The sequence below is a fragment of the Rhinoraja longicauda genome, chromosome 7, assembly GCF_053455715.1.
Source record: "Rhinoraja longicauda isolate Sanriku21f chromosome 7, sRhiLon1.1, whole genome shotgun sequence".
Classification (NCBI taxonomy): domain Eukaryota; kingdom Metazoa; phylum Chordata; class Chondrichthyes; order Rajiformes; family Arhynchobatidae; genus Rhinoraja; species Rhinoraja longicauda.
In genome coordinates, this window is record NC_135959.1 from 28,825,375 (window position 1) to 28,897,463 (window position 72,089).

At 40.9% G+C, this 72,089-nt stretch overlaps 1 protein-coding gene across 2 annotated transcripts; it reads right to left on the reverse strand.

The window, feature by feature from the left end:
- Positions 1–15,323: 15,323 nt before the first annotated feature.
- Positions 15,324–52,065, reverse strand: LOC144595167 (endothelin receptor type B-like). Of its 2 annotated transcripts, none has more exons than XM_078402318.1 (8): positions 51,722–52,065; positions 50,776–51,270; positions 36,091–36,203; positions 35,811–36,015; positions 34,717–34,866; positions 27,619–27,752; positions 25,724–25,832; positions 15,324–17,270 (listed from the first exon to the last, which is right to left on the reverse strand). In XM_078402318.1, exons 2-8 carry the CDS (start codon positions 51,214–51,216, stop codon positions 17,118–17,120), a joined length of 1,305 nt encoding a protein of 434 aa, XP_078258444.1. In that variant the 5' UTR covers positions 51,217–51,270; positions 51,722–52,065; the 3' UTR covers positions 15,324–17,117. The 2 variants fall into 2 exon arrangements, with proteins under 2 accessions (XP_078258444.1, XP_078258443.1); XM_078402317.1 differs by having other exon boundaries at positions 50,776–51,297.
- Positions 52,066–72,089: the final 20,024 nt, after the last annotated feature.

The following is a 72,089-nucleotide window of genomic DNA, read 5'->3' on the forward strand; positions in this document are numbered from 1 at the left end:
TGCATGGGTGTCTCAGAATCATATAGCATGGAAACATTTATGTTCTTACTAGACCAAGTGGACCTGTTGGGCCCAAACCTCTCCTGCATTGGTGCAGCACCCTCTCCTCCCCCTCCTCCCTCCTCCCTCCTCCCCTCTCCCTTTCCCTCCTCCCCCTCCCCACTCCCCCCTCCCCACTCCCCCCTCCCCACTCCCCCCTCACCCTCACCCTCCCTCTTCCCCAATCCTCCCCCCCTCTCCTTCCCCCTCCCCCTTCCCCCTTTCCCTTCTCCTCCCTCCCCCTTCCCCTCTGCCCCTCCCCCCTTCCCCCTTTACCCTCTCCCCCACTCCATCCTCCTCAGCCCCCCTTATCCCTCCCTCCACCACCCTCCCTCCCCCTCCCGAGGAGATAGATTTAAACTTTAAAAATATAACACCGATTTCAACGAAACTTCATCCATTAGCACCAAAAGGACGACGGTGAGTAAGGTGGGACAAAATTGTCACGCTATCGTGTAACATTTTGGCTGTAGTTCAGGAACAAACAAACAAACAAACGAGTTTTAGTATATAGATGTGTCACCATCAAGTACCCATTATGCACTAAACCTATTGTTACCCTATTTTTTTCCTCTTGTATCCCATCAACATTACTAGCTTCTTCTGCCTCCAAGAACATGGCAACTTACAGCAGCCAAATACCAGCCAACAAGTGTTTGATGGTCAGTCCAAATCCAGTGGGCCAAAGCTGCAGGTTTCATGCCATATGACTATGATTTGTATTACTTCTTCAGCTTGTTGCTTAAGATTTTGATGAGCTCTTGACAAAAAGTCTTTCATTATGTTTCAGAGATCTTTTGCACAGCTCAAGTTCAAAGTAGGCTTAAAATAATGAGCATCCCTTTGACATCATTATTACTGCCAGAAAACCAACTGTTGGTACGTTATGTAGTTGTTGAATTGTCAGCCGACTTGATATAGTAAGGTTGCTTAAAAGAACACCATCTGACCCTCTATATCAATAGTCGTTTATTTGTCACATACACATAAATGTGTAGTGAAATGAAAAATTACCCGCAGTTCAACAATAAGACCAATAAGAATAATCAATAAAAATTCAATAACACATACCATCATAAACTAACACCAAACAACAGAAACATGCATCACAGTGAGTCTCCTTTAGTCATCTCCTCACTGTGATGGAAGGCCAGAATGTCTTTTTCTCTTCCCTGCCGTCTTCTCCCGCGGTCAGGCTGTTGTAGTTGCCACATCAGGGCGGTTGGGACTCCCGACATTGAAGCCCCCGCCGGGCGGAGAAAATCCCACGGCCTATTTCAGGCCGTGCCGGACGGTGAAAGGTCGGGCCGACCAAAGCCCCGCGATTTGGGGCGGGCGAAGACGCTGCCACTGCCACTGTCGGAGCTCCCGATGTCGGCCCCCACCCAGGGGCCTGCGGGCTTCCGATGTCCAGGCGGCCCGCGCCGGAGCCTCCGGAGACGAGTCGCAGCCGCTCCTGCAGCATCCGAAGGCAGCCAACGCCGCAGGTGGTGAGTCCGGGCCGCGGGCTCTGCGAACCAGAGCCCAGGTGGTCCCAGCCGGAGGCCGCCAGCTCCAGGTGCATGGCCGATGGTAGGCTGCAGCGGGAACGGAGACACAACACAGAAAACAAAGGGCGGGTCTCCGTTCGGGAGAGACAACGTTACAGTTCCCACCCCCCCCCACCCACATAACACACAACCGCAAACACTACATCATATTTAAACTACAATTAAGACAAAAACAACAAAAAACACAAAAGACAAACGGACTGCAGGCAAGCTGCAGCTGCCAGGGCAGCGCTGGCTCCTCCTCGTGCAAATTTTAAGTGCAAATGAATAGTTTAATGAGTCTCAACTGCCTGTCCTGGATAATAGGAAAATATTATCTTGAACTAAACACAGGCTGAATTGATGTTTCATTTTCAGGATCTATCTTTATTGTGTTATCAGGCTATTTTCAGCATAAACTGCCCTCTGTTTGTCTGCTTATCGGATATGGTTTAAGAGTGAAAAAGATCATCCTTGTCCCTCTTGTTCTTAATGTTCCTGCTTCCAGCATGTGACTGGAATGCTCATGATAAATTAACAAAAATCCCTTTATATCCCACAGAAGAATTTCATGCTTCTGTGCATAAACCATGGCACTTAGGCTTCTTTTGAGGGTTTTTTTTGCTGGCGTTAATTCTGGAGAATGAATTTAATCCCTTTTTTAATCACAGCAACAATGGTATGCCTGATGCACTGAAGCATCTACTGACGCCTACTTGAACTTGTTTAGTCTGCAGTGAGAGAAAGGGTTGGATGACATTAGTCTGAGCGTACACAAATACACAGGAAATTACTGAACAGTGCAACTTCTGTATACACTGGGATCTTCTTAGGATTGGCAAAATATTGTTTACACCCAAGCTTCCACTGATCATGAAATGACTGCAGATACATCAGGAAGATATTCTGAATCCTTTTCCAAACTTTTTACATTTATCAAGGAATTTGTTTTATTCTCATTGGATAAATGGCTCCTCCTTGAAATATTATCTTTAACTTTTAGCTTTCAACTCACATTTTCTTCATTCCATCAATTCTGTTTCTGGTCTTTGATCAAAAGTATTGTGCATAAACCATGGCCCTCAAGCTTCTTTGGAAAGTTTAAAAATCTAATTTTATAATCATTTTAATAGCTGTCTCCTCTCCATGTTTTTGTTACGGACTCCTGTAATCTGCTTTAACTATGCAGCATTTTTTAAATATGAAGTTTTATTTAACAACTATTATCCAACTTTAAACAGCTGCCTTCAAGCAAATCACAAGGTCAAATTCTGAATCGTAAGGTGATCACACCATGGACCAGCTTAACCTCTGAAGAGCAAAGTACACCCAAACGAAGACCTACGCTGGCAAAATACCGACTCAACAACAGCCTCTACAGTACAACTATATATAGGCATGTAAGTTCATTTGTAATGTTTAAATGTTTCATTTAAAATTTACTTTTCACTAAATGCACAGTGCTTCTGATATGTTCCAGCAAAGTGCACTCAGTGTTCTCGGTGAAAGAAAGGATATTTGTTCTGATTTATTTATAAATGCTTACTTTCATAAAATTAGCTTATTAACCAATGTTATTGCTACAATTAAATGTTCGTATGTCATTTTATTATTTATCCAGGAAGAGACGTAAAATTGCATAACACATATCATGTTTCACTGCTATAGAAAAAGATATTTGAGCAGTGTGACTCTCTGTCACCCGGTAACTAGAATACCACTGTTCTTCATCTAGAAACTGTTTTATTTGCAGTCTCAACTCTCAACAGCAACCTTATATTCTGAGCCCTAGGACAATTAAGATTGGATTGATTTGGATGCACTAACATTCAGCAAATCTACATTGCTGGCTGTTCAGGTGGACGGGAAATACTCTGGGGTCATACTAAGAAATTCAGGGAAATTCTGATACAAATGAGCTCTTCATCACATGTGGTTGCTGTGGTAACTTCTTGGGAGCAGGATCCCATGTATACTGTCGTACTGGTATTGCTGTTGTGTTTGGAAAAGTACAACCGATAGTGTGACAGGCTACTTGCATCATAAAAAACAAAATTACTAATAACAAAAATAGCAATTCTGAGGAGAATCAGTTATATAATGTCTAAATTAACCACAATTTTGACAAAAGACAATGTTTCTTTCTGGAACAGGTTTTGCTTTTTCTTTTTTGAGATTTTGGTGAATTTTGCAACTTAGACATGACTACCATTAAAAGTGAGGGGTCACATTGTGCAGTGAGATTTTCAGTCTAAGCAGCAAAGTCAGTCCAATTAGCATTATGTCAAAATGGCTAGGATTTTTGTTTAGATTCCCTTAATAGCAGAATTGATTCATTTCCTGAATATGTAGAGGGAATGGAGGAAATTTCAGAAGGAAAGAATCCAACTTTGCAATCCTCTACAGGTGTTAAAATATACAAGTTGATGAGAATCTTGTTGGCGCTAGTCAGACAAGGTACCAAGGTATTTGGCAAAAGTCCAGAATGTTAAATTGAGGCCAAACAACTGCATCTTCTGAAAAAGGGAGGGACCACCTTAAGAGAAGACCACATTGGTAACACACAATGTTGGCTAATGACTGCAGGGAAGAAGAATCTGTTTGCCATGACAGTATTGTAAGATCTGTCAACAATTTGAAAGCAATAGAAATGATCAAGCAATGTAATGACTGCATTAAGGATATCTTATGCATAAACTAGAGGAAGAATGCCGGTGACCTAGATAAATTATATAAATTCACATTAAATCTAAAGTCAATCAGTAAATATTAATGGAAAGGTAGTTACCCTGGAAACCGAGATTGGTGATCAAGAGCTTAAGCATTAGTACTGTATGGTACTTTGATGTTTGAAGAGTCGTCAGCCCTTCTTAGAATCTAATCTGGAGAAATTCTCAAAGAGATAGGGATACAATAAGGTGCAGCTGTGGAGTGGGTAAAACGCAACTCTCTCTTTTGATTGTACCAGGACAAAGATCCAATTTCATATGTTCGACTGGTGTAGAAGGCAAGATTCTCCAGGATGGGAATACTTTCTTCTTGTGTTCTTGAACAACGTGCAACTTGAATCATGTAAGAAAAGGTTGCAGAAAAAATAAGAAGAAGCAGGAATCAATAAACTGGTTGAATTTTAAAACTGAGCTGCTCCAATAGTATCTGTAATGATGACACATTGATTTATGGAGATTATGTGAATAATCAATGAAGAAGCAAAGCAAAGCAGAAACTCACTCCCTATAACTGAGGGCCCAACTAGGTGAAGGATAATTCTTATAAAACTTTGGCCATTAAATGCTGACCAGCAAATCAAATTGGCCAAAGGCACAAAAACAGTACTCGGTGGTACATACTCGCCTTGATTTGTTCCAATATTTTGTTGGGTTTTTTAATTATCAAAAAATGTATTCAATTATTAAAAATAATATTTACAATACAATAAAACAAAACAGAACCCACCACCATAGTACAAGACAAACAAATATACTAAATGAACAACTATACAACTATGTTACAATCCTTGTCCAGGATGCATTCAACCCTCCGCGGCGCCCAGCGGTCACGGAAATCCCCCAGGGTACCCGTGGAGAGCGTGTAGTTCCTCTCTAGTACCACCTGGGCACGGACGTAACCCCGGAAAAGGGGCAGGCAGCTGGCTCGGGCAGAGCCCTCTTCCGTCTGGTGCCGTGACTCGCGGATGGCCTGCTAGGCCAGGCCCAGGAGCAACCCAATCAGGACATCTTCGGCTCTACCCTCTCCCCAATGCACAGGGTATCCAAAAATGAGGATGGTGGGTTAGAAATGCAGCCAGAAGGCAAGGAGCAGCCCCTTTAGATATTAGAACAAGGGCTGCAACCTCACACTCGATGTAGACGTGGTTCACAGACTCTTTCAGCCGGCAAAAGTGGCAGGCGGCTGGCGAGTCTGTGAACAGCGAGAGATTCAGGTTGCAGGGGACTCCTCGGTGCTATACCTACCACCCCAATATTTTGTCTGTTAGCCTGGAACAGACAAGCAATTGCAGGACACTATGAATGTCACCAGGCCTTCACAAGCATCTTTGCAAACCTTGATGGAAAATATTTGAGGAACTTAGACATGATTTCCATCAGGGCTAATACTGACATAAAAGAGATAGTTTGATTTATTACAAGGACGACATCTTGGTGCCAGGAATGACAAACGAGAAGTACAGGGAGAACCAGCAAAATGTACTGAAACAATCCTAACTGGGAGCCCAAAAGAGAAAAAACAAGTGTGTCTTTCATGCCTTAGAAGTGCTCCTTTTTGGCTCTAAGATAGATGCTGAAGGTTTTCATCCAGTTGAAAATAAAACACAAGCAATAGTGGATGAATCTCATCTGACCAATCTAACAGAACTGAATGTCAGCTGCAGATTCCTCAACTGCGATGGACAATTTTTACCATCACCAAGTATCTTTTTAGGACCTCTCTGAGTTGCTGAAGCACAAGTAAATATTGAAGAAAATGAGACGCTTCATTCTTAGAGTCAAAGCAATTCGCTGCTCAGTCCACAATCTATTGTTCAGTTTCATCCAGTGAGAACATTTCTGTAATGTTGTAGCCTTATTGTACTGATGTTGTTTTGTCACTTGGTAAGGCAAGTTTTGCATCAATGTTTAATTTCAAGACAAGATTCAAAGGTTTAGCTGCCATCTTTAGAATGACAAAGGGCTGCAAGTAACTGGCTAGAACTTTATCATTCAGACCAGAGCAATTTCACTCAGGATGATTTCTCAGCGACGCGCTGAGATCCACTACGATTCTTGGAAGACTCCTCACGATCATGCCCGCAACTCCCGGCGAACTGTCGGCGACAGCCTAGTCGCCGGCAGTCGCCTTAAAATCACCTAGAGTGGGACAGGCCCTTAATTAGTAGAGCCACTGCCTTACAGTGCCAGAGAGCTGGGTTCAATTCTGATCTCTGGTGCTATTTGTGTAGAGTGTGCATGTTCTCACTGTGACTGCAAAGGTTACTTCCTGGTGCTCCAGTTTCTCCCACATCCCAAAGACATGTACATTGGTGGATTAATTGGTCAATGTAAATTGTCCCTTGTGAGTAGATGAGTGGTGGAATCTGATGAGCTGAAGAGGATGTTAGTACAATAAAAAAGATGGAATAATATAGATTTAGTATTAAAGAGTGGTTGATGGTCAGTGTGGACGGTGAGCCGAAGGGTTTGTTTCCGCCCTGTATCTCTCTATGTCTCTGTGACTCCTGCATGAGGCAGAAGATTATGAGTAAGATTGCTTGATGAAATTAGTCTGTTCAAAGCTCCCCATTCCCTCTGAGCCTTCCTTTACGTATGGGATTCAATGTGACAGGAACCAGTAATGGGTTCAATGCATGGAGGCTGGCAGAGGCTGGCATGACAATAATGCAATCACATCTGATAGATGGAATTGAGCATAAATTGTGCTTCTTCCCCTGAGACTTCTTCCAATCTTTTTCTATCATGTGCTTCAGGATGGTCGGTTTGGTCAATTGATTAAATTAAACCATATTTGGAATTTCAGAAGGGTTTATTAATCGTTGAATTAGTGTGAGGTTCATTGACCTGATCTGTTAACCCCGCGTTCTCCTGGGGCATCTCCCTAATCTCCCGCCACGTTGCTTGCCTATCTGTTCAATACAATATGAAATACATTACTCTGATGTATTGGATGAAGTGGTGATTCTCCATTGTCAACACTGATCAGCCAGCCAAAGCATGAAAGCTCTCAACACCTGCTAACACATGTGGAGTAGAGCTCCTCTGAGGAAAGAGTACTTTGGGCAGAGGTTAGAGTGCTCTAATCAAGGTGTCATTCATCAGAAAACAGATGTGGCAAAACATTAAAATAATTGAAGTAGGGATTAATTAAATCATATGTTATAAGCAGCGCGGCTGGCTGAATTTCACAGCAGATGAGAACCTATTATTCATTACTTGTGCTTTCTTGACTATTTATTCATGGAGTGCTGGTAATGAGTGCTGTGTGGAGAAGTTCATTTAGTTTGCATGGTGATTGTTCAGGAGAACCTTTTCTCTTTAGGGGAAATCATTATTACCTCAGCAGTCAATGCATCCCTCCTACATGAAATGACAGCACAGTGGTGCAGCTGGTAGAGCTGTTGTTTCACAGCACCAGAGACCCGGGTTCGATCCTGACTTTGGATGCTGCCTGTGTGGTGTTTGCGTATTCTACCTGTGACCACGTCGGTTCCCCTTGGGTGCTCCAGTTTCCTCCCACATCCCAAAGATGTGCAGATATGTTGGTACATTGGCCTCTGTAAATTGCCCCTTGTGCATAGGGATTGGACGAGAAAGCGGGATAATATAGAACTAGTGTGAATGGATGATTGTGGAGGAAGGAACTGCAAATGCTGGTTTATAGTGAAGATAGACAAATTGCTGGAGTAACTCAATGTGTCAGGCAGCATCTCTGGAGAAAAGTAATAGGTGATGTTTCAGGTCGGAACCTTTCATCCTCAGTCTCGGAATGGATGATTGATAATTGGTATGGACTCATGGGTCGAAGGACCTGTTTCCATGCTGTAATTCTAATTTAAACTATATTTCTCTGAAAGATGAAGCTCTCAATGCTGAGGACTGTCTCCAAGAGTTTTCTTTGCCTCATGCTTATCTTGGCCCTGGTGGATTTCTGCTTGTCCTTCTTGGCTTCAGGGTCTGAATCTTCTGATTGTCCCTCTCTTCCTCAGGCATCTGCTGCCGTCTTTTGTTTATCAAGGCATGCAGGATGCAACACAACACGTTTATTCCTTTGGAGTCCAATTAAAGCTCAATAAGTCACCTTCTGACCAGACCCATAACAGACCTCAGTTCTCATCACTGGTGTCAGCAATATCAGATTTGCACCTTTGCAGTTTGTATCAATACTGGCCAATTTTGATGAAAGGCCATCAATCTTTCATATTAACAGTTTTTTCCCTTCTCTCTCCATAAGTGCTGCTTAACTTGCTATGTATTTCCAGCATTCCCTTTTATTTTATAATTGCAATAACAATAGAGTTTTGTATTTCACAGTTCCAGTATTTATTTTACTTTTTCTCTCTTTTTATTCACCTCTGTCTTTCTTCCTCTCCTCCAGATAGATCCACAGCATTTAATAAGTCTTCCTCATTCTCTCTCAGCTGATACAAACACCACTAGCATTGTTTAGTTCGACTTAGTCTCTATCCTTTCATGTATGTTCTCTTCACCCTTTCCACTTCTCATTCCCAACGAACATCAACCTGGAACATTAACTCTACTTCTCTCTCCACAGATACTGCCAGATCAGTTGAAAAATGTTTAAAACATTTTGACAGTAGTATGCTATCATTAAAATCCATCCTGCGTTACTGTTTATAGATGTACGAAGATGTTTGCTCATCACAGAGGGCCAGGTATGATCTATTGCATCTAAATGTTCACTTAGATAGAGTGTTCATAAATGAGAATATTTATGTCTTCTGTCACCCTCAACTTAGCCTCCATGCCTATACTGGGCACCTCTTTCATTGAAGTACTGCCAGGGGTGTTTTTCTACTTTTTGTTAGAATATTTTCCTCCCCAAAGAATTTTTTATTTCTGATATGGCACATATATTCACCTTTTCAATTACAGAATTATTTCACTATTCTGTGGAGACTTGACTCAGCAAATATCCATATTAAATTCCCAAGCATCATCAATGAATGGATCTTTAACATTTTTAGTTCTTGCACTAGTTCTTCTAAATGGTTAACACAATTTTAAATCTTTTTTACAGAAGAAACTAAACACATCTGGAAATGAAGAACATAAGTGGACAGCATGTACAAGTGTAAAAATATAAACAATGAAAATTATTTGAAGTACATGTTATTCTGGTTTTCTTCTGCTGTTTAGTTTCTCACTACAAACACACTTATCCAAATGTTTCTACTGGCATAGCTTCTTTTTCCTCTCACAAACCATTTCCTTTTGCAAGCATTTTAAAGTCTGTCACATAACCATTTGCTTCATGGAGCATGAAATGTACGCTCGCATTCAGATTGGATCACTGTAAAGGAAGGCAGCCTGGAGTGTCTGGGGCTGTTGAAGTCCTAATGATTTAAAATGCTGACATGAGACTCTGGAGTACAAATTCCCCTGTGCCTTAAACAGATGTAGCAGTGAGGTGCATCATGCTAACTAGATTTGGCACCGGTAGTCCCCACCTGTATAGACTTACTTTACTTTATTGAAAATATCCTCCTCACCTGTATCCATCATTTCCTAGACCTTATCCTGTTGTCCCCCCACCCTCCCCACCCCCAGATTTTCACGCTTTTTCCCTCCAATAAGTCTGAAGAATGGTCCCGACTCGAACCAGCACCTTTCCATGTCTTCCAGAGATGCTGCCTGATTCGCTGAATTACTCCAGTGCTCTGTATGTTTTTTTGTGTAATCCAGCATATGCAGTTCCTTGTATCTCCTCTGAAACAACGTTTGGACAGTTACATGGATAGAAAAGGTTTAGAAGGATATAACCCAAACACAGAAAAATGGGACTGGGTTGGATAGGTGACTTGGTCAGTGTGGATGAGTTGTGCCAAAATTTCCCTCATGTTTATATCTGTGACTCTATGTGAAGAAATGGGTGATGTTTCAGGTCGAGACCGTTCTTCAGACCCGAAACGTCACCCATTCCTTCTCACCAGAGATGCTGCCTGTCCCGCAGTTACTCCAGCATTTTGTGTCTATCTTCAGTTTAAACCAGCATCTGCAGTTCCTTCTTACATAAGATTAAGCTGGAGCTGGGTAGGTTGATAGAATGCAGAAAGCAGGTGTCATTTGCAGAGAATGAGGACAATGGCATTGTGCGATTGCCTGCAAAAGACAACACAGACTGCCGTAGTTTGGATGGGTTAAACCATTCGAAGGAAACGCATGTACAAGGGGATACAAATGTTGATGTTGTTGTACAGTGATACTATTTAAAATCAAACAAGGCAATAGCTGACATGAAGAAAGACATGATGAAAGCCACACAGGCAATGGTTGGTGACAATGTGCGCATGGATGGAACTATTCTATTAGACAATAGCATGCTTTTTCTGCTTCTGTTTATTCTATTGTTAATTGTTGTTTGAATCATTTGGTGTCATTTTTCTTTCTGTTACCATGCTTTCAAGAACACATATATTGATTACTCCAGCAAAATGATTAACAGAATATATGTGGTGATATATTCCATGTGGTGATATATATGTGGTACAGCATTTTTTATTGAATTTGAAAATCTGGAGGCTGGTGGCAAGGGCAACATTTATTGTCCATTCTTGATTACCTTCGAGAAGATGGTGGTGAGCTAATTTCTTGACTGTCCACCTGGTGAGGCTTTTCCCATTGTGCTCTTGGGTAGAAAATTCAGAATTTGTATCCAGCCCCAATGAAGGAATAGTGATACATTTCCAAGACAGGATGGTGTGTAATTGTAGGTGGTGATGAACCCTTGCATCTTCTGCCCTTGTCTTTCTTGGCTGTGGTGGTTCATGTAGATGGTGGAAAAGCCTTCTGGTGTCAGGACGTGAGTAATTCACCGTAGGATACTCAATAGCTAACCTGATCCTGTACCATGATGTTTATATGGCTGACATGTGGGTGCTGTATTTATCATCTACAATATTCCTTGAAGCTGCTCACCCAATCCACTTTGACAGCACCTCCCAAACATACAACAACCACTACTAACAAGAATGACAAGGATAGAAGATGTGGAATACATCACCATAAGCAATTAGCAGTTACCATCCCAAGGTATGGACAGTGGGAACTTAGCAACGGTAATATTATTGACCATCAAGAATAAGTGGTTAGATTCCCTCTTGAGAATCTTTGCCTAGCACTTTTGGGGCACGTGCGTTAGTTGCAATTTGTCAATCCAACCCTGAATATTGTATAAGGTCTTGCTGCAGACATGGGCTGTTTCACTTGACGAGGAATTGTGAATGGAAATTAATATTGTGCAATCAACAGTAAACATTGGCACTTCTGACATAATAAAAGGAAGGTCGTTAATGAAGCAGCTGAAGATGATTGGGCTGTGGACACTGCCCTGTGGAACTCCTGCACCGAAACCCTGGAGCTGGGATGATTGAACAATCTTTCTTTTTGCAAGGTATGACACTAATGAAATGAATGTTACCCCTTTTATGTCCATTTAGTTCATTTTTACTCAAGGCACTTTTCAGCCATGATCAGTTGATTGGTGTCTTCATGTTGAAAAAAGCCACTCTTTCGAATTTGCTCTTTTGGTCCATCTTTGGACCAACGCAGTGATGACATCTGGAGTGGGAGAGCCCTGGAAAAACCCGAATTGGACGTCAACGAGTCATTTATTGTTCATACAAGCCACTTGGCAGTTCTGTCAATGAGAGCTTTAATCCGGTAGGTTTACGTATGTACATTTACGTGTGTGGTTGTGATATTATTCATCATATGGCTAGTGAGTGCCGGATGAGGCTTTGTTATGAAGTTATCATCTATTGTCATTATCAGATGTTCACCTATTCGAAACATCTAGGGTGACCAATGGCTGGGGACAAATCAGCTCATGTATTCTAACTTCAAAGCCCATCAAAAGGTGTCAATTTATTCGGATCTCTGTGTAGAACATTTTTTGAAAAGAAGAGTTCAAACTTCCCAGAGCTTGGTGCTGGTTCCTTGTACAAGATAACTTGAATTATTTGAATTGGAACTGAGGGCCTTCCTGGAAAACCATTTAATGCTGGGGACAGTGATTTAAACTGATATAGCAGTGGGAGTGGACGTCATAAAATAAGGAACAGAAAGGAAACTAAATGGGTCAAAAGGCGTGAGAAAGCAGAAGAAATAATGAAAATTATGAAACATAAGATTGAAAAGAGGAATAAAGAGAATCACTAATAAAAGTGTACAGGGCTAGTTAGCATATAGATGAATACACGATGTTAGAGTATCAGAAATATCCATGACCTTGGAAGAGGATATATAAGAGAAAAACGTTTTAGTTTGAACAGGTTGCGAAGATGATTTATAAATTCAATATGAAAATAATAAATAACAAAGAACCAAGGATCAGTGAAGTGAGGTAAGGTTGAAGGGTAATGAAGAATATGAAGAGTAGGTGATAACTCTAGGATTTATCACATCAGTGTAAAATATCAAATGGCCACTATGCAATGGACCTACAATTGTTTAGTACTGGAACTTGCAGGTGGAGCTTCCAGCACTACTCCCAGCAGACCAGTCATCAAACCAGTTAACAGTGAAAGTTAAAAAACCCCACAGTAAATGATGACAATTATCCTTGTCTTCATTTTTATTTATAATGAATGTCTCTTGCTATCCATGTTGCTGCTGTAACACTGCAAATTTCCCCAGTGTGGGACAAATAAAGGAATATATTATTATTATTATGATTAAAATTAGGTGGGGCTCAAATCCCAAGGTATAGGATGTCACTGACTCAGCTTTTGCAGTCAATACATATATTTTACGTTTCATCAATGCAGTGCGTCTAGGAAATTAGGTAAATCCAGAGTCGAGGACAGATGGAGAGGAAGGGGTGGTCATCAAAGCATGGTTAGAGAGAGAGGGGCCAGTGGGTTGACACGAAAGTCATCATTACTGATGATTTTTGATGATGGCAAGGTGCATCGTTCATTGATCATGGTTGTTGATCATCCAAAGGGATGGGAGTTGCTGATTTGGGTGTTGGGAGTGTTAGTAGGGAGCATGTTGCGTAGAGCAGGAGAAATCATCGAGGGGGAGCAGCGAGAAGGGTCTCGACCCGAAACGTCACCCATTCCTTCTCTCCTGAGATGCTGCCTGACCTGCTGAGTCACTCCAGCATTTTGTTAATAAATTGAGTACAAGGGATATCAGCTTGAGTTCGGTGAGGATTGGGTTGCATCAGGTTAGGTGGAAGACAAGTGAAGATAGTGAGCTTGTTAAGGATGAAAGGCAAGTGAAGATACTAGGTGAGATTGTTGTAGCATTATGGATTCAATAAAAAGAGTTGGAATGTCAGGTAAAGGGGAGCTACCCAGAGCAAGTTACTAGGTACACCTCCTTTGCTTTGGTCAGAGGTGTGCTTCATGAGCTTTGTGAAAGCCTACGTCTGAAATAGTGACTTGCAGATCACACCAATCAATTGATCTAAGAATCCCAGAAGCAGTTCGTACATATATTGTACAGTTTTGGAAGCTCTTGCACACTCTAGTTTCCTTATGTGCCCGATACTCAGAATGAAAATCGCTGATTCTGTAATCCACATTGGAAGTCTCTGATTTTCCTTCACAATTTACCTCTTACAGAAATTGGTTTGCTTACAATTTAAAAATGTGGTCTTGTGCAATCTGATTTCATTAAAAAATATTGGTTTGACAGAAAATGAAGTAAAGGAGTTCTGTGTACAGAGTTAGCAAGCAGCAAAGTGTGGCGATGTTTCTCAAGTTCAGGTCAGGCACACAATTCGCATAAACATCAGCCTCCCAACGTAAATCAGGCAATGAGCCCTTGGCTATATGTCAGAGGAGTTTAACTTATTAAATGGATGTTTGCTTCCTCGCATACTCTTGTCCCTTATTAGTTTGGTGGCCATTACCAAAACATAAGTTGTTATAATTTAAAAAAATGTTTCTATGAATCCAGAAGGAGGAATGCTCCTAAAGAAGATAACGTTTTTCCAACAGCCACACTCTGCTACTTGTTCCTGATGGCCACTGGCCCTAAAGTGGCAGCACAGTGGCACAGCGGTAGAGTTGCTGCCTTATAGTGCTTGCAGCGCCAGAGACCCGGGTTTGATCCCGGCAAAATGGGTGCTGACTGTATAGGGTTTGTACATTCTCCACATTACCGCGAGGGTTTTCTCCGAGATCTTCAGTTTCCTTCCACACTCCAAAGACGTACGGGTTTGTAGGTTAATTGGTTTGGTATGACTGTAAATTATCTCTGGTATGTGTAGGATGGTGTTAATGTATGGGGATCGCTGGTCGGTGTTGATTCAGTGGGCCGAAGGGCCTGTTTCCATGCTGTATCTCTAAACTAAACTACACTAAAGCAGGTAGGTCAATATTAAGAAACATGGAACTGTAAATGCTGGTTTACAAAAAAAAGATACAAAGTGCTGGAGTAGCTCAGTGGGCCAAGCAGCATATTTGGAGAACATGGATAGGTGACAGTTCAGATCAGGACCCTTCTTTAGGTGTTACTCCTGCACTTTGTGTCTTTTTTTTAGGTCCATATTAATGTCCCACATTGGGTTTAGTGGCTGTCGAAGAATGACTGATGCAAGCAGCTAACTGACAAAGCCTTATGGCAAATTCCCATTTATAATTAAGGCCTCTTATTTCTGGACAATGCTTTATTTTTAATTGTCTACTGTATATCATGTTGTTACTTGCGAGCAAAGCACCAAGGCAAATTCCAGGTATGTATACATATTTGGCTAATAAAATTTATTCAATTCAATTCAATTCAAGTCACAGCTCCTGAAATGGCTTGAAATCTCTCTCAGAGAGATATTTGCATCTAAGAAAATTGGAAATAACAAGGGGTATCACCATAATTTTCCATCCACTTTGGATTTATATTTTCTCTTTACAAAAGTTGTCTTGCTATTTTTTTTTCTTTACAAATGCCGATTTCTTTACACTTTGGTTAAGCTTTAGTCAAATGATCCAATGTTGTGGAGTGAAATGGAAAATAATATTGACCAGATAGGTTCAGTGAAGAAGGAAGGTACCAACCTTTTGCAAAGAATTAACGGATCAATTGTAATTTATTTTGTAAGACACCATTCACATTTGAATTGCATTAAATGCATGAGAAAGACAATGCAACGTTACGCAATAAACAGGAAATTATTATGACTCATGCAGGATAGAATGGAAATCATTCTTCAACCAGGAGCATTCATTTGTTTCATTACATATCTGATTTTAACATATTTATATATATTTATATTTTGTTAAACGGAAATAGTTGCCACAACGGAAAAAAAAAAGTGGCCAAGGCAATTTATGTTCAGAACTGCACTGTAGCTAAATTAATCAAGGAAAACATGGAGTGCCATATAAACAATATGTACAAGAAATATGGAAGGTACCTAGGTTTTCAACATAACACCTTGTGCCAATTAAATGTTTAATTATTTTGTATTTTGAAATGACTTTTTGTAAAATATATACATTTAATATTTTAACAAAACAATACCGCAATACGTTGGAATTAAATGCACATTCTAAAAACACATACAATAAGATAGACACAAAATGCTGGAGTAACTCAGCGAAACAGGCAGCATCTCTGGACCTTCTATCCAGAGATGCTGCCTGTCCCGCTGAGTTACTCCAGCATTTTGTGTCTATCTTCGGTGTAAACCAGCATCTGCAGTTCCTTCCAACACATATAATAAGTTGTGTTCCAATTTGCTGACAATATGACATTGTGAATGTGTGAGGCTTTATGAAGTTCTAGTTTGAAGCTTGTTTGTGATGAAATGGTCAAAATAATTGTAAATACAAAAATAACGTGGCATTATAAGGTGATAAAATTAAGTGGAAATATTGAAAGGCAACTCAGTGGCAAATTTCCTTTGCTATTCATTGTGAAATCTAAAACACATTGTTATATTCACATTTACAATTTCTCTATAAATGGTGAATCTCCACCCTACTACCAAATAGTTTATCACTAAATAAGGATGGGCAAACAGTAGAGTACTCATCCAAGAAAACAACTCAATCTATATCTGCTCAAGCAGGACATTACATTGATATCATCATTACAGACTTACCATGGATTAAAATACATACATTACAGGTGTTGAACAAATGTGAATATTTTATTAGTTGAGAATGTGAGTTAAAATGTATGTTATTCAAATGAATAAGATTACCCTGTTAAGATCACATGCCTCTCTAAGAATGATGTACACCAGTGAAGGTGTAACAGCATTTCTTTATCACATACACCAGTTATACGACTAAGATGCAGATAAAGTGAAAAGGGCATGGGTCCGACCCAAGGTCCACAAAGAATAAAGCATTATTTTTGAAATTTTGAGAATCTCTTTTCTATCTAGTATAACCTATGAGTTGCAAGCCATACTGCAAGCCATTTCCACACATGCAACATTGATTCATTGTAAGCTAGTCATCTCAGGCTCATTAATCAGTAATATGTTTTGAAGTGGATTCATTTGAGAACCAAGTGTATTCTGGTGACTTGAAAGTGCAGAGTCAGACCCTTCAAAGTTCCTCAACAATGGTTTCCGCAGTCAGTGTGTCTGTTCCAACATTATTCCTAATTTGGTTACTTCTCAAGTTGCAGTGAATGCTTAATAATTATGAGTGATATTCCAGATGGCAGTTCCTTAAACAAAACATGTATCTGGAATGCACATCCATATCAGCCATATTGTTGGGGAGGGACTACAATTTGCAATGTGGATGTTTTTTTTCCCTTGATAACACTTTTCTGCACAGTATCAGGAAGAATCAGCATTCTTCCTTGAGATGGTTGCATGGAATATGAATTATGATGAACTATATTTATTACTGGAACGTGAATTGCTGTGATCCAGTCCGTGATTGATGCCATTTGACTTCCATTTGATGCAGGATTGCTTCTCATCCAAGGGCAACACGTGCATTATTGTCTTCCTCTGGAACCAGCAGCAGAGGCAGGACTGTATGTAACAAAGAACATTTTGTAATTCCTATCATGTTATATACACATGAGAAAACCTAGAGAGCAGCTAAGTGAACAAGTAGTCATATAATTTTACTCAGGAAAGGCCCAGGCCCTTTTGAACATTCAAATCTTTGAAACAATTGGAGCAAAGACTCAGCAATTATTGTTCACTTTTCTATTGTTTCTTTTTAGTTATCTTAATCCCTTCTCCTGTTGTACTATGCATGTCCCACTCACGTGCCATTCAGATGAGAGGGTAAGGCAGGAAGACAACAACATGTTTTTTTCCCCCAACCCAGTATCATGAAATGTAAAAAAAAAGAGAAAATTCCTTTGAGGGAGCTCCTCTGCAGGGAAGACCATGCATTGTGGCATCAGAAATAGATCATTTGGTCCATTGGCTTGTGATGATTGTTTGTAAGACTAACTCAGTTTATCTAACTCCCTTTTATTTTCCCAATGTCAATATTATCAATATTATTATATCCGCAGATATCAAGAATCAAAAATAAATCAGTTCCTTGTGCTCAATCTGTTTAAACCCACAGATTGCAGTAATTATTATTGACATAACTAGTTAAAATGTAATTAAATAACTGTTGGGTTAGCTGTAAAAATACCAATTTAAGAATTAATGACTTTCACTGTTTACTATTCCTAACACTAGCTGTAATTATGCCTATAAAAACATTTGCTGGTGTGGCAGAGGTACTATAATTATGACAAACAATTTGCTTGGTTTTTAGAGATGCATTTTATTGCCAATTTCTTATAATAATTTCTTTATTGCAGGTTACAAATCAATTCCAGTCATAACATTAGAATATGGTTCACCTGATGTTTCATCACCAGTGTTCCAGGGAATTCCAACTACATGCATTGTTCAACCAATTATTTGCATGCAAAATAAAGCAGGTTGAATTTCTTTAAGTCTATGCATAACTGTTATTTCATGGGATGGGATGGGGACATTATTGGCAGGGCTTGCATCTATAGTTCATCCCCAATTATTATTTTAACTAAGTACTTTTACCAGGTGATATCAGACAACATTAATGGGCTTGGGACTACATACTAGACACCAGGTGAGGATTGCAGATTGCAGTCTGAAGAGCATAGGGGCGTGGCTGTGTTCTGCAGCTGCGGCTCACCGGCAGTCTCTCTGTCTTTTTTTTGTTTTTTGTCTATTGTCATCGTTTAATGTACGTTTTGTTCTATTCTTAACTCTGTGTATGTGGGGGGGTGGTGGGGGGGTTGGGGGAAACCTTTTTTCTAATCTCTTCCTCAACGGAGATGCGACCTTTACCGTGTCGTATCTCCGTTCGTGCTACGGCCTAACATCATGGAGTCGGCGGCCTCCAGCTGGGATCGACCTTGAAGACTCCGGTCGCAGGGCCTGGACTTACCATCTCGGAGGCTTCGGCCGTGGGCCCTGCAGACCGCAACATCGGGAGCTCGCAGGTCCCTGGCTGGCGACCGGCTTTTGGGAGCTCCAGCCGTAGCAGATTCGACCGCCCCGGAAAGCGAGGTACGATCGACCCGCTCGCAGGCCCTTCATCACCCTGCGTGGCTCGGCCGCAGCACTTTCCATCGCCCGGTGGGGGCTCAGGACTTTCATCGGCCTGCTCGGCTCGGCCCTGGGACTTTCCATCGCCCAGTGGGGGCTCAGGACTTTCATCGGCCTGCTCGGCTCGGCCCTGGGACTTTCCATCGCCCGGTGGGGGCTTCAAAAAGTCGGGAGCCTCGATCACCTCGTGGCACCACGGGAGAAGAATGAGGAGGAGATAAGACTTTGCCTTCCATCACAGTGAGGGTGTGCCTGGAGCAATCGCTGTGATGGCTGTTTGTGTAAAAATTGTATCTGTGTGTCCTGTGCTTTTTGTTGTCTACTGCCGGACCCTGACGTGAGAGGACGCTGGCGTTGTTTATTCGCCGCTTTTCCGTTAGGATAGTTTGTCTGTTTGTTTTTATGTTGATTGTTTTTGTAAAGCGCTTTGAGCACCCGATAAGGCGCTATATAAAATAAATGCTTATTATTATTATAGATGAACAAAATTGAGACAAACTTTTCTTTCCAAATGTTATTTGCTTGGATTTAAACTTCCAGCTTCTGTGGTGGGATTTCAATCCACATATTCCTGGAAAGGCAGTCCAGGCCTTTGGATACTAGTTACCTAGTAACTGGCACCTGTAACTTAACCACTACACCCAAATATCTGAAGGCTCAATTTGATATTTTAATTGAAGGTGAATTTCTAGAACATGTAAATTCTTTTGTGGATATAACTGGAACATCAGTGGTGAAACAGGTTAGCAAAAACTCCAATATCAGCATTTAAACTAACAAATGATGGTAGTTTGCAACTGCTTCAACTGAAAGAAAAAAAGTCTGTTGCACTTTTAAGTTTTAGTCTCCCGAGAAAGGCAGTCTACAACCCTTATATTCATTGATTTTCAGGGAGGGAATTGCAACCAAATTCAGTGTTGTCCTTGCTCACCACCCACACTTCCATTGAGTCTTCCAGGAACCATCAATGAACAGTGTCATGGAAAGCCCTTCTGGTAGCAGGAGTCTGTCTCATTGACAATATCAAACTCATTATAAATTATGATTCTAAACTAGGGTTTTCAGTTATCTTTAGCTTGCTATTGTCCAAAGTAGTATTCAGAAATCATTCATTACTTGCTTTTGTTTTCCTGCAATATTTCAATATTTTCAAATAATTGCTGAGAACAGATGTGTTATGTTAATTTGTCTTATTCTACTTAATCTTAAGACTACACCTGATGTTCTCAGAGAGGATGGTGAATCTTTAAGAATTATGGAGGCTAGAATATTGGAGGTATTTACAAAGGAGGCAGATACATTTTTGAAAGATCAGGAAATTGACATAGAAGAGGAGATGAGGACTGTAAATTAGTCATGCTTCTACTGAATGGTAGGTTTGAGGGGCCGACTTTTGCTCCAATTTTTTAATATTCTTATTTCACTGAAAAGTGATCAGAATTGAATGACATGTGAATAACACTAGAAAACACAGGGTCAGATATAACATTGCGAACTGATCACTTCTTCTGTTCTCATACTTGGATGTTTGAAGAATAAGTATGGTCAGGCAATGGGATGTAGATTATAATTCTCAAAATCAGGTTTATAAAAAGGGGTAAAAATGTGTAACTAAACAGTAGCAATAAATTGCATAACTGGTTTTATAAGAAAAAAACTGCAGATGCTGGCTTAAATCGAAGGTAGACACAAAATGCTGGAGCCTGAAGAAGGGTTTCAACCCGAAACGTCACCCATTCCTTCTCTCCCGAGATGCTGCCTGACCCGCTGAGTTACTCCAACATTTTGTGTCTACCTACATAACTGGTTTTGTTAACTTACAACAAAATTCCTGGTGGTATAAAAAGGCAATGTTCTGTGGAACTTCTAATAAAACAGCAATTGGGTTGACCAATAACAAGCTTATTGAACATCCATTTGATCAATTCCACATCAACTGATAAAGAACTGAACATAGGTAAGGGAACAATCTAGGATGAAACGGGACTAGACTGCACAGTGTCCCCAGTTAAACCTTTTCCAATATCCCTTTCTACCTGCATCATCTTCCTGATAACCGTGCTGATGTGGCATCTGCTTCAAAAGGCATGTTTATGTATTAAAGGCATTTAAGATTATCCTTGATCTCTCAAAAGAGACATCAATCAGCACATGGCACTTCATGGAATAAATGAGGTCTGATAATGAACAATTAGCAATTATTCTATAGATGTCTAGTGAGGTAACATCCCACTACAATCATGAATGATGCACCAAGCAATTAGTACTGCTGGAATTAGACAAAAAATCATGCAGCATCTATGAAGAGAGAAGCAGACATCATGGCGACTCGGCATGCAGGTCCCAGAGGAGGATCTATCATCCAATACAATCACCCTACTCTTTTAAATCTTTTTTCTTCCTTTAAATCTAGCATCATTTCTAGTTGTTCTAATAATACCTATTATATCTATATAATAGGTATTATGTAATAATACCTATTATATCTATATAATAGGTATCTAATAATACCTATTATGTTCTAATAATACCTTTAATATCTAATAATACCTTGTGTTTGGCTTGGTTGTATTTAATGTATGGTATTATCTGAACTAAATGGATAGCATGCAAAACAAAGCTTTTCACTGTACTTCAATAATAAACCTACACCGAAACAATGTTTCACGTCATTGGGCTTTTATCAGTGGGAAATCTCAGAAAACACGCATATTTTAAGTTGCAGAGAAGGGGGAGGGGCAATGGAAAGAACAAAGAAATGTTCTGCAAAAGGGTGAGGCAAAGAAAGACTGAATGAGTCGTGGTTGAGAAAGGATATTGAAGGCTCGTTAATCACAGCTAATCTGTCTGGAGAAGGTATAAAGGGAGGGAGCTAGAGTGAGAGAAACAAACAAGTTGGGCATCATTTATAGAGAGAATCTAATTTTTAAAAATAGAGTGCGGAAAAACTGAAACAATTACAGAAAATGTGGAAAACACTCAGAAGGCCATGAAGCATTTGGGGAGGGAGGGAGGGAGAGAGGGAGAGAACTACAGCTTTAATCCAATGACCCCTCCCCAAATATGAATGATTATTGACCTGAAATGCTATCCACACTAATATTTTCCCCACACCTCTCTAATCACACAGCTGGAGCCCGATGCACTGAGTACCCACAGTCATCCCTGGTCTTCCACATAACCTGACATTTCTGATGGGTGTGAAATTGACCAATTCACTGTTAATCCCAGACCTAGATAGCAGATAAAATGTCAGATGCACAATGCACTGGAGTAACTCAGCAGGTCAGGCAACATTTCCGGAGCACAGGGACAGGTGACATTTCAGCTTGAGATGCATTTTCAGACTAGAAAGCTGGAAAGGGGGAGAGGCAGGACAAAACATGGCAGGGAATAGGTTAACATAGGTGAAGGGGGAGGGGGTTGATTGGCAGATGGTTGAGACAAAAGCTAGAGATAAGAACAGTGGGTGTTCTTATTGTGAAGTCAGAAGGAGGAAAGTAAGATGGGGAGGAGGTGTCCAGGTGGAGCATAAGGAAGGGAAGAGAGGGGATGTGGGGAAGAAAGAAGGGGGGGGGGGGGGTTGGTTAGATGTTACTTAAAATTGGAGAATTCTACATTCATACCTTTGGGTTGTAAGTACCCAAGCAGAAATGAGGTGCTATTCCTCCAATTTGCAAGTGGCCTCCACTAGCAATGGAGGAGTCCCAGGTCAGAAAAGTGAAATATGGGAATGGAAAGGGGAGTTAAAATGGTTAACAACTGGGAGATTCAGTAGGCCTTGGTGGGCCTTGGTGGGCCAAGTGCAAGTGTTCAGCGATACAGTTGGGTTAGTCTACGCTTGGTCTCGCAGATATACAGGGGGCCACATTGGGAGCACTGGATGCAATAGATGAGGAAAAAACACGTGAACCTCTGTCTCACCTGAAAGAGCTGCTGCAGTCCATGGATGGAGGTGAGGGAGGAGGTATAGGGACAGGTGTTACATCTCCTACAGTTGCAGGGAAATGTACCTGGGGAGGGGGTGGTTTGGGTGGAAGGGATGAGTGAAACAAGCTGCAGAGGGAGCAGTCTCTGCAGAAGATGGAAAGGGGTGGAGATAGGAAGATGTGACCGGTGTTGGGATCACGTTGGGGGTGATGGAAATGTTGGAGTGTGATGTGTTGGATGTGATTGCTGGTGGGGTGCAGGACCAGAGGAACTCTATCCCTGTTTCGTCTGGGGAGAGGGGGGGCAAGAACAGAACTACGGGACTCAGAGGAGACATGGGTAAGGGATCCATCTATGACTGAAATGGGAAAACCTTGCTTACTAAAGAAAGAGGACATTTTGATCTTTCTACATCTTAAATCTATGCCCTCTAGTTTTAAACTCGCCTCCCCACAAAAAAAGATTGTAACCGCCCATCTTATCTACACCCTGCATGATTTTATGTTTGGAAAATCGAGAATTATAATGATGGGAGGCTCGAAGCTTATCACCCTTAAACTGAGGTGTCCCCCAAAGTGTTCACACAATTTATATTTAGTTTTCCGGGTGTTGATGGATCACATCATGAGCACTGGATGCAATACACAAAACTGGAAGAAGTACCAGTGAATCACAGCTTTGCCTGGAATAAATTGTTTGGGCCCCTGAATGGTGGGAAGGGAAAAAAGTCTCCACACTCTGTTTGACCCCTTCCAATTAGATCAGCTTCCATTACCAAGCCAGCAGCACCCTCTCCTCTTGAAAACACCAAACTGCATCGTCCAAATTTTATGATGTCTCCATCCTTCCTCATATCCTGCAAGCTTAAAATATCCTTATTTTTTGGAAGTTTCCCAGTTCTGAAGAAAGATCATCAACTTGAAACATTTAGCTTTGTTTCTCTTTCCCATAAATGCTGCCATTGTTTTTCCACCATACCTATTTTTATTTGATCTTTCGAGCAGTGCATTGCGTTTTAATTACTGTTGAGATGATTGCTTGCAGGTATCAGCCCCAGCATTGGGCCAATCTGCTATTCCATCTCCAGTTGAATTTGAATACAATGCAAAGATACTATGTTCACAGTAATAAGTTCAGAACATTATCATTATGACAGAAACTTTTTGATGTCACAAACTAAAAAGAGTGCAAGCAGGTTGTGTTATGACTTCAACTTGGCCGGCAATCAAGAACAATGGATCTTTTTAGCCATATTTCAACTTCCTACGTGGCTTCAGGCTAGCCTTGAAAACTCACATTAAAAAATCAGGAGGAAGATACTCAAATGTGATATGAAAAAGATGCCAATCATTTTTGAAGGTGATGATCATCCATGCTTTGATAATCGTAACTTTAGATAAATAATTTATTATTCGTACCTTTTTTAATTTTCCTTGTCATTCGTGGGCTGAGATCCTCTTTCTCTGTAATTTCATCTACAATCCCACAACCCAACCAGCCATTTGTCCATCTTTGATTTCCATTGCCCATTATCAGTGACCATGCCTTCAGGTGCAAACCTCTGCAATTCATTGCCTAAAGTCTCAATCTTTCTTCATTTTTGAGCTGCTTCTTAAATGCATTAAACTCAGTTACCAAGTTTTCAGTCAACATCATGTGGTTCAATATCACATATTGTCTGCTTCTGATTCTGTGAAGAACCTTAAGACATTTTATTGTATCCAAAGTGCTAATTAAATGCAATGACATTTTCAGATCCATCAATATAATCTTTGCATGGTTGACTAATTGTTATGCTCGATGGTATTTTAGAAGCTTCAGATTGCAATATCTCATGCTTTACAAGGTGCTGCACGGAACATATGTTGGGGAAACTAACGGGGAGCACAGCCTTATTGTCTACATCTTAAGGTCATAAGTGACAGGAGCAGAATTAGGCCATTCAGCACATCAAGTCTCCTCTGCCATTCAATCATGGCTGATCTATCTCTCCCTCCTAACCCCATTCTCCTGCCTTTTCCTCAAAACCCCTGATACCCATACAAATGCATCCAATAAGGTGTCTTGATCATATGCACCGATGCTTGAATTACGTGGTCTTTCATTCCTTTAATTCAGCAGACAGACGGATACTGACCTAAATATCAGCTAGCTCTGCACAAACAGCTTTAAATGCAGCAGAAGGTTAGTGCCGTGGTACAGTAGCTGTTGGTTAGCTTTGGCAACAAATGTGGCTGCCCCTCCTTGGAGCCATGCTTCAATGCAAGCCGATGATTATTGCAAGCTGAAATGGCAGTGAGAGCCAAACATTCAACATGTCACCAACTTGGCTTAAAGAGACATTGAACAGGGAGCTATCCTTCTTGCTTTTGTACACTTACAGTTCCCCATTATTTATGTGGTCTAATTGCCTCGACTCATAGCCTTGAGAAAGGGATGCATTTGGGATAGCCCGCAGGAGTTTGGTGAGTTTATGGACATACACACAATTGGACCATTGTCTTTTTATTGCCTTGTTACTTTAATTATCATTGACACAATCTTTCTCTCCCACAAGCTCTGCACTTGTTTGAATCTTGCCCCCCCCCCCCCCCCCCCGGATGCAGCAAATGATTATCCATTTAAACTCAGCCTAGACAATTAAGTGCTATTTGCTCCTGTTCATTTAGCTAAGTTTGGAACCAGTTTCATCCCGTCAAGAAAATGAAAATTGGCCTTCTTTGTTGTTCTGACATATCGACTATGAAAAGTACAAAAGCCCTTGTGAGATTCATTTCAAAATACATTAGCTAAAAAGTACCATTAATAGGCTCACACAAGTTGATTTTGATTAGCTTGTTATTTGAACAATGTTAAATGTCCTAACATTTTAGTCTTAAGACCTATCACGTGGAATCAAACAGTAAATGTTTTAGGACGTACGCAGATCTTCAAAACAATTATGCTGCTACCTGAAAGCAGTTCTTGAATCTCTTGCTGACAAAGTAGAGTGCAATAGGATTGATGCAGGAATTGAGGGAAGCCATATTGATGCCGATGTAGTTCATCACCAGGAGGAAACTGGAAAATAATGCAGAATTATTAAAATGGTAACTTATAGTGTTCAAATATTTAATCATGCAATCAACATTTCAAGCACTCATTGTCAATTTACTCACTCACAAATCACAATTAATCACAAACCATTCATTAAATGTATATGTATCTTCTTATTTATTAAGGCAACAAATCACTTTATTACACACCTTTTAATGCCTTAATATTAACTCATATGCTTGACTGGAACAAAGAATGAATAGCTGATTGTAGAGCTTCTCATCATGTTCTTGGGACTGGATAGGATGCTTTATTACTATTTAATTATCTTTCAAATTTCTTCCTTATTTCAAGCTAAGGTCCAATTCATAGCAAGGTCTCGCAAGGAGCAGGTGGAGTTGATCTGCGTTGGAACATTGGCCAAAGTACTGGGTAAATTCTATGCTTACAATACAGCCAAGTGAACCTTTATGTTCACATGCTTGATTATTCCCTTTTACAGACGGTGCAGTTTTTTCAGGGTATAAATCGGGCAAGAGGATTGTGTATGTGAAAGGGGGTGTTATTATGTTGTATGTTAGGACCCTCTTGCATTAGATCCATGCTTACATTTCAAAGTGTCTTTGATGTATCCTGTAAGGGTTGTGTTAGGTACTACATAAATTAAAGTATTTTCCCACTCTTTCATTCCTGGCTTTACTTTGACAACAGATTGTGAATGTTTTAGATTAAAAACCAATGGGTTTATAAACCCAATATACTCTTAAAGCTCAAGGGAAGTTCTCTAATGAACATCTCACCAGTTTGAGCATACATTGGATGCCAAACACAGTGAACGATAGACACAAAATATATAAGCTGACTAAGATAAATAATATAAGCATTGCATCAAGTTTCAATATATTGGGAGTTTAAAATGCCCCCCATCAAACTATTTATCTTCTCGATTCAAGGCTATGTCCAATGGAGATCGCAACACCTGAGTTCTCTGCCCTTGGTTATATTCTACCCTTTGGAATTTCAATGCTATTCCCTAATCATGCCCAATCTTTCCAGAAACTATTGTTGCTAATCATGAGTGTGCATTGTTATGATATGAGTATTATGTAAATTGGAGATATTTATCAATGAGCTACATCTTATTATTTTCTATTTATTTCAAGGGAAAGTAATTATCTACAAAATATCAGTGTCCCCCATACCAGAACTAATGTCTCAAAGATTTACTTAGCTGCTGGCAGTAATTTTATTAGCTGAGATTTGATGCTGGACTTTAATAAGGAGGATGAATAACCCACCATAAATATTTATACCACATGCTCAAGAGTCAAGAGTGTTTTATTGCCATATGTCCCAGATAGAACAATTACATTTCTTACTTGTTACACTTGCTACACTCTACCTTGCCATCAGAAATAATATTGAAAGAGACTAAAGTAGTTATTAGTTCATTTAGAAATGTATAATTTTGGTGCATTTATATATTGTAATCAAGTGTTTTGAAAGGCTTGCTTTAATTTAGAATATCTTTGAACGACAGGGTTATTCTGAAGTTTTATCAGCTCATTTTGTGGTCAGGTTTGGATTCACTTTGTTCCCTTCTGCTTCCTTCCATTCCCCCCTGGAATGTCCAACATGGTGATAAATGAAGCCACATCTTCCCACTGGGAAAATATAATTCATAATTGTTGTGTTTATATAATCCTACATTTTTAATCCTAATTTGCTTCAGAATCTATTTCTCTGATAAATGTTATGTACGCTGCCCTCTTTTGGTAACCTGACAATTTTGCACTGTGTTCAGTCTTACCTCAATAGTTCACATCTGTTGGGATCATTTTCATTGTAGAAAATCTTCATTAAAATCCTGCTAAGATGGAGTGGAAGCCAACAGAGGGCAAAAATAAGCACCAGGCAGAATACTGTCTTTGCTACTTCCCGTCTCTGCAAGTGAATGATCAGAATTTTATTCAATTGATCACTGAAGGAGAGGCAAGATAAGTCTTCAAAGACACTTTGATGATAACATACATTAAGAGATGAATGTATCTCTTAGATAAATGCAGTTGAATAAACTCCTTCAACTTCAGTTATACAATGGCAAGCATTCAATATTTACCTTGCATTCTTCTATGGTGCAAGGAATTTAGCTAAATGTGCTTGGTTTGGGTTTCTAAACATGGGTTTCTAAACATGGGTTTATATTGATAAATCATGTGTAAAATTCTGTTAACTGGTCATGAATCAAGTAAGTGATGTAGTTGCGCAAAAAACATTACCAGACACTTCTGGGCACTATGCAACTGGAAGGTGATAGTTTTGAAAAAAATGCAATGAAAATGTACTTGAATGTTTTAGATGTTTTTTTAAAAAAGGAAGTCATGCAAATGTATGGTAATGTAGGAATGTAAAATGGACATTGGGTAGAAAAAACAGAGATCTTAAAATACACAAGATAAAAAAGCTGAAGAGCTGGTCCTGGTATAATCTTTGTCCTTCTGTGGTTTGAGAGTCAGTAAGATCAGATATAAATGATGGAGATTTGCGATGCACTCAATAGCCTATTTCATTCTGTCTAAACAGCCTGCACTTTTTAGGGTGATAATTAACTAAACCATAGGACAGAGATTAAATTGGCAAATTCCATCTAATCTTGATTTAGGTGGAACATTTCTGGGCAAAGCAGTTGTGCGTTCATGAACATTCTTCTGCACTGGCATATTTAGTTTATGCTGATTGGAACAGAATTAAATTCTGTACAATTTTAATGAAATAGACTGTGTTTCCCTTTAGAAACATAGAAAACAGATGCAGGAGGAGGCCATTTGGCCCTTTGAGCCAGCACCGCCATTCATTCTGATCATGGCTAATCATTCACAATCAGTAACCTGTGCCTGCTTTCTCCCCATATCCCTTGATTCCATTAGCCCCTCGAGCTCAATCTAACTCTCTTTTAAATTCATCCAGTGAATTGGCCTCCACTGCCTTCTGTGGCAGAGAATTCCACAACTTCACAACTCTGAGTGAAAAAGTTTTATCTCACCTCAGTTTTGAATGGCCTCCCCTTTATTCTTAAGACTGTGGCCCCTGATTCTGGACTCCCCCCAACATTGGGAACATTTTTCTTGCATCTAGCTTGTCCAGTCCTTTTACAATTTTACACGTCTCTATATCCCCTCTCATCCTTCTAAACTCTAATGAATACAAGCCCAGTCTTTCCAATCTTTCCTCATATGACAGTCCCTCCATCCCAGGGATTAACCTGTTATGTTGAAAGACTGGAGCGACTAGGCGTATACACTGGCATTTAGAAGGATGAGGGGGATCTTATCGAAACGTATAAGATTATTAAGGGGTTGGACACGTTAGAGGCAGGAAACATGTTCCCAATGTTGGGGGAGTCCAGAACCAGGGGCCACAGTTTAAGAATAAGGGGTAGGCCATTTAGAACGGAGATGAGGAAAAACTTTTTCAGTCAGAGAGTTGTGAATCTGTGGAATTCTCTACCTCAGAAGGCAGTGGAGGCCAATTCTCTGAATGCATTCAAGAGAGAGCTGGATAGAGCTCTTAAGGTTAGCGGAGTCAGGGGGTATGGGGAGAAGGCAGGAACGGGGTACTGATTGAGAATGATCAGCCATGATCACATTGAATGGCGGTGCTGGCTCGAAGGGCCGAATGACCTCCTCCTGCACCTATTGTCTATTGTCTATTGTGAACCTACGCTGCACTGCCTCAATAGCAAGGATGTCCTTCCTCAAATTAGGAGACCAAAACTGCACACAATACTCCAGATGTGGTCTCACCAGGGCCCTATACAACTGCAGTAGGACCTCTGTGCTCCTATACTCAAATCCTCTCGTTATGGAGGCCAACATGCCATTAGCTTTCTTCACTTCCTGCTGTACCTGCACGTTTACTTTTAGTGACTGGTGTACGAGGACACCAAGGTCTCGTTGCACTTCCCCTTTACCTAATTTGACACCATTGAGATAATAATCTGCCTCCTTGTTTTTGCCGCCAAAATGGATAACCTCACATTTATCTACATTATACTGCATCTGCCAGGCATCTGCCCACTCACTCAACCTGTCCAAGCCACCCTGCAACCTCCTAACATCCTCTTCGCAGTTCACACTGCCACCCAGCTTTGTATCATCTGCAAACTTGCTAGTGTTACTTCTAATTCCATCATCCAAATCATTAATATATATTATGCAAAGTGTCCAAGACACTTGGAGAACAGTATTAGGAAACCTATTGGTAATGTTCAATGCAATTGGATTAAAATTTATATGTGAACTTAAATCTAAAAACAAAGCTTTGGAGGTTGTGAGAGATAATTGATTATTATCATTTATGTTTTCAAGTCCATGTTACTGAATATTAGATGTCCAGTGTAGCCGAATGGTCTGATAAAAACAGTTTGACTGTAACAGGATTAAATTGCTTCCATTGTTTGCAAAAAGGGAGCTAATACATGCATGTTTACATGACAGTGGTAATCGACTTGTAAACATTATGTTCTTAGAAAGTTGTATTTCTCTTACAAAAGTACTCAATGTCTTAACATTTTTAATTCACCAAATATATGTTTTTCTCTTATACTGTTTTTACATAGTTTCATAGCTTTCAGCTTTGATTTCAACAGTTCACCCTCATTTTCTGCAGTCTAACTGGGAATAGCATTATGTAAAGAACCATTGACCTGAATTTTCCCAAATGCATCACTTACTGTTTGCTTTTTCTAATCCTATGAACTAACGTTCGTGAATCCAAAATGCTTATCTCAGAATAATAAAAAGAAGCTACATGGATGAACTGCAAAAGGCCACACACTGAAAACTCATTTGGTAACCCTTTTTAGTTGGAAAAAAGCCCATTGCCAGCTTAGGCAATGTCAAGTTTTCTCATTTTAATGACCATTGAAAGTCTGATAAATTATTTTGTTTTACTGTTATAAGGATCGTTAAAATATTAAATAGAATCAAAATTAAATAAACAAAAGCTTCTCTTTGTTACCGACAGCTTTGTAGAGCTTATTTCAATTAATTTTGCACTTGATTCATGCACACGGAACCCAGCAGCTAAAGTCTACAGTGTAAGCTGGGGGCCTGTGCATATACATGGGCACATATGTGAGGAAATAGCTACAGGTCTATATGGAAGTGCCAACCAAATGTAGAAACATCCCAGCCAGAAGGTTATAGATTAGTTCAGCACAGGTATAATACTCAACCATTAATTTGTGTTGACTCTTTCACAGACATTCCAGTCAGTCCCACTTCCCGCATCTTTCTTCCAAGTAGCCACAATTGTTTTCTCCTCAAGTACTTATCCTATTCCCGTTTTAAAGTTACTGCTGAATCTACATTTATCACTATGTCAGACCTTCTGTCCTTAACATATCGGGACAAGCTTCAGCGCCTGTGAAAGTGCAGGACTATTTAAGAGTTGGCACAAATATAAACTGTCTCCTATTTCACCTAGACCTGTCTCCATCCTCAGTGCTCAGATGGGAAATTATTCCTTCTCCTCATTCCCAGCTTTGCCCTGGACATTAATCCTGGCTCCTGCTACAACCACCCGAGGGAACAGAAACACCAACAGCAGCATGTCGTTGCAAGTTCTCATTATTCATTTTCTCTGATCATGAATTCATGTCCAGGGATCAACAGCAGCAAACAGGAAATAGAAGTATCACTAAGAAGAAAGGACAAGGAGAAGTGCCCAGAGAGATGCTCAGGAGAGCAGGAGAGATGCTCAGGAGAGCAGGAAGACTCCTACAGGGTCTTCCTCCCTCCTGTAGGGAGACACCCAGAGGGTGAGACAAAGAAAGACAGACAGCATGTGCGTGTGTAAGTGTGTGTGTGTGTGAGAGAGAGAGAGGGAGAGTGAGAGAGAGAGAGAGAAAGATAAAGACAGAGAGAGTGAGAGACAGAGACATGACCACTGAAAGAGAAAAAAGGCAAGGGGAAGAAAGAGACAAGGTGCAAGAGATTGAAGCCAGGTGAAAGAGATATTGAGAGAAAGAGAGATAGCAGGGGTACAGAAAGTGATAGGGTGAGAGACAGAGTGATAGAGATATAAGCAGAGGCAAGAAAGGTAAAAAGAGAGCAAGAAGGAGAAAAGGCAGACGAGGTGGATGATGTTGATGAAGAGAATGGATGATGTTGATGGATTGAATGAATGGTGTTGGTGAAGGGAGTGGATAATGTTGATGGAGGGTCAGGATAATGGTATTGGTGGAGTGGATGGTGTTGATGGACGATGAGGATAATGGTATTGGTGGAGTGGATGATGTTGATGCAGGGAATTCGTGGTGATGGCGGGAAGAATGTGGCAGTGGAGAGTGAGTAGCTGTCAGGAAGAAATCTCCGCCTTCATAGAAGAGAATAAAGAAAGAAAATGGAGGAACGAATTTGTAGGAGCTATTTTGCGTTTATTAGTCATTTTAGTATATTATATTATTTCGCATCCTGCTGTATTATTTTGAACACTAAAAGGTTAATATTATGCTTACGTAAGGGCTGGGCGGTGTCAGCGAGCTTCCAGCTCCGACGTATTTGTTCAGTTCACGCGAAAAGTGGCTGATAGAAGATCAACCAGAAGAAGCAGCTGATTTAAAATTGGCTATAAGAACCTGCTGATAGAAGATCAGCAAGAAATATCTGCTGGAGATAAGATCTGGCAGTTTGTATAAGTCACGTACGATATGGTAGGACATTAGATTTTTATCAAACTAATCAATAACAAGTCAATGACAAGAGATATGCCAATATGTTATATTGCAACTTCAAATAAATGACTAACTTAAAATTAAATGGCATGGAGATCTCTGTTGTTGATTGTTTGGGTCAAGAAAATATCGTTCCAACTATCCTACGTCAAGGCAGCTTTGGGGCTTGATAAGAAAGACGAGAAGCTGGCCGTAATATCGTAAAAATCTAAATCGTGACATTATAGATTTATCGTAAAAATCTACCTGAGCTGAAGCGATTCAGCTGGAATTTACTCTTCAGGAATATCCAGTCAGAACTTGACTTCGCAAGAGACGAAGTGTGAGAGCTTAACTGACCTAGAGGGATTTATTGCCAAAATTTCTCAACCACGGAATAGGACAAGCTATCCTTGGTGACTGAAATATAAATCTGTCTCTAAAGAGTCATTTAGAAGAAACTGGCTCTAGGAGTGGAGACTGAAGTTTGTTGGATTGTTTTGTCCCAAAACTTTGAAGTTGAAACAGCGTTAAAATCACTACGGAGATTTTAAACTTCGAAAGCCGGTTGGAGTAAGCTTTATTGGAAAGGTGTTTTTCAGAAGTTGTATAAGAAAACTACGACTGAAAAGTGGTGAGAACAAAGAAATGACCTTGTGCAAGCTTGCTATCAGCTTGTTTTGAATTGCGTCAATACGTCTTAGAGGGATATTGACCTACAAGTATGCTTTTACGTAAATGTGATGTTCGGCCAGCAGGAAGCAGCATCAGAATGGATTCCCAAAGGGAAAATGATTTTTCTTCAATAATGAATCTTCAAAGTTCTCTTACATCTTGGAGTGGGTTGCCTCCCTGAAAAGCTAGCGTGAGAGCACAATGGTGCTTAGGTGTATCAACAACAAAACCAAACGCTTTCAAACATTTGTAGCTGACAGAATCTCTTTCGTTAGGGATGCTGCTGATGTATCACCATGGAGATATGTTGGCACAAAGGAAAATCCTGCAGGTGAAGCATCAAGAGGACTGACAATAAACTGCTTCTTAAGCTGGAAGAGAAGAAGACTGAAGACGATTCTGTCTAATGGGCAGAATATTGGAGACTGTACCAGATGCACATGGTTTTGTACGCACTGTTCGACTTGAACCAAGAGCAATACCTTGGAAAGACCGATAACAAAGATATGTCTGCTCTTGGAAGCTGATACCTGAGTACAGCAAGGGCTGGTGGTTTGAAGATTGAAGAATCACTATAGTAGATTAGATGCCAAGATATAGTGCATGCTTTTCGATTATGTATGAAGTTTTTTTGGCTCCTTTTAATGTTTATTTGTAATTGTTGCGCTATACACTTATACCAATTAGGGGCCGGTGTGTTGGAGCCATTTTGCATTTCTTGGTTATTTTGGTATATTATATTATTTTGTATCCTGCAGTATTATTCTGGACACTAAAAGGTTAATACTATGCTTACGTATGGGCTGGGCGGAGCCAGAGAGCTTCCAGCTCAGACATATTTGTTCAGTTCATGCGAAGAAGCAGCTGATAGAAGATCACCCAGAAGAAGCTGCCAATATACAATCAGCATAAAGAACCTGCTGATAGAAGATCAGCAAGAAATATCTGCTGGAGATAAGATCTGGCAGTTTGTATAAGTCACGTAGGATACGGTAGGACATTAAATTTTTACCAAACTAATCAATAACAAGTCGATGACAAGAGACATTCCAATATGTTTATTGCAACTTCAAATAAACACCTAACTTCAAATGAAACGTCGTGTAGATCTCTGTTGTTTGCGTCAAGAAAATATCGTTCCAACTATCCTACGCCAACGGCAGCTTTGGGGCTTGATAAGAAAGACGAGAAGCTGGCCGTAATAGAAATGAAAACATACTGCTGATCAGACTTTGTATTTATGTTAACGTCGCGAAATTGCAGGCAGCATCGTGCCATAATCTCAACTCTTGACTGGAAGAAGATACATTTTTCATTACATTTCAAGGCCAATATTTGTTACTTTGAATTGTTATGACACATGTATTTTAGCTGAGGAAAATATTACATTAATCTCGTAGAAAGGATATGAATATTTAGTAAGTAATGTGTATTTAATACCATCCATGGTTCCTGGTTAAACTGTGAAACAGAGTGATGTTGAATTGCAAAAATATGATTTCAAATTAAGGTGCTTACCTGTTTCAGGTGATCATTCAGAGTGATCTGCATCCCACTTTTCTTCCGTAACATCTCGCAAGTCATTAAAGAGTAAAACAGTGCTGTGCATGCTAGAGGCATGCAGAAATAAAAGGCAAACAGCCACCAGTCTTTTGCTACCTTGTAGAACTGTAAGTGGAAACATGAAATAAAAACAAATTAGGCCAGTCATGGATGTTGAAAGTGCTACTCTTCCATTTTAACTTGGCATGGTGAAAACAACATTCACCTACTATGTGGGACTTTTAAGCTTATCACCTCAAACTTTCACTGCCATCTGTTTCTCCATCTCATAGACATATAATGAGAAATTAAATGTTTTCAAGCAAAAAGAATACTAAATCAAAATTCTTTGAATGGGTTTTCTTGTAGCATTGTGCCAGAGATTTATGTTTTATTTCCTGCAAAATTAAAAATCAGAAATCCAACCAGCTGCACTGTAATGTGTAGGAAAAAAACTACAGTTGCTGGTTTATATGGACACAAAATGCTGGAGTAATTTCAGCATCTCTGGAGAAAAAGAATAGGTGACGTTTCGGGACGCAACCCAGCAGCACTATAAATTCACGATAGACACAAAACGCTGGAGTAACTCAGCGGGACAGGCAGCATCTGTTCCTTGGGTCTCGACCTGAAATGTCACCCATTCCTTCTCTCCAGTGATGCTGCCCGTCCCGCTGAGTTACTTCAGCATTTTGTGTCTACCTTACGATAAATTCCTTGTCTGGGAATTGTCATGGCTTTACTGGACATAGGGTGAAATTCTTAAATTATGAAAGTTTAAAACTATGATGGATGAGTATGCTGGTTGTGCATTTTTCACCAGAATTTGTCGACATCTTAGACATTGGATACACTTATAAAATGTCTACACAAGCCCGATGGAAAGCTTTCAAATGTTGATTGACTGTGTTTTTTGATTTAATGGACTGTATTTTTAAGTTCTCTACAATTATCCATGAACCAAAACATTTTTTTACCTGCGTGGTCAGTCTGATCAGTCTGATTAGAAAATCTTATCTATTAACATGTCTGAATCTCTACAACATAGTAAAAAGGATGGAGCTACATACCTGCATAAACTTAGTTTCCTGCATGGGATGAAGCAAGCAGACGCTGTACCTTTTGCCTCGATAATCCATGTTTACCAGATCAAAGGCTATGTATTCAGGAACTGCCAAAATTATCGACACTACCCAGATGAGTAGAATTTCAATAATAGTCCACATGGGAACTCTGACACCTTGAATACGACTCCAAGACGCCACCGCTCGATACCTGAATGTGAAACACCACGTTAAATATGGTACCTTTTGACAGCAAGCTGCAAGCAAGAAACATGTCGTAAATTACCTGTCTATGCTGAGTGCACAAAGACTGAGAACAGTGATGCCAACAGATGCTTTCTGCATAAAAGGCAGCAGTTTACATATGTCCACCCCAAAAGGCCAATCTTCAGCGTGCAGCTGAAAGAAAAAAAGTACAATGGTTTTGGAACGTGGCAACTTCAACAGCCTGACCGCGGGAGAAGACGGCAGGGGAAGAGAAAAGACATTCTGGCCTTCCATCACAGTGAGGAGGTGACTGGAGGAGACTCACTGTGATGGATGTTTTTTTTGTTTTTTTTTGTGTTGGTTGTGATTGTGTGTGAAATTGTTTATTTTTATTGCTCTATTGCTGGACTATGAGTGACCTTTCATTTCACTGCACATCTTGTATGTGTATGTGATAAATAAACTTGACTTGATGTAACTTGAAACTAACTTTGGAAAAGTTAGTTGCATTGATAGAGAAATTTCATGTGAGTGCATTAAAGTTATTAATTACATGCAGTTCAATTTCAACATTTTGGTAATTCTATTGCTAGATGGTTTTAATTTTCTTACAGTTCAAATGCCCTGGTGTGGAGAGCAGTTGTCTCATACTCTCCACTGTCTGCATTCCCATCAGGCAAAGCCTTGCTCTAGGAACACTGTGTCACTGGAGTTGCTATACAACTTAATATACTATTTTGTTTCACTTAAATCCAAGTTTTGTCAGTTATGAAGCTCTCTCAACATGTCTTCAGCCATTACTGTCATAATCCATCCTAAATCTTCTGCATAACTGAACACCTCTTGAGTGAAGACTGACACAAAAGGCCGGAGGAACGCAATGGGCCAGACAGCATCTCTGGAGAAAAGGAAGACACCTTTTCCTTTCGCCAGAGATGCTGCCTGACCTGCTGAGTTACTTCAACCTTTTGTGTCTGTCTTCGGTTTAAAACCAGCGTCTGCAGTTCCTCGCTACACTTCTTGAGAGAACACTGATAGAAACATAGAAAATAGGTGCAGGAGTAGGCCATTCGGCCCTTCGAGCCTGCACCGCCATTCAATATGATCATGGCTGATCATCCAGCTCAGTAACCTGTACCTGCCTTCTCTCCATACCCCCTGATCCCTTTAGCAAAAAGGGCCACATCTAACTCCCTCTTAAATATAGCCAATGAACTGGCCTCAACTACCTTCTGTGGCAGAGAATTCCACAGACTCACCACTCTCTGTGTGAAGAAATGTTTTCTCATCTCGGTCCTAAAAGACTTCCCCCTTATCCTTAAGCTGTGACCCCTGGTTCTGGACTCCCCCAACATCGGGAACAATCTTCCCGCATCTAGCCTCTCCAACCCCTTAAGAATTTTATATGTTTCTATAAGATCCCCCCTCAATCTTCTAAATTCCAGCGAGTACAAGCCTAGTCTATCCAGTCTTTCTTCATATGAAAGTCCCGCCATCCCAGGGATCAATCTAGTGAACCTTCTCTGTACTCCCTCTAAGGCAAGAACGTCTTTCCTCAGATTAGGAGACCAAAACTGCACACAATACTCCAGGTACAACCATTTTACATAGTCTGAAGAAGGGCCTCGACCTGAAATGTCACCCATTCCTTCTCTTCAGAGATGCTGCCTGTCCCGCTGAGTTACTCCAGCATTTTGTGTCTACCTTCAATTTAAATCAGCATCTGCAGTTCTTTCCTATACATTTTATATATGTATTGAGTATTCTTTCATCTATTGCATGAAGCTTTGCTATGATTTGCAGATTTAGTCACACAAGTACATTTTATGTTTCTTATTGTTAACACACCAGACAGAGGCATTGGATTCTGCTCATTGTAACAGCTTTATACATTGTGATTTACTGTTGAGTGCTGTTGAGAAATAAATGCAGACTTGAAAAAAATATTCAAAGCATCTTTACAGCCTGTTCATCGGATTTTCCGGTAGGGAGATGTGGAGCACATGCCTGAAAAGTGTACTCAGTGGTTAACTCAAGGACCATCTGTGCTTAGAGCTGTCAAAGATCCATTATAGCGACCAGGAAAAATACAGGCTTTTGGAATGTAGTATTCCTACAGACACCTAGAAGAACCTAAGTTATCCAGGGTGAACTGGATTCAAAATTGAGACACAAGGAACTGCAGATGCTAAATTCTTGAGCAAAACACAAAGTGCTGGAGGAAGTCGGTAGGTCAGGCGACATCTGAAGGAGGCATAGAGAGGCAACGTTTGGGTCAAGACCCTTCTTCAGACAGATAAATTCAAAATTGGCTTGGTGGAACAGGTCAGAGGGTAGTAGTGGAGTGTTATTTTTCTGATTGGAAGTCTGTAGCCTGTGGGTATGCAACTGGTATATGTGGTGTTGTTTGCCAGCTATATTAACCATTTGGATGACAATACAATTAACATGGTTAGTAAATTTTCAGATTACACCTAAATTAGCTGTATACTGAACAGTGTAGTTGGCTATCTACGTTTATAAAAGGATCTTGATCAACTAGGGAAATGGCCCAAAGAATGGTAATTGGAATTTAACTCTGTACAAGTGTGAGGTGTTGCATTTTATAAATGTCAAGCCAGAGCACTAGGGGTACAGATACGTTATGCTACAGCTGTACATGACATCAGTGAGACCACATTTGGATACAGTGGTGACATTTAAATGATATTTACACAGGTGCATGGACAGGCCTGGCTTAGAGGGATGCAGGACAAGCACAGGCAAATGGAGCTAGCCCAGTTATATATCCTATTCCGCATGGACGAGTTGGGCCATAAGTTCTGTCTTCCTGCTGTATGACTCTATAACCCTGTCCACAGGTGCTTAATGCTGGTGCTGTCTTTGCAGAGAGTCATCGGAGAACCAGTGGCTGAGCTCACACAATCGAGCCAGGGAGCAGAATATGCTCTAGCCATTATCTCTTGAGTGGACATGTAGCCACTGACAAATATCTGCAATTCCCACATTGGGCTTGTCTTGTACACTGCTACCATACATAGAATGATGTTGTCACATCTCTTTTTCCCTGTCAAAACATGTTCCTTTCTTTTCTAGTAGGGACATTGAGAAACATTAATGGCGCAGATAAGCACTACTTTCAATGATGACGACAAAATTAACAAGAAGCATGAATAGTCTATGAGAGCATGCCTGGGACAAATTAAAGAGTACAATTTCGACAAATCTGGCTTTCCTTGCTCTGTCTGCCTATCCCTTAAATTTTATTAATGGCTTACATATCAATAAAATTGCATAGAAAAAGAAAAGCCTGTGAGAAAGCCAGAAAAAAGGGTAAATCAAAGCCATTTAGACTAATCAGTGGAAGAAGGACTTTAAGATGCAATCAGTGTTTGTGGTGTATACACATGATGTATGCTGTATATTTGCAGCAAAATGTTCAAAGCAGTATCTTATTATTTAAGGCATAAAATCTGTGCCATAAATAGAAGAAAGTCATCAGGCTATCAAGTTCATTTAATCTAGCAAATTGGCTTCCACAGTAAATTCCATCTGTTATCCATTGATTCTCTTATTCTTCAATCAACAATCTCATCTGCCAATAGTTGTTTTTCTTGATTGCAAATCCTTATAATACAACAAATATGGATTGAATTACCTATATACCTGAATTACCAAAAAAGAGGAATTCACATTCATGTAAGAATTTAGGATATCCCACAGTATTTTTAAAGAATTAAACAATTATGTTTGAATTCAGTCAATGTCATATGGCCATATGTGAAATATTCACTACACTCAGCAAAGTCCCATAGATGGAAATAAAATGACAAGCAGTTTCAGTTAAGGAAGCAACATTGGTCAAGTTGAAGAACAACTTTTTTTGTCACATGCCATCATATCTTGCATTTCTATCTGAGCCGACAGGTGAGACTTACTTTATTTTTCCACTGACATCAATCTCAAATATTATAGCCAACTACATGTTATATCTACTTGTTTATTGTTAGATAACCTAAGAATAACCTAACCATTGCCTGCCTCAATTGTAGATAGCAATCTTCTAACGTCTTTCTAATCAGTAGTTATTAATTGTTTAAATGTAAGTTAATGCTCCGAGAGGATCTAACTAAATTGCAATTTTGTACCCCACAGCACCCCACTCAAATCCTTACACATTCATGCTCTCTGTCACTGACTAAGTCTGCACCATTTGTTCTTATTTTCCTTTCATTTTAGATTGTGAAGAGAATTATCTAATTTGCTTTGCTGAGCCCACAGTAAGAACTTACACACAGGGCATGCAACTGGTGCTTTTCCAAGTGAGGAGTTAATCAGATAATGAATGGATGGAAAGATTCCAGATGTGTACAATCTTTGTCACAGAACAGCTTGCAGCAGTTTAACGTGCTTTGATGAAGTACAAACTATTATGGATGTCTTGGAAGACATTGTAAAATAGAAGTTAAACAGTCCATGCAATCAAAAAAAAATGCAGATGTTGGAATTCTGGAAAATGAACATAAAATGCTGAAAGATCTCGGGAGGTCAGGAAACATCTATGGAAGGGAACGCTAGGTAATGGCTCAGGATCATGAACAGAACAGAACAGAATAGAAAAGCTGCTAAATTCTGATCAAAGATCATCAACCTGAAATCTTAATCCTAATGTACTTTCAATATGTGCAGCCTGACCTGCTGAACATTTGCAGCATTTAAAATGACCAGCAAAGTTCTGACACTTTTATGAACGATGCAACATTTTCTTCTTAGATATTAATGCCCATCAATCAAAATGATAAGTATTTGTTTTTTTCTGCTTGAGTGAATTGTGGAATGCAGGCTCAGTGACAACATCTTTTTTATAGAACCCCTGACAAATTTCCACTAAACCTCCATACAAAGGAATTGCACAATGTGGTGACCACGTAATGAACCCAGTTGTTAACCATGTTGTAAATCCAGCTGTAGCCAAGTAGCCAGCTGCAGTCTGCAGAAGGGTCTCGACTCGAAACGTCACCTATTCCTTCTCTCCAGAGATGCTGCCTGACACGCCGAGTTACTCCAGCATCTTGTGTCTACCTTACCAAATTTGTAACTGGATTAGGCAAGGAAGTGAAGTTGAGCAGGTTGTTGGGGAGCTTTGGTATACAGCTGGTAAGGATGGCCTGAAATTTAATAAGGTTTCACATGCACTTTATTACAGAATTTGTGAGTCCGAATATTTGGATATAAGTTAACACCCAAGTTTTAATCCTCTCAGGGACTCATTGCTGCTCAGAGTTAGAATGACTAATTCTGGGTGTATTGCAAGAGTTTCTATGACGTTGCTTCCAACTCCTGAATGCCCATTTTTCCTTCCATAGTTTACCAATGGAAACATTTAACAATGTGTTGTAAGTATTTGAACTGTGCTCAATCGTTCTGTATAGCTGAATGGAAATGGTTGATGGTGATGAGAGAGAAGGAATAATTACAGTTTCAAAGCCAGGATTGGAAAACTGTTATGAAATAACAGCTGATGACAGATTTGGATTTTTCAATAAACGTTACCTATTTATTTACCTGTGTAAAGTATTAATTTTTAAATTAAAATTAATGCAATGAAGGAAACATCTTCCGTAACTATAAGACCAAAGTGCAGAGCAGTTTAACCATGTTCCCAACCATGTTAATCTTGCTGGGTAATCAATCTAACAATCTAGAAAGGATCCTACATGTTCAGACTGGACCATTGGATACTAGACAATAAAAAAGCTTTCTTGTTCTTACACTTTGGCACTTTGGTGTTATTGGCATAGTTCATAAATTGTAAATCACATAATTGTTGCAAACCAAGTTAAGGGCAAACATATATTACTTAGATGCTAGCTATAATTCCAAGTTGTTTTGGGTGCATGCAATGAAAGGAATAATTGATTTAAATACTAAGATAAGAGCAATTCTATTAGATCGTAGCATTATTATTATTTGTACCATTTCAATTTGCTAGGTATGTCATTGTTCACATTCTTTTATATTTCAACACAGCAAGTCTTGCATTACCAATATAAACCCTTGATTTTCTTGAGCAGTGCTGGCAGCTCTATGTGGAATGTTGTGTTGGCAATCCCTCATGTATCTGATAAAATATTTAGACCTCCCAAGCAAGTCATCTTGCATTCAGAAGATCCAAAGTTCTCAACACTATCATTCCACCTGCACTCTGATCTAAGGCTCCTCTCAGAGTTCAGAGGAAGAACACCAATTGTGTTCTCCTGGTAATTGCTCCTTAAGATCTCCTTGCTAACCTAGTGTAACCTAGTGTAACCTTGTGTTAGGTTAGACCTTGTGACAGTATAGTGATTCCTTCATTTCAGTGGAGAGAATGAGCTGCTTGGGTTAAGAGTAGATTTCAAGAATTTACTTAATATAATTTATTTCAGGATGTCAGAATATTCAACCCAACTGAGAGTTTTGGCAGCCGGTAAACTGAGGATGTAGCTTAGCCAGCCATCAAAGCATTTCTGTGGGAAGGTCTTTCTATTTACAGTTGGAAATATCTGCACTACACAATGTTTCACCAGTAGAATCAGAGTCAGCTTCGTAGACCAAGCTGCTATTAAAAGATAAGATCAAAGTAAGTGCAGATCCAGCAAATTAGGAAGCAGTAAACTCAAGTAACTCACCACTGCTGAAAAATCCCAAGCCAAAATTATTTGATTTTGCCACATAATCAAACTGTGTAAAACATGAAAGTGTAACTCCTACTATTCTTTCCTTTATTGGCAAAGCAAAAGACATTCTAGCAACAAATCATGCAAGGAAAATACAGTATTGTGGCAGCATAGCTCCCTCATAATTTCAGTCACCTTGGTTCGATCCTAACCTCCACTACTGACTATATAGAATTTGTGCATTCTCCCTGTGATTGCATAGGTTTCCTCTGGATTTGGTTTACTCTCACAACTAGAGGTGTCCAAATTGGTTGCGTTGTGGAAGGTCGAATGCAAGGGCTAGGTATACGGTTGATGGCAAGACACAAAAGAGGATTGATGTGCAGAGCAATCTTGGGGTCAGGATCCAAAGTGGCAACAGAAGCAGATAGAATGGTAAAGGCGTCTGATATGCTTGCCTTCACTGGTCAGGCCATTAAGTCATAATGCTGCTCCACAAGACATTGTTTACGCTGCATTTGGAATACTGCATGCTGTTCAGGCCAGTCCATTACAGGAAGCATGTGAAAGCTTTGGAGGGGGTGCAGAAGGGATTTACCGAATGCTGCCAGGATTTGGAGATATTAGCTGCAAGGAGAGGGCCGACAAACTTGGATTGAATTCTCTAGAAAGCCGTAAATTGAGAGAAGACAGGATAAAAGTATATAATGAGAGGCATAGATAGGTTAGACAGTCAGAACCTTTTTCCCAGTGTGGAAATGTCAAAGATTAGAGGACATAGCTTTAAGTTGTGAGGGGAAAGTTTAAAGGAAACGTGAGGGGCAGTTTTGTTCACTCAGAGAATGGTGGGTGTCTGGACTGTGTTGCCAGGGGTGGTGGTGGAGGCAGATACAACAGTGGCATAGAAGAGGGTTTTAGATAGGTGCAAAAATAAGCTGAAGATACAGAGGTATAGGTCATGTGTTGACAGATGAGATTAGTTTATCTTGGCATCATGTTCAGCCTGGACATTGTGGGATGAAGGGCCTGTCCTGTGTAGTACTTTCTATGTTTCTATGGTCTATAAATTATCCTATGTGCATAGATGACACGAATTTGGAGGAGAGTTGATGGGAACTGAAGATTAAGAAATTGGGATCGGGTAGGATTACCATAAGTATGAAGGCGTGTCGGGAAGCAGTAAATTTGGTGCAGACTCGGTGCGAAATAGCTGATGTCTCTTTTAAATTGTTCAAGGGTTAAGGCAATGAATCAACTTCCTACATTGCATTAATGAACTGAAGATTTGTCCTGGAGTTTTAGTCTGAACTCATTGATTAAATCAGAAAAAAGCATGCATAATGCTATTACACTAATTTACTTGATACGAGTAGGTTTCTTACTCAATTCACGCTACTCAGGCAGCAGTTGCGTTAAACAATCTGTTATTCAGTCTGCCTCTCAATCTTAGAGGTGCATGTACTACAGTTCGTTAGGTAAAAAGAGAAGCCATAACTATACCCGTCATTGATCAAAATCAGTATACTGTCTAGAGAACAATCCATTGTTGGAAATTCAATGATATTGTAACTGATTCTTGAAAGCTACAATATATTTTCTTGGTCATCTAATTTCTCAATTTCCTGCTCCTTTCATGAATCAACTTACATTTGTGTGGATCACCTCACTTTTTTATATATATTCATGGTGTTAAACAGGGACATCATCAGAGAAAAAAGAAAGAACAAGCTTATTTCAGACCTATAGAAAAAGCTATCAGAATATGTAATGAAAGAGACAGACATTATGGACAATCTTAAAGAAGACAGATAACACAGAAATAAGTCAGCCAGTGTCTTCCTCTGGGCACCTGCAGGTAAGAACATAAAGATTAAAGTGGATGTTTATCAAGTCATGAAACTCAGATAGAATTTCAGACTTTCGACCATATTTAAAACTGGTTGTACTTATATTTCAATGTGTTATATAATGAGCAGATAGATACCTAAGTGGATGGTCAATGCTAATAGCACTGATGCTTCTTTTCCATGTCCACCCATGTCTTTAACTACAACAATTATCTCCAGATCCTTGAATTCCACTCTTGTTATCTCTTGATCATCAAGTTTCTTTTTAACCACAACAACTGACTTTACAGATGGTTTCCACTTGCTTTTTAAATTCACCTTCAATCCCAGCATCAGAAGTTTGCCTTCAATGCAGTACTCTCTACCAGCGTGCTCTCCACCACTTAGGTCTCTGGATGCTCTTAATGAAGTTCCTTTATTTCACCATTATCTTTGGACAAAAATAGAAGCAACTAAAGATTTGTGATGATGACAAGCACTTTAGCTTCCTTGTACTCTTCAAACACAATGCTGCCTTTGTTCTGGATAAGCACCATTCTGACCTCTCCTCTCATATTCAGCTCCAGGAAACTAATGCTGTACCCTTCTTTGAATCCATCTCTTCACATGTTTTTTGTTCTGCCCTAACTTTGCAACCCATATCCATAAAGATTATTCCTTTTGCATTATTGTCCTTAGCTAGGTCCATAAACGGCAGAAGCCATCTTTCCATTTTCACTTCCAGTCTTGATTATTTTTCCCACAGCCTTCAGCATATCCCATCTCTCTGACCCTACTTAAAGTGTTTTAAAATCCCATGACAGGCTCACACTTCCTACCTCCAACTACTTCATAACTTTTATCTGACTGCATACCATATATTGGAATGTTCTCATAAACCCGTCCATCTCTTCCTCATGCCCTTTTCTCTTTAGTGTCTCTGTAAAACAGATTTGTGGAAGGGTCATTGACTTAAAACATTACTCCCTACAGATGCTGCCCCAGTAATTTCTACTTTTATCTCTCGAATACAGAGCCCTTTGAGCAAGCTTGTTCTCATCCCTTCAGGGTTGGTTGTATTCTTTGCATATATAGGAGCCTTCTGTATTTCCCTGCATTGAATAACTCATATAAATAAGTGTTAATTGCAATGATTACAGCATTCTGTCCAAAAATGACAACATTATTGAAAAGCAGCATGGTATTTGACTCATTAAGGAGTTTTGAAATGTTATTCACTGATGAAAAAATGCTGAATTGTGTGGTGGGGGAGAAGAAAGTCATGGAAAGAATGAAGTAGGGAAGCTGCAAATTCCATATTATTAGGCTTATGGTGCAATGTGCCAGATCACACTATCTGCTCCCAGGTTAGGGGTGTTCTAACCGCTCTCTCTCAGCCTCTCCCTGTATTGCCACCTGCTTACCCATTCCCAGACCTCAGACTTATCTACCTATACTGTAACTTATGTGGAGCAGTACAGTAGTGCAAATGGAAGAGCCACTGCCTCATAGCTCCAGCAACGCAGGTTCAATTGCAAACTGTGCAGAATTTGTACTTTCTCCCGGTCACCCTAAAGAATTCCCTACCTATTTATTCATCCCACATCCCAAAGACCTGTGAGTTGGTATGTTAATTAGCCACTGTAAATTGCCTCACATGCAGCTGGCTAATGGAGTTTGATGGGAATGTGGAGGAATAGGTTGCAGGTAAAAATAGGGAAGGAAAGGGATTGATCTGTGAGCCAGCATAGACTTGAAGGGCCAAATGGTCTCTTCCATGTCTTTAGGATTTATGAAATAAGTAAATCACATTCCTGGCTTGAAGAAATAAACAGCAATGTGTATTACCAAGGTCAAATATTCCACGTATGTCATTTAACAGTCGGATTAAAACATTTTGAACAAATGTAAAAATTGTTTATGCAGCCCAAGATGTTTTTTTTCTCTCCCATGACTCCAGACTTCTGTAAATAAATATAATTAAATTAATAAAAGTTAATATTACTTTGGAGAAACTTTGTTTGCTTTTCCTTTAACTCAGTTGCAATTTTGTTAAAAAATCATCCTGGATTTTAAGTCAGGCCTTGCTGAACAAATCTAATGTCGGAATAGCAAGTTTACTATTTGTGAAGATTTCAAAGTAGCGTTGCATAGATGAATCCTGTAAAGGTAAGCTTCCAAATTATGTTGTAAAGCAAAGTAAATAACCAAGTGAAAAAATATGGCCCAGTGGAATTTATTTCCCTTTTATTTAGCTTCCAAACTGAGGTGTAGTGTGCCTAACCTACACACTGTGGATCCTTGAATATGTACAGATTCAGCTGGCAAGGAATTTATACAAATATAAAAATAAATACTTTGCAAACATTCCACCAGGCGTTATGGCAAGATAAGTAGCTGTTGATTATAGGAAAGAAAGTGAAAGAAACATTGTTAAACTGATCATCCATCCTTGGTAATTAGCAATATGACCAACAACAGTTTTATCGATTTTTATTGATTGGATCAGGAACTGCAATGGTTATCATGATATTGATGGTTAGATTACTGCCAATATGCTGTACTTGTTAGAATAAATCTGACAACCTATGGTGAAATGAGATCATGCTGAAATACCAGGGATTTGTTGTTTTTGAAGTATAAACTGTTTACTTTTTTTTAGTATAACGATAAATGATTAGGCCTCGTTGAGACCTCAGTGAAGACTGATCATTTCTTCCTAGCATAACGTTCAGTATTAATACTCATCTCCATTGTTTGAGACTAATGAAATAAGAGAAAATAATAAAAGCAAAACAAAAAGCAAAATATGTATTAAAGTCAAAAGGTCTGAAGTGTTTATTATACCATTTAATTTACACAGCTGTATTCTTTCCAAAGAATTATTTCTGCTGTGTAGATATGTTTTTCATCCACAAAGCTGAACAAACATTTTTAATATTAGTAATCAAGACATCTTGAAAAGAGCGATGTTAGAACTTCTATTGAAAGTGACATTTCCTGCTAACCCTCAGGGCATAAGCACCACCAACACATGTAAACTGGATGCAGTATTACTCAAATATATTCATAATGGAAAATAAAAATGCAATAATTTTAAATAGTTTACAATATTTAAGATTAAATAGCTTCTTAATCTCAAGAAATGTGCATGATCTGTGTATTTATATATACACACACACACACATATATATATATATATATATATATATATGTGTGGATAGATTCAGTAAAGTGGAAGCATGGAAGGGTTTGGATAGCAACCTATCTCTATGCAAGAAGGAAATATTAGGGGTGAATATAAGGAAAGAAGGGGTGGCACAGTGGCGCAGCAGTAGACTTGCTGCCTTACAGCACCATTGAGTTTAAACGTTCTTCCTGTGACCGCATTGGTTTTCTCCGGATGCTCCGTTTTCTTCCCATATTCCAAAGACATGCAGGTTTAATTGGCTTTTGTAAATGATCCCTAGTGTGTGGGATAGAACCAGTGTATGCATGATTGCTGGTCAGTGTGGACTTGGTGGGTTGAAGGGTCTGCTTCTGGACTGTATCTCTAAATTAAACTAAACTAAATCATTAGTGCAAAACCAATGGTTGTGTATTAACAATCAGTTCTGCTCACTTTTACTCAGTCCCATTGTAGCCATCCAAACCAAATGTCGGAAAGTGTTATCAACAGTGGAAGCATAAATTGTTATTTGGCACAGCAACTGAAGTCAAATTACTCCCCACTTTTTCCTTTCCATTAATGGTGTATGAAATATAGATTCTGATAATTCATTAAACTTTTGCTTGATTGACTGTCATGTCTGATTCCATTTCATACAGAAATAAGCATTCTTCTGCTCCAGCTTAAAATTAAAACTGAAATGGTTTGGATTGTCATTGAATTTAGAGTGTGTAGGTAAGATGCATTACTCATTGACACAGTGCAGTGTGCACTTCCTCTGACTGCTTATACAATACATTGGCTGCTTGCCTGGAAATGTAGTACTGCTTGGATCAATTGAGATTTTCTCAATTTTTATTTAATACTTCAAATAAAAAAGTGCTTGTGTCACAGCTGGATACTAATATCAGTTAAGGCAGTTTATGAGAAACACCAGGTTATTAATTTTGGAAACTGAGACACAAATTACAGGGGAAGCGAGGATAATGGGAAGAGAAAGGGAAAGTGATATTAAGGCCAAAATTGAATTAGCCACGTTTTTATTAAATGATGCAACAGGTTTGATGGGCAGATTGGCCTGCTTCTGTTTCAGTTTATTAAGGTTTTTAATGTCCTAGGTCCTATTTAAAGTACTCTCATATCCGTTTTAAAAAAAATTAAAAGTTACATATTTCAAGGAACTGCAGATGCTGGTTTACAAAAAAGACACAAAGTGATGGAGTAGCTCAGCTGTTCAGGCAGCATCTTTGGGGGACATGGAAAGGCAACGTTTTGGATCGGAATTCTTCAGACTTAGATCTGAAGAAGGGTCTCGCTCGACCTGAAACGTCACCCATTCCTTCTCTCCAGAGATGTTGCCTGTCCCGCTGAGTTATTCCAGCTTTTTGTATCTATCTTCGGTTTAAACCAGCATCTGCAGTTCCTTCTTACACAAAAATACAAGGGGGTCGTCCTATTTTCTATTAAATAAGGAACCAGAATGCGAATTAGGTTAGATATGTAAAATCGTTGTTTACCAACATATATTTAAATGGTGTTTTTTTTTTAATTGGCCACTTGCTGAAGACGGAAGGTGACTATTTGGGTCCCAACGCGAAACGCCACCTATCCGTCTGGACATGCTCTCGCTGACCCGCTGAGTTCTGTGATGTGATTGAACGAGGCAAACAACTCTTTTTAATGAATCCGATTGAAAGACTGGAACATATGTAACTCGAGGGCAGAATAAGAATTCAATGCCAATAAAACTGTCGAAAGAGAAATAGAAATTGGGAAAGGAGTAGATAAAATAAGCGAATGAAACAGACGTAACGGAAAAATTAAAAAGAAAACATGAATAGCACGTTTTCAAATGTCTATTTGGGACAGTTGTTTATGTGGGACACTTGTGAAAGTTCATTTTGAATGCCAGAAATAGTTCGGCAATAATTAACACGTATATCACCTCATTAACATGATATCTGGACTGGATTGACATTGATTTTCTCTGAAAACACACAGGAAATGCTGGAGTAACTCAGCGGGACAGGCAGCATTTCTGAAGATAAGGAATGGGTGACGTTTCGGGTTTCGAGATGCTGCCTGTCGTGTTGAGTTAGTTACTCCGTCATTTTGTGTCTATCTTCGGTGTAAACCAGCATTTGCAGTACCTTCCTAACTTTCCTATTAATTTTCTCTGACCTATTTAGTTTCATCCAATATCCAAACAAGAGGGGGGGGGGGGAAGTATCATTGCACGAAATGCATATCAACTATGAGTCAGCAGTGAAGTCTTCACTAGGTTAACAGCGCTAATAAACCAGACAGCAGATTTTTTTTGGAAGATAGTGGACTCACGTCTGCCCGCGTCCACCACTTACATACAAACAGCAGCACAGGACTTCAAGCTCGTCGCAACATTAAGAGCAAAATCTTAAACCATTTGCAACGATCTGGAGAATTGCTTTTTTTTAAACCGAGGAAATCGTGCAAATTTCATTTCAGAAGACGCCGTGGGGGAGGAACGGGAAACATTTTAAACTTCATGGGCGATTTGGTCCGGAGTTACAAGCCAACCATCGAAACGTTGGGGTTCCGGCGAAATCTCTTGTTCATGCTTTAAAATGCTGGTTCTAGTTCTGGTTGAATACTGTGCAAACACCTCATAAGTGGTTAGCCGGGATTGCAAGCACATTCACCCCCGAATTGTTGGTACGTAAAACAGTGGCCCAAACATGTGTGAATCAATTTAGCTGCGTTAGAAGTTGTGGTTTTTAACACCTATCAAATGTGAGCCACGAGAGACCGCAGGTTCTGGGATCTGGAGCAAAGACATCAATCTCTGGGGGGGATTTAGCGGGTCGGACAGCATCCGTGGAGGGAAATGTCGAACGGGCAACGTTTCGGGTCGGTTCCCTACTTCAGACTGAAGAAGGGTCCCGACACGACCTACGATTTAAAAAAAATAGCTCTAGCTCTTGACAGATTCGGTAGTGAAGCTGACACAGTGAGAGGGACGTTTTTCAAATGTTAACATGATACCCGTTCCTGACTGCAATCTCCCACCCGTCCCGATACCACTCACCTGTTTGTACCTCGCCGGACTGGGGCAGAAGCTGAGCGAGCAGCCTTACCTTGTACACCGTGATGGGGATATCGATGACAATGTGGAGCAAGTCCCCCAGAGCCAGGCTGGCTATCAGGATGTTAGGTCCGTTCCTCATGTACTTGTTTTTGTAAATGATTCTCAGCAGCGTGGAGTTGCCGATGATCCCGACCACGAAGACCAGGCAGGAGACGATGGTGTTGATGTACTTGAAGGTGTCCTTGATCTCCGGTCGCTGCTTGCACATCGGACGCAGGTTGCTCCGGGTCCCGTTCACACCCTGGATGCTCGCATTCAGGGTGTCCTGGTAGAAGTTTACGGATCCCCTGTGGGGAGTGGGTGCGATCGCCTCTCCGTCTGTGGGTCCCACCTTTGTCCCATGTTGAGGCAAGGTCTGAACTTCTTGGCCCCGAACGGTCTCCCCGAGGGTCAGGACCAACAGTCCGACGAGAGCTGCACAATGGACCATCCTCACTCACTCTAGCGACCAGTCCCAATAACTGGGGACGCGGAGAGTTTCCCACTGAGAAATTATAACGGAGAGGAGGGGCTAGGAAGTGGAGCAGAAAACATAGGATTACACCGCAGTTAACATCCAACCAACTCCACTTGCTTGCTTCAAGCGCCGCGGGGCTTCCATTTATCACCACTTCCCACTAGTCTCTCACTCAAAAGTTCAGTCCGTTTCTGATAAGGATCGGCCGGGATAGACTGGAGGAAATTATCGCCCCATTATAGTCACCTCGCAGGCAATAGAAGTGGCGAGAGTGGGCACTGATAGCCAATGATGTGTTAATGAGAACTCTGGTCAATCTTTGACAGAATAAATGTTTTATCCTTTACCACCGATTTTCACGCCTTACTTTAATTTCAACGCAATTGCTTCATCTCTCGGCTGAAACACCCGTTTTTCCTCTAATTCTCTAAACTATTCAACACCCATGTTCCAGGATATTCACGCGGTTTATACTTACATAGATCTCCCCAATAACGGTGTGTGGTTGTGGTAGCGTGTTGGAGACGGTAGTCCGGGTTGGGTCCGAATTGGTGTGTGGTTTATGTGTGTGTGTGTGTGTGTCTGTGTCAATGCTGGCAGTAGACTGGTGCTCGGATCCCACACACTAGGCTTTTGAGTTACTTGTTCTATCTCTGTCCGGCTTTTGGTCTGAGCGAACGGGCGAAGCTTGCTCGGTTTATCTCTGGCGCGCTGAATCTCCGCGGTCTTTATGACAGTCTACTTCACTCATCCAACACCCCTGCTGGGTCAGCCCTGCATCATCCGCTCTCGGGTCCCAGTCAGCGAGCGACATCTTCTCTTTCCCCGCAAGACTTTCGGAAGAAGAGTTCGCTCGGGCTTGGCGAGCGAAGCATGTTACCAACGCCAGCTTCCTAACCCAGGCACCGCAAACAAGGCGATCCGGCTATCTGATAGAAGTTGTCTTGTAGTGTTGACACCAAGTGCGGGTTGTAGCTGGGAATCGCACAATGTCTGCGTGGATACGCAGTGTAACTTGCTAATACTGCAAAAGTAGTCCAACCTAAAATCAAAGTAGTTAAAAAGTACATTGTGCTCATCAGCAAAATGTATCGGTTAAAGTTTATACCCTCCATCCGATTGGAAAATAAATAGTTTGGCTCGGAGTGTTTGGGGGAATGCGACTGACGGGAGCGTTCGGTGGGTCCAAAGACCTGTTTCTGCACCTTAACGAGTCTATTATTTTGGCTTTAAGCTAAAATCTATTTCCAAGTAGCCTTAATATTGACTTGAATAAATTCACACCCTAACAGTAGCTCCCATTTCTTTTGGCAGGCTATGTAGACAATTTGATAGCCCTGGGCCTCTTACCAATCTCCCACTCAAAAGTCCCCAAAACACAAAACTACCCGCTGCTTGTTAAATCCATTCCCATGTTTCTGAAATCTCCACTTCTCCATTCAAACTGCAGTCTTCCACCCATCGCTTTAGTTTACTGGCACCACATCTTTCTTTAAAAGACTTAATAAATACTGCAAGAGTGCCTACAATATCCCCTCTTTTGATTAGTAGGAAAGAACTGCAGATGCTAGTTTAAATCGAAGGTAGACACAAAACGCTGGAGTAACTCAGCGGGACAAGTAAAAGCTGGAGTAACTCAGCAGGACAGGTAAAAGCTGGAGTAACTCAGCGGGACAGGTGAAAGCTGGAGTAACTCAGCAGGACAGGTAAAAGCTGGAGTAACTCAGCAGGACAGGTAAAAGCTGGAGTAACTCAGCAGGACAGCTGTCACACAGCATATAATCCTCCAATACTTTCACCACCTCCAAAGGGAACCCACGACTGGCCACATCTTCCTATCTCCACCCCTTTCTGCTTTACGCAACTCTCTGGTCCACTCGTCCCTTCCCACCTAACCCACCCCCTCCCCAGGTACTTTCCCCAGCAACCGCAGTAGATGCAACACCTATCCCATTACGTCCCCCCTCAAAATGGCGGCACTGCCCTAGCAGCTGCCGCTCACCTGCGGTCCATTTGTCTTTGTGTTTTTGTTGTTTTTTTTTGGTCTTAATTGTAGTTGTGATGTGGTGTTTTTGTGTTTGTGTACTATGTGTGTATGTGGGGGGGAGGGGGAAACTAACACTGTAAATATGTGTCCCTTCAGAACGGAGACCCGACCTTTGTTTTCTGGGCCGTGTCTCCGTTCCTGCTGCGGCCTCCCATCGGCCCAACTCCTGGAGCTGGCGGCCTCCATCGGACTTACCATCCAAGTCCGTGGATCGGACTTACCATCACCGGAGCCGGCCGTCTTCGGAGGCTGCGGGAGCAGCTGCGACTCGCCTTAGGCTCGGGCCGCGTGGATGCCGACATCGGGAGCTCCGGCAGCGGCAGCGTGTTCGCCCGCCCCGGATCGCGGGGCTTGGGCCGCGGACATTTCACCGTCCGGCGCGGCCTAGGATATGCCGCGGGATATTTCTCTGCTGGGCGGGGGCTTCAATGTCGGGAGTCACGACCGCCCCGACGTGCAACAACAGCGGCAGCAGCGTGTTCGCCCGCCCCGGATCGAACTTATCATCGGCGGAGCCGGCCGTTTTCGGAGGCTGCGGGAGTGGCTGCGACGCGACGTGCCTTGGGCTTGGCCCGCTGTGGACCGTCCGGTGCGGCCTACAACCACAACAACCTGACTGCGGGCGAGGCACAGCGGGAGAAGGGAAAGACATTGTGGCCTTCCATCACAGTGAGGAGAGAGAGGACTGGAGGAGACTCACTGTGATGGATGTTTCTTTGATGGATGTTTCTTTTTTGTGTGTTTTTGGGGTTGGGTGGTTTGAGTGCCTGTTTGATGCTTTTATTGTTGGACTGTGTTTTTGGGGGTTTTGGGGTGTGTGATTTGAATGCCTATTTAATGCTTCTATTGTTGGACTGTGTTTTGGGGGGTTTTTGGGGTTGGGTAATTTGGGTGCCTCTTTAGTGCTTTTATTGTTGGACTGTGGGTGATTGAATTAACATTTTGTTCAAGATGGCCGCGCCGTTGTGTTTGGCTGCCTGCCACTGTATGTTTCTTTTTTTCCTAGTCAGATGTGCAGCACTTTGGTCAACGTGGGTTGTTTTTAAATGTGCTATACAAATAAATTGACTTGACTTGACTTGACTTGACTCCATCCAAGGACCCCAACAGTCTTTTCAGGTGAGGAAGAGGTTCACATGCTTGCTCATCTACTGTATCCGTTGTTCCAGGTGTCAACTTATGTACATCGGCGAGACCAAGCAGAGGCTCGGTGATCGTTTTGCTGAACACCTCCGCTCAGTCCGCCTTAATCTACCTGATCTCCCGGTTGCTCAGCACTTTAACCGCTCCAATTCCCAATCTGACCTTTCTGTCCTGGGCCTCCTCCATTGTCAGAGTGAGACCGAAACGTCACCCATTCCTTCTCTCCAGAGATGTTGCCTGTCCCACTGTTACTCCAGCTTTTTGTATCTGCCTTCCCCTCTTTTGATTGTTTTAAATCCAAGGACGTCATAGTTGTACCATTAGTTTTATCCTTTATGCATTTGAATCTGTATATAATATTTTTCATTTGAATTTATATGCTTTAATGTCATTTCTAATCTAAGCTTCTGATGTCATAGCCTTAACCTGCCATCTTGTATAAATACTGAGGCAAAGTGACTATTTAATATTTCTATTCTTTCACTATTGATGCGTATTTTTATATCCTGTCTCTTCTATTTCTATCACAACTTTCTTATTTTATTGATGCACCTGTAAAACAATTTTAATATTAGATATTCTTTGATAATTTAATTTCACATAATTTCATTATTTTTTATTATTATTTATTTCCCTTAATCTCTTTGCACTCTCTTTTGTCATACTTTTTCTTTGCCTCCATACATTTAATGAACCCTTCTCCTGAATTATTCCCTCGTTTTTATTTATTGATTGTATCTCATCAATGTTGGTTTATTCATGTACCTTGGCAACATCCAACTCTATCTTACCAACAATTCTCTCGATCCCTCCATTGTGTTACAAATTGTTTATCTGACATTAAATCTTGCGTTAACTTAATTTCCTTCCATTAAACGATAAGAAGCGGAAGTCAGCCTACATCTGTTTTTCTGCTACTGGTTAGCTGCTCGTTAGGCGGACCCAAATTCTTTACAAGCCCACTGCCTTATTTAACTCTGAGCTGAGTTTAAAAACATACACCTCGACTTCCATCATCTCTGCTTCCTCAAAACGTGAAGGAAATTTGACATGAATTTAATTACTTTTACCAATTTCTACAGATGCCTTAGAAAGCATCCTATCCTGAAACATCACAGCTTGCTTTGGCAACCACTGTGGTCAAGACCACGAGAAATTGCAAAGAATTGTGTACGCAGCTGTTTATCACACAGACCAGCCTCCCACATGACAACTTTATCTATACTTTGCACTGCATTAGGAAAGCAGCCAACATAATCAAGGACCACTCTCTCCATTCTCCTGTTGGGCAGAAGGTTCAAAAGTTTGAAATTATGTATCACCAAGTTCAAGAACAGCTCCACCCCTACTGTTATTAGACTTGAATGGATTTCTCATATGCTTAATATAAATTCCTGATCTCCCAATCTACCTTGTTGTGAATCTCACACCTTTTTTTAATCTGCACTGTCTGTGCAGCTGTGACACTCTGTTCTGTATTGTGTTTATTTTCTTTTTTGCATACTATAGATAATGTACTCATCTATAGGAAGAATTGCCTGGATAGCACACAAAACAAGGTTTTTGTACACGTACACATGTATTGTACACGTGACAATAATAAACCAACAAAAGCAATACAGCTGCTCCATCTCAAACAAGTTCTGCTTTCTCCCTCCCTGATGCCGTGTCTCCCAACTGACATCAAAGCATTTAAAAGTGCTCCCAGCTGCATTTGCTGTCACAGAATCAACTCACACAACATAGATCCATATAGCTGAGGAACAGGCCCTTTGGCCCATAATGAATGTGCCAGCCATAATGCCAATTTAAATTAGTCCAATCTGCCTGCACACTGCTTATACCCTTTCAAGGCCTGTCTGGTCATGTGTCTGTCTAAATGCTTCTTAAATATTCCTATTGTATCTGCACTTCCTGTCATCTCATTCCAGGCACATCACTCTCTGTGTGAAATAAAATACCACACAAATCTCCTTTAAACTTTTCCACTCTCATGTTAAACCCAAGCCCTCAGGTATTTGACATATCCACTCTGGAAAAAACAATTAGTCTATCTACATTATCTATATCTCTCATAATTTGATATATTTCTGTCAGATCTCCCCTTAGCCTCTGATACTCCAGAGAAAACAAATTAAGTTTGTTCAACTGGACCTTATAGCTAATACTTTCTAATCCAGGCAAACTCCTTTGCATTCTCCTTGCTGAAATCAACTGATACCTATTACAAACCCACTGACTCCCACAACTATCTCGACTACACTTCTTCCCACCCTGTTTCTTGCCAAGACTATCCCCATCTCCTCCGTCTACACTGCATCTGCCGCCCAAGATGCAAAAGGGTAACACATATCTTTCATTCATTGTTCTTTATCTCTCGACATCACCGTCTATATCTCTCATTTGCCTTATCCCTAACCAGTCTGAAGAAGGATCTTGACCTGAAACGTCACCCATTCCTTCTCTCCAGAGATGCTGCCTGTCTCGCTGAGCTACTCCAGCTTTTTGTGTCTATCTTCGGTTTAAACCAGCATTTGCAATTCCTTCTTACATAAGTGAATAGAGAATTAGCTTCATGGAAGGAAGCAGAGGGTGATGGTGGAAGGTTGTTTTGATGGAGGGGGTAGTTGAGACAGGTACTGTCACAACATTTAAAACACATTTGGACAGGTACTTGGATAGGAGGGGGTTTAGAAAGAATTGGGCCAAACAGGCAGGTGGGACTGGTGTAGATGGGGCATTTTGATCTGTATGGGCAAGTTGGGCAAAGGGCTTTATGACTCTTAATTAAAAAAATTAGATTAATGTTGGATTAGTGTAAATGGGTGGTAATTGGTCAGCGTGAACACAGTGGGCCATAGGGCATGTTTACATGCTATAATGCCCTGTGACTCCATGACAGTTTGATCTGGCATTTATGAATGATGCACACCAATCAGCCAAAACATTATGACCACCTGCCTAATATGCTGTTAATCCTCCATGTGCCGCCAAAACAGCACCGACCCGCTGAGACATGGACTCTACAAGACCCCTGAAGGTGTCCTGTGATATCTGGTATCAAAACATTAGCAGCAGATCCTTCAAGTCCTGTAAGTTGCGAGGTGGAGCCGCCATGGATCAGACGTTGATCCAGCACATCCCACAGATGCTCAATCGGATTGAGATCTGGAGAATTTGGAGGCCAGGGCAACACCATGAACACCATTCCTGAACAATGTGTGCAGTGTGGCAGTACCCATTATCCTGCTGAAAGAGGCAACTGCCATCAGGGAATAACATTGCCATGAAGGGGTGTACCTGGTCTGCAATGATGTTTAGGTAGGTGACATGCGTCAAATTGACATCCACATGAATGGCCGACCCATGGTTTCCCAGCAGAACATTGCCCAGAGCATCACACTCCCTCCACCGGCTCGTCGTCTTCCCACAGTTGGTTCGGACGAAACGGGGCAGCCTTCGTTGCCCTCGCGCATCGATGAGCCTTGGCACCCAACACCCTCTCGCTGGTTTGTGGTTTGTCCCTCCTCGGATCACTGTCAGTAGGTACTCACCACTGCTGACCTGGGGCACCCCACAAACCTTGCCGTTTCAGAGATGCTCTGACCCAGTTGTCTGGCCATAACAATTTGGCCCTTGTCAAAATCACTCAGGTCTTTACTCCTGCCCATTTCTTCTGCATCCAACGCATCAACTTCAAGAACTGACTGTTCACGTGCTGCCTAATATATCCCACACTAAGCTCTTCAACCTCACCTGCCTCCGAGCCAAGACAAATGAACGTGAAGCTCTCATCAGAGACATGTTGTTCACCGATGACGCAGCAGTTGTGTCCCACACACAGCAGGAACTACAGTCATTGATGGACCGCTTCTATCGGGCTTGCAAGGACTTTGGGCTGACCATCAGCAAGAAGAAGACGAACGTCCTGGGACAGGATACAGAGGCACCGCCTGTCATCACCATCGACGACTACGAACTCGATGCCGTCCATCAGTTCACGTACCTCGGCTCCACCATCACCGACAACCTCTCCTTGGACACAGAGATTGACAAGAGGATCGGGAAGGCAGCTACAACTCTCGCTTGCCTCACAACTCGAGTGTGGACCAGTCCAAAGCTGACAGTGAAGACAAAGATAGCAGTCTACAACGCCTGTATCAACAGCACGCTGCTGTACGGCAGTGAGACATGGACTACATATGCCAGACTGGAGAGAAGACTCAACACCTTCCACCTTAGAAGCATCTGCCGTATCCTGGGTATATCCTGACAAGACAGAGTGTCCAACGCTGAGATTCTGTCTCGCGCTGGCCTTCTGAGTATGTACACTCTACTCAGGCTGCGGTGGCTGGACCATGTCCACCACATGGAGGATAGCCATATTCCAAAAGACATCCTCTATGGAGAGCTAACATCTGGGAGGAGAACCATCGGCTGCCCCCAGCTACATTTCAAGGATGTCTGCAAGAGAGATTTGAAGGCGCTCGACATCGATGTGGAGTCCTGGGAGAGCCTTGCTGCTGACCGTACAAGGCGAAGAGGTACCCTGAACCAACGTCTCAAAACGGGGGAAGAGAAACTGATGAACACAGCGGCAGAAAAGCGGGCACGCAGAAAGGAGCGCAGCAACTTCAACAGACCAGAGTCCACACACACATGTGACCTTTGCGACAGAGACTGTCACTCCCGCATTGGTCTCTTCAGCCACAAGTGACGCTGCTCTAGCCGAGGTGTGGAGCAAGCAGCCAACTAGGATGCATCACCCATGGTCAGCCATGACCGAGGGGGCCTAAAGACAGGTGCCATCATAACAAGATAACCAATGTTAATCACTTCACTTGTGTTGGCTCATAATGGATCATAATGTTTTGGCTGATCGGTGTATATATAATAATACAAAATATTCAAACTATTTTAGCAGAAGAGTCAGGGTGGGATGTGGAAACACCATCAACAAAATGAGCAATTCTGAAGAGTGACTCTAAAGTTGAGTAGACTAGTGGATAATATTAAAATAACTAATTTGAATAAGATATGAGAACAACTAAGGGAAATAGAATTGTGGAGATTGCTCACAAAATATAGATCACCTCTTGATGCAAGGCTGAGCATGTGAAAATGCATTTTCACAATAATTAACATTTTTCTGTAAACAATTCAAAGACAGAAAGGATATGTTACATTTACAAATCTTAAAATATGAAAAAAACCTTGAGATCTGGGTGTAAATTTTAAACCATGAGCAGCGGAGTAAATAAAGACAGAGATAAATTCAATGAGGTTATACATTATAATAAGAAAAATCAGTGACACAGCAGCAAGAAGATAAACGTGCAAATTGAATTAAAATGCAAACTGTTGAAAATCAGGATAATTTAAGGAAGATTACTGTTTTCAATGACTAAGTATTGACAGGGGAAAACGTGAGGAATACACAGTCACCAAACAAGGATATTTTTTAGGGAAATTAATTCCTCTGTTGTAAAATGAAATGACTTATTGTTATGTAGATTAGTTGGACGTAATAAATAATGCTTCTTGATCAGACAATATTTACGCTAAGGAATGAAAGAAGCATTGCGAGGATTTGAGAATCTTCGAGCCTTATTTGACCCTGAGCTGAGCTTCTGACCTTACACAGTCTCTAAAACAAAGACTTTGTATCCACCTCCTTCATAATGACCCATCCTCCTCCATTCCTGCCTCAGCCCACCTGCTGTGGCACCCTCTTTGCAGACTTCGGCTTCTCTCGGCTCGATCTTTCAAATGTTCACCAATTTGGACTTCTACACTTAAACCCAACCAAAATGTGATTGATTATTGCTACCAAGTTCTATTCTTGTGCCGTCTGTGCTACAGCCTCCTAATCTAGAATTATATTGATTCTAGAAATAGATTATTGAAGACAATTTGTCTATGGCAATATGGCAAATATTGTTATGCTTCTCTCTTAACGATATCCTTCTATTCTTTTCCTTTTGCGAACAGCTAGCAACCCCTTAAATCCGTCTCTATTCACTTAAATTTTTTTGTGTTGTAGCAAGTTTAATATTCTATCTATTTATCTAGATAAAGCATTTTCTCCTTAATCTCTTAATAGGCTTTCAAGTTTTCATTCTTATAACCTCACCTTTTGTCATCTTTAATAAATTTTAAAAATCTCTTCTTTACATCTGTCCCTTTTATCATTCTAAATGTTTCAGCTAGCATGCTTCCTAACTTTTCCTTTTCAGGAACATGGTTTGTCTCACCATGTATGTGCCAACCTAGTTGCCTCTATATAGTCTATATCCATCTATTCCCTGCCTGTGCATGTGTCCTTATAAATGGCTCTTAAATGTCACTATAATAAAACAATATTTAATGTAGTCTGTTTTTCCTGAAAGTTCAGTCTTCCCGTCGCAGTTAAACCATTTGTATATCCTTCATTTAATGTGGAAATTTTACATAATGAAACTGGAAAATACTGGAAAAACTCAGCAAATCAGGAAGCATCAGGTCAATGACTTTTCATCAGAATGATTAAAAACTGAGACCAGAAAGATCTTAAGATATAAATGATGTATTGTGAGGCAGAAGAACAGAATTTCTTCAAGTCTGGCATTCCTGCAAGAAGCATTGCAGTGGATTACGTTTTCACCTTGAACACCGAGCATAAACTGGTTCTATTCCTCTTCTAAGGAAGTTGAAGAAAGGTTGAGTTGGAGACTGTTCGAGAATTGGGGAAGTTGCCGTTTGCCAGGTTGGGTGCTTAGGATATGTAAGCATGACCTTTGCTTGCTGATATTAAAGAGAATTGAGGTGTGTAGAACATTCATAAATGGCCCTTCTCCATTTTGAACATGTTATGGCCTGGGGATTACCATGAGTCAGTGAGGACACTATATTTTATCAAGACTTTGAAAACATCCTTGAAGTGTTTTTGTTCCTCTGAGAAACTGAAGCTGGAGTTGGGTGAAAAGTAGGCTAGGAATTGCCTCTGCCGATAAACCATAAGCTTAGTTCTCAGATTTAATTCTTGACCTTTCAATGTTCTTTCTCTCATGCAGCTGAGATTTATTCTATCACATTGGAGGCAATGGCAAATTTTGTTGTTGATGTCTGCCTTTACTGAGATTTGTAAAGTGAACTGTTTTCCAAGGTCTCCCCATGTACTTCATATTTATTTATTTATTTATTATTCATTCATTTCTGGGTTTGGATCTGTGAGATATGGAAATCTCTGGCATACTTTGCATCCTCAGTTAACTGAGAAGGTTGTGCTCAGCCCTCTTCTTAAAATGCTGGCCTCCTTCTGGTGATCTATCAGTAGAGTTGTTGGGCAGATAATTCCCGGATTTAGATCAATCAACAATGAAGCAATGGGAGTATATTTTCAGGTCAAATTGCTTTGTGGCTGGTCAGGCAACCTAAAGGAAGAGACATTGCCATGCACTTGTTACTCCTATCTTACTTTGGCAGTAGAAATTTTTCACTTGGAAGGTGAAAGTAGAAGTTGTCTGAATGGGGAAAGACAGAGTGTTTTGTGGATATCTACATTCTGCTGAGCAAGTTATTTATTAGAGCAGTTATTGTGGATAGTATTGAGTTTCATGAATGGTTGTGAGAGATGCTGCCAGGCAAACATTTAGTATTTCACCACAATCCTGACATGTCGTATAGATGGTGGAAAGGCTGTGTTGTCAAGCAGTGAGTCCTCTGCAACAGAATACTCAGCTTTTGCCTTGTTCCTGTTTTCCATGGTATTTATGTATCTTTGAAGTTCTGTTCAGAGTTGAACCTCATGAGGCTTATGGTGGAGACTAATGGTGGTTGATGATTAGATTCTTATTGGAGAGTCTAATTCCCCAGCTTCTGGTTTTTTTTAATGGGACAAAACAAATTTAATGAATTTCAATCATTGTAATATCTTGCACAGACCGAGCAAAGAATCAAAATGTGTAACAGAATGCTGCTCTTTATTTCTAATGGAATGACATCCATAGGAGTTCTGGTTATATGCTACCTGGGTGCCCCACATTAGGGAGGATATTTTATCTTTGGAGAGAATGTGGTATAGTTTGAAGAACAGTTATGGTATTCAGAATAGTACCATCCTATAATAAGTTTAGTTCCTACCGATACTGCAGGCAAAGGAGATTGCTTTGGATTGGGAAAAGTTTCAAGTCCTGTGCCAGATGAAAACATGCTCAATATGTTGTGAACAGTTTTTCTCTGAACTATATTCACCTCTGATCACAGAAGTACAGTGCTCATATTTTTACGTTGACATACATTCTCCAGCACAGGCAAAAATATAAACACAGATATTAGTCATTAACATAGAAACATAGAAAAATAGGTGCAGGCATAGGCCATTCAGCCCTTCAAGCTAGCACCGCCATTCAATATGATCATGGCTGATCATCTAAAATCAGTACCCCGTTCCTGCTTTTCCCCCATATCCCTTGATTCCTTTAGCACTAAGACCTAAATCTAACTCTCTCTTGAAAATATCCAGTGAATTGGCCGCCACTGCCTTCTGTGGCAGATAATTCCACAGATTCACAACTCTCTGGGTGAAGAAATCTTTCCTCATCTCAGTCCCAAATGGCCTACCCTTTATTCTTAAACTGTGACCCCTGGTTTTGGTCTCCCCCAACATCGGGAACATTTTTCCTGCATCTAGCCTGTCCAATCCTTTATGAATTTTATATGTTTCTATAAGATCCCCTCTCATCCTTCTAAATTCCAGTGAGAATTTGTGTGAGCGTTAAGCTTAAATGGAGAACAGTGACGTAGTTCCCTTAACTAAAAAGCTAGTTGACTTGCCAAGGAGCTTTGTTTGGCAAAGCTCACATCGGTAGACAAAATAAATGTTAAAAACAAAAATATAACTCTCTCATTTCAAACAAAAAATCTGGAGTAGTTACTATAAACTACAGAGTGGTGCATAGCTTTCCAAAGTACAGTGCAGCATAACGATTCCAGATGTTATTTATCTTTTAGATAACATCTGGAATTTGCCTCTAGTATTTTGGATGGATCAAACCAAACACATTGTGATCCAGTTTTAAGTTTTAGTATTTAGAGCAGAGACATGTGCAGCAAACTGTTTTCAACATGTTGATGAAGAACAGTGGCAGTGTTGGCACTCTGTTGCTGGTGGCTCTCTACAAACTTGCCACTTGAGACTGGTATCAATTATATTCTCTCCTTGCTGATTAACACAGGAAAGAGCGACAAGCCAAGTTCTGATTGAGATTAGTATGACAGAATTCTCGGTGTTTGTCGATCAAAATGACTATTAGTAGTCTTTCTCTTGATGAAGACACAATTAACTGCACATGCTAGAATCTTGTGCAAAACACATAGTTCTGGGGGAACTCATCTGGAAGCATCCGTGGAGGTAATGGATATGTGACGTTTTGGGTTGAGATTCTTCTTCAGATTCTTCTTCCATGTAGTGCATGGAAAGAGCTGGGGAAAAAAGGTATGGGTGGGACAATGCCTGGCAAGTGATGGGTAGGTACAAGTGAGGGGGTTTGAATGGCAGTTGGGAGGAGTAAGTGAGAAAGGCTAGAGATGAAAAGGAGGCCAAAGGGTGTCAGATAAGATCAGTGAAATGTAAAGCTAAAGTGGGGGATATACATGGAAGGGAGCAAAGAAGGGAAGAAATAAGAGCAGAGGGCTAGTGGGAGAAATGGGTGTGCACTGGGGAGGGGCACATGAAAGAGAGGGGTAACTATTTAGTTCAGAACCTTTCTTCAGCTCTGCAGATGCTGCCTGGGCCACTATATTACTCCAGCACTTTGTATTTTGTTCAATATTTCAGAATTTGCAGTTCCTCCTTGTGTTTCCATTTTGCAGATATGTTCTCACCAGGATTCTGTGCAAACAAAGCATTTATTATCTGGTAATAATTGTTGGCCTCAATCCCCACTCAGATAGCAATTTTAGGTGTAAAATCACTGCTGAATAACGATGCTGACGGCCCTCTGTATTGCTTGATAGAGAAAGGTGGCCAAGAATCCCTCTTGTCTTTGCTAAGTTGCTCTGCGACCCTGCTAATAAAGACTAGAAGCACTGATAGATCTTGATCCTACTTTACTGAAGCAGGAAGCATTGCTAGCCTTCTTTCTTTGCAGAGTGAAACTGATATGAATGATGGGCCCTCATCTTTGCTTACAAATGCTGGTAACACTGATAACAATCTCTTCTGGTAGCACTGTTAGCCCTTTGTCTTCGATTGAGATTGACATTAGTGACAGCCTACTACTCAACTACACACAAACCTGCCTGTCCTTGGCCTCCTCCACTTCCAGGCTGAGGCCAAACATAAACCAGAGGAACAGCGTCTCATATTCCGCCTGGAGAGTTTGCAAGTCAAACCAAGTCAAATTTATTGTCATTTGCACAAACATGGTGAGGCACAGGTACATGGTGAGGTACAGGTACATGGTGAGGTACAGGTACATGGTGAGGTACAGGTACATGGTGAGGCACAGGTACATGGTGAGGCACAGGTACATGGTGAGGCACAGGTACATGGTGAGGCACAGGTACATGGTGAGGTACAGGTACATGGTGAGGTACAGGTACATGGTGAGGCACAGGTACATGGTGAGGCACAGGTACATGGTGAGGCACAGGTACATGGTGAGGCACAGGTACAATGAAAAATTTGCTTGCAGCAGCATCACAAGCACATAGACAAACTTACTAAAACATAAATTATACATAATTTACACAAAGTTCTGCAAGCCCATAAAAAGAGATAAAGACTGCAAAAAAAAGCAAAGTGCAAAACAATTAGTTAAATAATGTCCATGGTAGTGCAAGAGGTGGTCCTTAGTGTTCTGTTATTGTAGGATCAGGGTTGGGTGGATTGCTTCAAGAATCTGATTGTTGCACGAAAGTAGCAGTTCATGAACCTGCTGGTGTGCGACTTCAGGCTACTGTACCTCCTCCTTCATGGTAAAATTGAGAAGTGAGCATGACCCAGATAGTGGGGATCCTTGATGATAGATGCCGCCATCTTGAGGTAGCTCCTCGTGTGGATGCTTTTGATGGTAGGGTGGGCTGTAAACATAAAGGATTGGGCTGTGTCCACCAGTCTCTGCAGCCACTTGCATTCCGTGCATTGGAATTGCCATAGCAGGCCATGATGCAATGAGTCAACATACCTTCATCAGTACATTTGATAAAATTTGTAGAGTATATGGTGACATGCCAGATATCATTAAACTTCGAAGAAAGTAGAGGTGCTGGTGTGCCCTCTTTATGATTACATCTGTGCAGTGGACCCAGGACAGATCGTCTGAGATGTTAACGGCAAAGAATTTGATGCTGCTTTGAACAACCTAACAACGTCACCATTGACTTTTCCAATTTCAGGTAACCTATGTTCCTTTCTCTCTACTTTTGATCTACTGGTTCACTCACCCACACCCTTCTTTCCAAACAACTTGCAGCCCCTTTATGCAGTTTATTTCCCCTCCCTCACCTGGTTATATCTACCTGGGTACCCTATCCCCATCTGCCCACCTTCTCTCCCTTACCTGGTTCCACTCATCAACATTTCTTTCAAATTCCTTAATCTGCATTTTTCATGGTCTCCACTTGTAACCTCCCAGTCTATTTCACTGCCTTTGACCTTCTCTCCCCCACCTGGTTCCATTTGTCTATCAGCCCCTCCTCATCTAAGTCCAGCTATCACTTGGCAGCACCTACTACACCCCCTGCCCCTCACTTCTTTTTACAAACTATCTCCCTTTTATACTCTCAGTCCTGATGTAGGGTCAATCTTTCTTTTGTCTCCACAGTTGCCAACTAATCTGCTGAGTTACTGCAGTAGCTCAATATTTGCTGCAGATTCCAGCATCTGTTGTGTCTACAGCCTACTATTTTTGTTGACTGGGGGCTAAATAGTACTGATAGATCAGTCATTCCTGAGTGAAATCTTGCTGCCTGAGATAAGTGACACTGTAAATCTCTGTGCTGCTACATTGGAGATATCATTTAATTGATGCCAACTGAGGCTGGTAGCAGGATTGCCCTCTGTCCTTACTAAATAAAATTAGTAGCACGGGCTAACTTTCTGTTCTTGTGCCTGAGAATGGCAGCAATGCTTACATTCTTTCCTTGCTGAGTGAGACTTGAAGTACTGATAACTGCCTGGATTTGTTTTGCAAGATTGGCAGTATTGTTGGCCCTTTACTCCTTGCTTAGTGGGACTGATAACAGCGATACCCTTGCTTACTGAGATTGGTGATAAAAGCACTGAGCAGCATCAATCATCAGCACTGATGAAACAGAATCACTGCTGGACCCTGAGGTTCCTGAAAGATTTTTGCCTTTCTCTGAAGAATAACACTGCTTGTGACTTGGAGACTAGTCAAATATATCTGAGAATTGTAATACGCTGTGACCACAATAAAGTCACATTGCTGGAAATTAATGCGACAAATTTAACTGCAGCCAATAAAAATAACCAATATTCATGCATTAAAAGGGAAAACTATATTGACATATTGCAAAAGTTTGAAATGAATTCCACAGATGTGCAGAGAGGATTGAGTGACTAATTTGTTTAGATGTGTTTATAAGTATGCAAACTTTAATAATTAATGGTGCTCGCATGATATTTCAACAAATGGTGCCATTTCCTTTCTGCTTTCTGCTACGTCACACACATATTTGTTATGCGCTTCTAAAATTATTTTATTCCCCTTTCGTAATTGGTTGGACTTATCTATCCATTCACCTAATGTAGGCAGATAATGCTCATTGACCTCTGGCACTGTTTGTGTGGAATTTGCATGTTCTCCTTGTGATCACCAGATGCTCTGCTCTCCTCCCGCATCGCTAAGATGTTTTGGTTGGCAAGTCAGTTGAAGTGGGTCCGAAGAGGGGTCCTGACCCGAAACATAACTATCCTTTTTCTCCAGAAACGCTGCTTGACCCGCTGAGTTATTCCAGCATTTTATGACTATCTTTGGTAAACACCAGCATCTGCAGTTCTTTGTTTCTAGATAATATTACCAGTCTCGCTTGGGAAGGAAAGAGTGCTAGCACTGTCACCAATTCGGTGGCACAGTGACACATCAGGTAAGCTGCTGCTTCACACCTCTGGTGCTGTTTGTGTGGAATTTGCATGTTTTCCCTGAGATCATCAGATGCTCTGGTCTCCTCCCACATCCCTAAGATGTTCTGGTTGGTAAGTGAATTGAATACTGTAAATTGTCCACAATGTAAGTGGGAGGTAAATAGAATCAGGGAGGAGTTAAGGGGAACTTGGGAGAGAATAGTTACTCGAAAATAAGTGGAGACTAATGGGATTATTCTAAAGGTTGAGCCAAACGCTGAAGCTGAAGGTACTAGAGTTGCATTATGGGAAGAGAGACTAGCCAATCTCCCATCAACGACATCCATGTCCATAAGTGCCAAAGAAGAACTTCCTCCTGGGGCCGAATCAAGCTGGGCTGAATGGAAATGCCTCAACAGACTGAGAGCTGGTGCTGGTCGTTGTAAAGCTACTCTCAAGAAGTGGGGTTATATAGACACTGAAGACGTCATCTGCATATGTGGCACTGAACCACGAACTATGGAGCACCTATTGAGATGTCCTCTATTGGAGCATGAATGCAAAGCTGAGGGTCTCGCAGAGAACAATGATATTGGTAAGAGTTGTGTTCAGTTTTGGTTAAAACACAATATCTAGCATGTGTGGGCATGATACGAAGAAGAATTCTAAAGGTCTAATAGACGCAAATGGGTGAATTCACTCCTTTAATGTTGTAAGAGAAATATGAATCATAAGATCAAAGCACTGCTGTCCTGCCACATCTGGTTATAAGAGTTTAATGGCTAATGGGAGGAGGAAGTTACAAGAATATCCCAATCCTCAATAATAGTTGGGACCAGCATAGTTTGCCAAAAGTGCTGAGTGAATGATCCATCCCTGCTTCCTCAGCATCAGCCAATTTCATTCACTCTCTTGAAATATCAATAAATGGCCAAGAGAACTTGATACTGCATTGTGATCTGATTATGTGATGGTTGCATTACTGAAAGCTGGGCTCCAGAATTAGCTGCACCTTTAGCCCAGCCATTACAATACAGTTAAATCATTAGCATCTACTGTATCTGGCCACGTGGAATATTGCCCAGTTATCTCCTATACACAAAATATTGGATAAAACCAAACTAACTAGTTACTGTTCAATCAGTCTACAGTCACTTATATGTAATGTGATGAAAGGTATCATCAGATGTGGTATTAAGCAACACTTATTCACAAATAACTAGCTCACCAATGCCCAGTGTAGGTTTTGCCAGGAACACTTCTCCAGGCTTCAAACATGGACTGAAGCGCGGAATTCTAAAGGTGAGGTATGACTGGCTACCCTTGATATGAATGTGGCATCAAGGAGCCCAGGTAAACCTGAAGTCAATCAATACTGAGGAGTAAACTCTCCGATAATGCAGTCATGCCTTGCAACTTGCTAGATAACTACGATTGTTGATGATCAATTATTTCAGCCACAAGATATCACTGTAGAAGTACCTTAGGACAGTGACCTCAACCCTGTCATCTTCCGTTATTTCATCAAAGACCTCACATTCGTCATCAGATCAGCATTGAGGGTTTTTTTGCTGATAATTACACAATGTTTGATTTTCTTCACAACTTTAACAAATGAAACATTCCAAGCCAACATGAAACTAGACCTAAACAGATCAGATGCCGGGGATCTGCTGTGAATGACTTGACTTCTAATACTCCAAAATCTTTCAAAACATTTTTTTTTTAAACAGCTAAATGGTGGAAATGTGCAGCAAATTAGACCACATATGTGGAAAGAAAAACAATTAACATTTCAAGTAAAATGTGGCCATTTCACGTGGCCATTTCAAGTAGCTTCCCAATTCTGAAACATTAACCCTGTTTCTCTTCCCAAGAGTATGGGCAGACTTGCTGAATGTTCCCAGAATTTCTGTAACTATTTTTTCAATTTCCAGCATCAGCAGTTATTTTTAAAATTGATCCAAAGACTTTCCATCATCAGCTAGGCGCAAGTCAAGAGTGTGATGGAATACTCTCTACTCACCTGAGTAAGTACGGGACCACCTGGGGCTCTGGTTCGCAGAGCCCGCGGCCCGGACTCACCACCTGCGGCGCTGGCTGCCTGCGGATGCTGCGGGAGCGGCTGCGACTCGTCTCCGGAGGCTCCGGCGCGGGCAGCGTGGACGTCGGAAGCCCGCAGGCCCCTGGGTGGGGGCCGACATCGGGAGCTCCGGCAGCGGCAGAGGCAGCGTGTTCGCCCATCCCGAATCACGGGGCTTGGGTCGGCCCGCCGCGGACCTTTCACCGCCCGGTGCGGCCTGGAATAGGCCGCGGGATTTTCACCGCCCGGCGGGGGCTTCAATGTCGGGAGCCCCGACCGCCCCGACGTGGCAACTCCAACAGCCTGACCGCGGGAGAAGACGGCAGGGAAGAGAAAAAGACATTCTGGCCTTCCTTCACAGTGAGGAGGTGACTGGAGGAGACTCACTGTGATGGATGTTTCTTTTGGTTTGGTGTTAGTTTGTGATTGTATGTGTTATTGCATTTTTATTGATTATTCTTATTGGTCTTATTGTTCAACTGCGGGTAATGTTTCATTTCACTACACATTTATGTGTATGTGACAAATAAACGACTATTGACTATTGGCCTCCAACAACACTCAAGAAGATGGATGTCATCCAAAGAAAACCAGCCCACTTGATTTACGCCATCCACCACCCTAAGTCTTCATTCCCTACATCCCTGACATCCAGTCACTGCAGTGTGCACCGACTACAAAATGCATCATAGTTATTTGCCTCCAAAACCCATAACTTCTATCACCAAGGTGATCAAGAGGCTTCATTTGCAAACACCAATGGCACATTCCCGATTGATTTGTGAACTAGCCTGTCTTGGGAATCTATAGCTTCTCCTTCTTTGCCTGGAACCCACTATAAGAGGTAGCGGTGAATGCAAACACAATAGTGTTGTCAAAGAGGCTTTTAGATAGGCACATGGATACACATGGGATGGGAAGGTAGGGATCATAGGCAAGCAAAGGAAATTAGTTTAACGGCATCATATTGGGTAGAAACATTGTGGGATAAGGACCTGTGCTGTACTGTTCTACATTCTATGTTCTATGTTGTTTGGCCTAACTCCTGGAATTCCATAACAAAATAGATCTGTGTGAGCACCTTTGTCAGGAAGGAAGAAGCAAATCAAGAAGGTGGCTCACCAGGGATCGCCGAGAAATGTTGGCTTTGTCAAACAATACCCACCAGCTGGAAAATGAACAAATAAAAATGTTATTCCTAAATATCTATATACTAAAACTCTCATTTGTTTGTTTGTTTGTTCCTGAACTACAGCCAAAACGGTACACGATAGGTCAACAATTTTAGGTCCACCTTACTCAACATTGTCCCTTTGGTGCTAATGGAATAAGTTTCATTGAAATCGGTGTTATATTTTTTAAGTTATTCACATTTTAAAGTTCAAATCTATCTCCTAGGAGGGAGGGGGTGTGGGGGGAGGGAAGGAAGGAGGGGGGAGGAGGGTGGATATGGGGGGTTGAGGGGGATGGAGTGGGGCCAAGGGGAAGGGAGGGAGGGGAGGGGGAGGGGGAGGTGGGGAGGGGGGAAAGAGGGGAGGAGAGGGGGAAGGGAGTGGGGAGGTAAGGGGTAGACGGGAGGGGGGAGAGGGAGAAGGAGAGGGTGCTGCACCAATGCAGGAGAGGTTTGGGCCCAATGGGTCCACTTGGCCTAGTTTTTATTAAAAATGTAATAAGAGTATCACCCATGGTCGGCCATGACCGAGGGGGGCCTAAAGAAATAAGAGTTTTGAATGAGTTGAAAGGCACAATTAACATTGTTGTAGAATAACATAAAGAAAAAATGTTTTAATGAATCACATTGTTTTTAATAGAGATTCTAAGTTGTACACAGTTGTGATCTGCCTGCGCACATTGGCTTATTCTGTATAACATGAGATCATCACAGTGGTTTCCCAAGCCTCTTAAAAGAAGTTTGTCACTGAACTCAAAGGACTTAAGTTTACATTAATTAGGCAAATACTCTGCAACTCGGATGTCTCAAGGCTAAATACACTTGTAACTGTCAACAAGCCTAATTACTGATTACTGGAAGACGGATTGTGTAAAGTTAATTACACAATGTGGGGTTAATCCCGTTCAAGCAATATACTGGCATCCATTAAATAGTTTTACAATATGAATGACATAGACAGCAACATAGAGTCATCGCACTTTACAGAATAGAAACAGTCCCTTCGGCCCATCTCGTCCATGCCAACCTCAACCACTGTCTCTGGCAACTTGTTTGATATACGTAGAATCCTCTGTATGAAAAAGTTGGCCCTCAGGTTCCTGTTAAATCTTCACCTCAAACCTGTAGCCTCTCGTCTCGTTTTGGACTCCTCTATCCTTGAAGACTATAGCCTTTCACCTTATCCATGACCTTTATGATTTTTTAAACCTCTATAAAGTCATCCCTCATCCATCTGCCTGTCCAAAAGTATGTTAAATTCAACTATCTGCATTCCAGTGAAAAAATAAATAGTCTCTGCAGCATCTTCTGAGTAGAAGATAAGTTTGAAGAA

What these genes read in the sequence shown, in the direction of transcription:
- LOC144595167 (XM_078402318.1), bottom strand. Translation starts at nt 51,216, where the DNA reads ATGGTCCATTGTGCAGCTCTCGTCGGACTGTTGGTCCTGACCCTCGGG. An exon ending in TGTGCACTCAGCATAGACAG is followed by an intron (nt 36,016 to 36,090) that starts GTAATTTACGAC and finishes TTTCACATTCAG; the next exon opens with GTATCGAGCGGTGGCGTCTT. An exon ending in AACAGATGTGAACTATTGAG is followed by an intron (nt 25,833 to 27,618) that starts GTAAGACTGAAC and finishes ATTATTTTCCAG; the next exon opens with TTTCCTCCTGGTGATGAACT.